The following is a 72,089-nucleotide window of genomic DNA, read 5'->3' as shown; positions in this document are numbered from 1 at the left end:
TTAGAAAAAAAAATTTTTTTCGTTTCGATCTTTTTCTATTCACTAGTTTTCTTGGTCCCTTGACCAATTTTTTTTCCCGATCTTTATTGAGATCATTTCAGGGCTCAAAGTGTTTTTTTTTCTGTGTAGAAGTGTCATTCTTGTCTGTCGTGTTGACGGACCACACATTTCTACACGAGAAAAACTCTCAACACGACACGCAAGAATGACAACATTGATATTGAAAACAAAAACTTTGAGCCCTGAAGATGATCTCAGTAAAGATCGAAACGTTGGCACGACAAAGAAAATGTTTTTCTAAAAGCTACCTCACACCAGACCACATCTCACGATCTCCAAATAATCATTTTAGATCAAATAAAGCACGTTAAAACAACAATGATAAAGATTGACATTTTAAATCAAATGTCTGTATGGTTACATAGATGAACGTCTTACTATTATCACGTGTGAAAATATCTCTCCTTATTTGAGATATTCATGGATATAAAAATTAATAACTCTATGATTATCGTTAAAATTTTCGTGTGAATCTATGATTGATGACGACGCGTCAATTTTTGAATGAATGGACCACTTTCATCTTTTAGACTTCAATCAATCACAATACACCCGATGCATTTAACTTAAATGTCAAACAGTTAAATTCCAAACCGCATTGCATGGTCGTCGTGTCGATTTCGCCATAGTTTATAGATTGGAAACATTTTTATAGCGTCGAATAGAGCTTCAAGGACCAAAAAAGGGTGATGACCCTGGGAACCTGTCACGGCTCTTCCTATTACGTTATATCTGGCAGAACGGGAACAACATATTCTACGAAATGCCGATCGGACCGGAGACGGGTAGGTGAAGGTTGTACAAGACACAAATAACTAGTGTAGGAGGGTTGTCCTAGGTCAAGACACCGACAACTGTTGACCATCATTCATCAGGCTATTTATTCCGAACGTTCATTGCCCGGCCCCGTTTCAAAACATTGTTGACTCTTTATTTTATACGTTTTATAAATCTTTGACGGATATAATCTTTAAAGAAGGACAGATCTTTATGGCTTTTGCCGTGTTTTTGAAGTACCACTTTGATTTATGACGGTCATCGATTATGGAATCTCCGCGGTGCTGATTATACAGGGGTTTTAGCTAATGAAACACAAACCGTGGTCAGAAAAAGACGTGTTTACCGTCCTAAGGTTACGCGGATATTTAACCCAGGCAATCTGCCAAATGGTGACATTAAATTGTACAATTTCGTCAGATACCGGCTTTAATATTCATAATAGTGCCCTATGTATAACTGACCTAACGCAAACGAATCCCCTCATAAACAGTATTAACTGGCAGCTGCTAGCAGTCAATAGTCCCGTTAATGTTTCACTTGTTTATAGCCTCTAATTTTGTTGTATTCTTTATGTCATCATTACAGAACCAACCATAGATAGAGAGATTTCCCAACTCTGTTTAAATCAGAGAAGATTAGTAAAAAAAAACCTTTTGAAATTATTTTATGGAATAACTGAACATTGAAGAAATAAGGTTTCGAAAAAATTTATTGACTTTACCGTAAAAATTATTGTTGTCATAAAGGAGGACTTAACGTCCACCTCCAGTTGGATGTCGCGGAAGTGGAATCAGGGCCATTTTACATTCACTTACTTCATATTAGCCTGAATTAAAATTTCATGTGTTTTGCCGGGTTTCGAACCCACAACCTCCAGCGTGACAAGAGTATGACACCCTAACCACTAGTTGACCTCACTAAAGTAAACTACTCAATTCATTAATTTTCGTGGTCCGCTTTACCAATTAATATTTTTCAATTAATTAAGGTTTTTAGTTGAGATAAAAAAGTCAATGTCACGAGCGGGATTCGAACCCACGACCTTCGGCTAGATACGCCGCTATTCAGCTCAGGTGGTAGAGTAGTGATATCTAGCCAAATGTCGTGAAGCGTGAGCCGAATCACGCTCGTGAATTTGACTTTTTTATCTCAACTATAAAAATTACTTTACTGCATTTAAATTTTGTTCTACGTGGGTAAAAACTATATCGATGAGGGGAGACACACACAGGGAAATTCCTGGTTTGATAAGATTTGAGCTTAGGTAAAAATTGTCAATTTTTTCGAACATAAAACAATTTTTCTCAAAATCTATTATTTTTTAAATGACTTAACTTTAAATCTTCTAACAGGAGTCGTGGTGTCCAAAAAAGGAATAAAACTCCTAAAATGGGGGCCATCAAACAACATTGGTTTTTGCTAGCCCTCTCTTCCTTTGCATTTTATTTCTTGCCTTTCTCATGTTTTAACCATTTGATTTCTATTCCTCTATCTCTAGCTTCTTTGGGCGGTGTTAGGAGTTCCTTAGTCTTAAATTTTATTTATATGAGTATTATTAATTACTATTATTTTTATGAACGATCTTGGTCAAGATGAAAAAGTTTACTGTGAATAAGTTTAATAATAATAATTTTCATGTACTTGTTTGTTAAAAAGATATTAATAATAATTTCAATTAATTAATATTTATGCAAGGTAATGGTTGAGATAAAAAAGTCAATGTCACGAGCGGGATTCGAACCCACGACCTTCGGCTAGATACGCCGCTACTCAGCTGAGGTGGTAGAGTAGCGGCGTATTTAGCAGAAGGTCGTGGGTTCGAATCCCGCTCGTGACATTGACTTTTTATCTCAACTAAAAACTTAATTACTTTACTACATTTAAATTTTGTTCTACGTGGGTAAAAACTATATCGATGAGGGGAGACACAAACAGGGAAATTCCTGGTTTGATAAGATTTGAGCTTTGGGAAAAAGTGTCAATTTTTTCGAACATAAAACCTTTTTTCTCATAACCTATTATTTTTTTAATGACTTAACTTTAAATCTTCTAACAGGAGTCGTGGTGTCCAAAAAAGGAATAAAACTCCTAAAATGGGGGCCATCAAACAACATTGGTTTTTGCTAGCCCTCTCTTTCTTTGCATTTTATTTCTTGCCTTTCTCATGTTTTAACTATTTGATTTCTATTCCTCTATCTCTAGCCTCTTTGGGCGGTGTTAGGAGTGCCTTAGTCTTAAATTTTATTTATATGAATATTATTAATTATTATTCTTGTTATGTAAGGTCTTGGACAGGATGAAAAAGTATAGTGTGAATAAATTTAATAATAATAATAATAATTTTCAACTACTTGTTTGTTAAAAAGATATTAATAATAATTTCAATTAATTAATATTTATGTAAGGTAATGGTTGAGATAAAAAAGTCAGTGTGACTAGCGGGATTCGAACCCACTACCTTCAGCTCAATACGCTGCTGCTTTAAAAACCTCTAGAACACTCCGAAGGTCGTGGGTTGGAATCCCGCTCCTGGCACTAACTTTTTCATCTCGACCAAGACTTTACATAAACAAGAACATAGAAAACAAACAATTTGAGTGAGTAGAAATACTTTGATTGAATAGAAAAAATATTTTTGCATTGTTTAAATTCATTTTTTTCCACATCTTACATGTATTTGTAAAATTTAAACAATTTTATAAATCCCAGGTTATGAAGATGATCGTAATAAAGATCGAAACGTGTGGTGATTAGTGACCGTTAATCGATAATTATTTAGAAATCGTGAGATGCGGTTTGGTGTGAGGTGTGTCACACCAGACCGCATCTCACGATTTCTGAATAATTAAAGATCGAAACGTTGGCACGATAAATAAAACGTTTTTCTGAAAATACATCACACCAGACCGCATCTCATGATTTATGAATAATCACTTTACATAAAAAGAATAATTAATTGAAAGAAGTAATTTGGTCAATTAGGCCACTAAAAACATAATCGATTATTAATTATATTGTCTGAAACTGGGCCTATGTAAATGGTTCTATGACGTAATTATCTGCTACTTTGGAATAATTGTTCTGACAACCATTGTCGGAATCCACCCACAAGTCCATAGTTTGCATTTAACTTTAAGCTTCATACTCGGCTTAATTCAACCCAGGAATTAGAGTTTCAGCCTAAAGCAACTGTAAACTATGATCCATCAAAGAGAAAACTTTGGACAGTTTCTCACAGTAAACCTATCTTACTGACAGATCAACTCGGTACCAAGGTTCAAATTACAATTTTTTTTATTCGCTTCATGGTACGTTTGGTTCTTTACGATTTTCAAAATGTTTTAGTGAGCGGATGGATCAAATTTCTTGTATGTTCGCTTTGATCAATTTATTTCTGGTTTATATTGAAAAATACGGTCAGGTTCATCATTATAAAAAAAAGAACAATTTTATGATTAAAAAAATATATTTTCTATACATATTTGTTTAAACTCGTTATAACGTTTTGAACTTTTCGACGTGCTTTTGAATACGTATATGGAATTGTCAGCATTCCTATTTTGTTATTCTATGATAGAAGCGAGTGTCCGTTGGCGCATTACCAGCTATGGTCATAAACCATTATTTAACTCAACGGTTTCCGAAAACGACCCCCAGAAAAAAGGGTAAGACAAATCTCTTTCAAAGCCGCTCAAATCCCTCCCATAATGGGACGACTCCGCTGTAGGACAGTTAGTAACCCGGGTCAGCGGAGAGCACAAAGGATATCGGACGACTTGCACCTCGAGGATCCGTTGACGCGTCCTATTTGAATTTTACGACGTTGAAGCCTTTCTCACGACGGGCCAAGGGTCGAAAAGGGGTGTAAAATAAAGGGGTGTCAGTTCCCACCGCGGGACGGTACAATATAATAGACAAATGCGGATACCCATCTTTCTTATTTTTTAAACCCCCAGTAAGCACTTCAGTTCATGTAAGGTAACGAATCACTAGACAAAATCCGTTGGAACCAGTCGTTAAAAGGAACCCTTGGTCGGTTAAACTCACAAGTTAAACAATGAATAATCTTCAAAATGATATTAGAATTTGATGTTACTACGTTGAAGCAATTTTGCAGTTTTAGATTATTGATAGTACTGAGTCCGTTATTGTTTGCACTCTTCCTGGATGATCTCCCTGATTGTTTGCAATATGGAATTCACATTGGAAAGACCATAATAAAGATGTTATTATACGCCGACGATTTTGTAATCCTAGCCGACTCTCCAATTACAATATCAATGCGCAAAAAAATATCTATGCGTTGGGGGCGTACTGTGACAACTGGAATCTTGCAGTAAATCCCAGCAAGTCCAAAATCATGGTTTTCAGAAGAGGTGGTAGACTTTCTGACCATGAGGTTGGAACTTTAAAGGGGCACCCATTAAAATATTAAATACATATAAATATCTCGGCATAAATTTTCACCCCCCAAAACCTGGGGGAACACACCAACTTGATGCTTGGGTGTCAGAGCACAGGGGCATTTTGGGTAACGAGAAAACATACGGAATGGCCAGAGGAGGATCTGCAAACCATACATAAGCCCCGAACCTATTCTTGGGATAACAAGAACAAATATAGAATCCTCCATCGCAGAATGGATCCAAGCAAAACAAAAGGAGAAGTGGATAAACTCTAGAAGCTTAGTAAACTTATGATGAAACAACCCTCACCGAGACTGGCGAAAACACTGCTGCAATTGGAGAGGGCCAAACTCAGAGGAGTGGTAGGACTACTAACCTGTCACTGCCATCTGAGAAAACAACTACACAACATGGGTGTTACAGCGATGATCCCATTTGCAGAATATGTAATGAGGAGGAAGAAACCGCCACTCATATCTTCTTCGAATGCGAAGCAACAGCTCAATGGAGGTTTAACCTAAGGTACGGAAAAGACTTAGGGAATCAAATTGCAGCAGCAACAGTCAATGATCTACTTCTAAAGAAGGATTGAGTCTATTGACTGAACTAAGAAACTAGGAAGGTACAATAAGCCAAAAGGCTGCAGTGCCTGGGAGTGCAAACCCCGCTTCCTAGTATCCTTTTCTACCTAGCATGCCCCCCCCCCACAAGTTTCCCTTCACTTCATTTCAAAAGGAAAATCCAAACAGCTAAATTTGCTGTGAATTCGAAATGGCAGAACTTCATTTCGAACAATGTCATACCTGTTAACAGTAAATTCAAATTGTTTTTAGATGTGTCGCTCTGTAGAGTGTTATGATGATCAGGCGTGGGGTTACAGACGGTATGATATAAATGAAGCCCTTCAACGATATTTTGTTCGAAAAGTCTATCGCCTACCGCCGAACACCCCAAGCTACATGATTTATCTATAATCCTTGATAGACCCCATCTTTATGTATTCTTTAAAACTTCATATTTGCTACGTGCAGAGGGTCCTAAATCTTCGCAGTCACCGGCTGCATAAAATATCAGCAGCAGAAATTATTAGCCTCAAAATATCATAGTTTTCGCCACATGACGCAGCAATTCAACCCGAACATTGAATTTACACGGGATAACGTCGAAGATTGGCCAGTTTAGCTTAAAAAACTCACGCAATGTATCCAGACAGTGCACATTGATAAATGTCTAGCATAGGCCCATAAGTCATCCAGATTCCTATTGTATAGGTAACTTGCTAACTCCTATTGATGGAAACTTATCTAATATGTCCGAGAGTGCCAGAATTTCCTGTCCTGTTTTCTTGCTGGTTTTTACAACTAGATGCGAGTCGTTTCCTCTCAACTATAATCCAACTAGAGATAACTGGCTCAACCTGTGTTCCCTATGCAAGAGGAAGGCCAGAGAAGATATCTTCCATTTCGTAACAGAATATCGGATTCTGGCAGAATTCAGATTGAGAGACTGGTCCGTCCTATTTAGAAAGAAAATATGCAATCGCCGCATTAAACAATTCTCGGTATTTCAACTTAGTAAACTTTAAATTCACTAATTTCGTGGTCCGCTTGACCAATTTAAATGTTACAATTAATTAAGGTTTTTAGTTGAGATAAAAAAGTCAGTGGCACGAGCGGGATTCGAACCCACGATCTTCGGCTAGATACGCCGCTGCNAGTTAGTGTCCGAGTGGATCGAGGTCACGATAGCTCAAGTGGTAGAGCAGCGGCGTATCTAGCCGAAGATCGTGGGTTCGAATCCCGCTCGTGCCATTGACTTTTCTATCTCAACTAAAAACCTTAATTAATTAGTAAACTTTGTTAAAAAAGCCTGGAGTTACAAGTAAGAGTTGTCTTCGCATTTTAATTATTGAAAATATTTTATGTCTCTTATTATTATATTTAACAGATCTTTTTTCCCCTAGAGATTACTAATGAGATGCCCTGCTCAAATTGTTAAAATATAGTGTAAATAAATTTAATAATAAGTTCACTAGTTTTCGTGGTCCGCTTGACCAATTAATATTATTCAATTAATTAAGGTTTTTAGTTGAGATAAAAAAGTCAGTGTCACGAGCGGGATTCGAACCCACGATCTTCGGCCAAATAGGATATTACAATTAATTAAGGTTTTTAGTTGAGATAAAAAAGTCAGTGTCACGAGCGGGATTCGAACCCACGATCTTCGGCCAAATAGGCCGCTGCTTTAACCACCGATTTCGATCCACTTGGACACGATATATATATATATATATATATATATATATATATATATATATTGAAAGAAACAAACAATAAGTAATTCAAATTTTTAAAAGAGTGTCCATTTCTTACAAATTCGTACACTCACAGACTACAGTTTTATTTTAATTATTGTGTTGTTTATGTTATGTGCAAACTTTAAAGGGGAAATCTTTTGTCGGGTTAAAAATAAGGCATTTCAAAATTAAAATTTTCACACTAGGTCTTGCCGCTTTTCCGACGTAAATGAATCTAGCTGACAGGTTTTTCAGCAGTTTTTTGCAATTACAGTATCGAGGATTCGTAATAAACAACATCTGATCGATGAAACAACCCTTACAAAAGAACAACTTCACCTGACTGAAGATAATAAATGTTTGCTTTTATAGGTTTCGAATTGGGTAAAACATAATAAATGTAACAAAATGTAGCGTATGAACAAACATATTATCCAATTTTTTTATGACCAAGCAAATTTGCAACATATTGTTTCATTTGGTTGTTGTATTTAACATTTAATTATTCTGTGGTATGTATGGTGATTAGTGACCGTTAATCGATAATTATTCAGAAATCGTGAGATACGGTCTGGTGTGATGTAGGTTTCAGAAAAACATTTTCTTTATCGTCTTCTGTGTAATTGTGCCATTCTTGCGTGTCGTGTTGGGAGGCTCAATAAAGATCGAAACGATGGCGCGATAAAGAAAATGTTTTTCTGAAACCTACATCACTCCAGACCGCATCTCACGATTTCTGAATAATTATTCTGTGGTATATTTTAAGTTCAAACTTTAAGCCATTCTTCCTAAAGGAACTTTTAAGTCAGCATCTTTAATCAAACCACTTACAGAGACTCACTCAATAATAGCCTCTTTACCATATCCTCGTGCAATTTATGTCCTTCGTTCTTGTCTAAAGAACGGATATTATAAAATGATATATTTTTTTATGAATGTATTAACATGGGCATTAACTTATTATAGTAATTACAACTTACATATATAAATTATAAATCAAAATTACAGTGTTTTATAAAACTACCTTTCACCGTGTAAAATAATCGATTCCGTTCTAATTTCTCTCCAAACCTCAGCCAAACATTTCTCTTTTTAGTTATTTATTTTCTATCCAGCTTTCATAAAGAGCGAATTGAAAGATCTATTCTGTCATGGATAATTGTAAAAATTGATTCAACTATAAGACAACCATGTATGTACAGGGTTTTCTTTTAAATTGCTTTCTTGTAGTTCATCAGGAACAGATCGATTATTGATTTACGCTTGAGATTCGTAATGCTTGATTTTTACTCGTGACAAAAATAGTGATGGTGAAAAAAGCTATAAAGCCAGAATCCGGTATTTTGGGCGCTGGGCCAGAGCACGGAGGGTACACTGGAAATAAGTGTCCGTCTGCGACAAATCTTCGCTCTTTTTTTACACGTCTAGACTCTCCAACTCCCTAGCAAACGCCGAACGCCCTTCAGATGCTTTTATGGCCCGCGGATGGTAAATCGTAGGAGAGCGAGTCGTGGGTGCAGTCTTTAAGCGCAAAAAAATTATGAAGATTTTGAACCTTAGAGATGATCCAAAATTGGCAGGAAAACAAAATCCGTTATTTAATAGATTTACCTAGCATGGCAATAGACAAAATTCAAAGAAACTTCAGGTAAAATAAAATCTCACTAGACTTAAATTTCAAAGATCACTAGACAGATTTGCGTAGGATGATGAATTGTATGACTGAAAAAATAATAAAGAAAAACCCAAGGCATGTCAAAGAATGACTTTTCAACCACCCTGACTACAGGTTCACCAAGCTACCAACGGTTTAAACAGTTGATCCTGGTCCGCCTGTACTCGCATTGCATTTCCCATGATGCAATGATAATTCGTACGAACGAACATTCAATTAATTGCTTTTTTTCAATGTATTTTAAATAATCTGTGGTGTTTTATTTTAAACATTAGTCAAGGTATTAAGTATTCAATTTTACAGTGTTATAAAATCCCAAAGCATTCGGCAAAGAATTGACAAAATAATTTATTCAATCAAATAATTTACTTGCTAGAAATACTAAATACTTTTAAAATGAAGCACAGAGAAGGGAGAGGGTCAAAGGGCGAGAGAGAGAGAGAGAGAGAGAGAGAGAGAGAGAGAGAGTGAGTGAGAGAGTGTGAGTGAGAAAGAGGGAGAAGTAAAAAATAGAAACGTTATAGAAGAACCGTTTTAATATTTAATAACCAATTAAAGAGTAAACAGAAAAATTCTTTCCTAGTCGATTATGATTTGAGAGAGAAGAAATTAATGTGAAATAAATAAGAGCTATTTCCATAGCATAGTTAGATAGTAAAAAAAATATATACATTATATACATATACANAGAGAGAGAGAGAGAGAGAGAGAGAGAGAGAGAGAGAGAGAGAGAGAGAGAGAGAGAGAGAGAGAAAGCGAAGAAAGAAAGAAGCGTAATAAATAATGGGATAGAGGGATTAAGGAGTTGAAAAGTAGAGAAAAAATATGAAGATATAGAGTCAGAGAGATGAAGAAAAGTTAAGGAGATGAGCGTGCAATAAATATAAAAAGAGAAAAAGAAAGAAGGGGAATGAGAAAGCGCAATAAAATGAGATCAGGGGCAAGAAAGAGGAAGAATGATTGAGAGAAATAGATAGATAGATAGAGATAGATAGATAGATAGATAGATAGATAGATAGATAGAGAGAGAGAGAGAGAGAGAGAGAGAGAGAGAGAGAGAGAATCAAAGAGTACTAATATGTACATCAAAATGTGTTTTTATTTCTTGCGTGTGAGAGCAAAATAGTCAGATATAAAGAAAAATGGATAAATAAGGATAGGAAGAGAGAGAGGGATAAAAAGTGAAAAATATAGATAATTGAGAAAGGAGAGTGGAAGGAGAGTGATAATGAATAAGAGTGAGAGAAAATCAAAGAGTACAAATATGTACACCAAAATACTGTTTAAATTTCTTGAGTTTTGTTGACGTCCGTTAGTTTGAGACTTACGGGCTGACTGCTTGTGCTAATCGACTCTGGATTCCATAAAAAAGAGTTGTAAATATGTAGAAAAATTACATCCTTTGATGTTATAACGTTTATGTCACTTATTTATAAGCTTAATTTCTGCACCAGATTGAGTGAGATAGAAAAAAGGTATAAAAGGGAGATATAGAGAAAGAGTGAGAAATAGATTCAAAGTTTAATCTATAGTAAGACGTGACATAGGTTTAGAAAAACATTTTCTTTATCATGCCATCCTTTCGATCTTTATTGAGCTCAAATTCAGGGCTCAAAGTGTTTGTTTTCCGAGTAGATGTGTCATAGTTGTCTGTCGTGTTGAGAGTGCACTCAAGATGATGGAGAGTGCAGCCCTGAAGATGATCTCAATAAAGCTGGAAACGTCTCACGATAAAGTAAACGTTTTTCTAAAACCTACGTCACACCAGACCGCATCTCACGATCTCCAAATATCACTAATTAACGGTCACTAAACACCACACTTTTCTACATGAGAAGAACGAAGAACGCCACTCTTAACACGACAAAAAATAATGATACATCTACACAGAAAACAAACAATTTGAGCACTGAAGATGATCTCATTAAAGATCGAAACGTCGGCACGATAATGAAAATGTTTTTCTAAAAGATACGTCACACCATCTCACAATCTCCAAATAATCATTGGTTAACGGTCACTAAACACCACACAACTCTATACTTCTTTTGGTTTGTCTTCTGTTGGTCTTATTTTTTAACGTGATTTAAACAACCAGCAAGAGAATCATCAAGGAAAAAAATGCATTTACGTTTCTTCCACATATTGTTGATGTTCATATTAAAGTATGATTTGTGTGTATGTATGTGTGGGTGTGTTTGTGAGTTCAGATCCTTCTGTAAGAAAAATCATTGATTATTGCTGATTAGGACTTTGAAAAGTTTTAGTAATGAAAACATATAGGAACAATTACTATTTAACATAATAATGAATTTGTATATAAAATATATTTTGCATTGTATAATACTTTTTTCCACATCCTACAAGTATTTGTTAAATTTAAACAATGTTTGTAAATCCCAGGCCCTGAAGATGATCTCAATAAAAGATCGAAACATTGGCACGATAAAGAAAATGTTTTTCTGAAACCTACATCACACCTGACCGCATCTCACGATATCTGAATAACTATCGATTAGCGGTCACTAATCTCTACAAATGAAAACGTGTCAGCGAATTAAAACTTAATCAGATGACCAGTTCATTTCTGATCATTCACTAATTCAACTAGTAGCTGTCCAATAGAAATATTTCCGTCGGTAAAATTTTGTGGATTGAGATGGGAAGTTAGTGTCCGAGTGGATCGAGTTCACGATAGCTCAAGTGGTAGAGCAGCGGCGTATCTAGCCGAAGTTCGTGGGTTCGAATCCCGCTCGTGCCATTGACTTTTTTATCTCAACTAAAAACCTTAATTAATTGTCATGTATTAATTGGTCAAGCGGACCACGATAGTAGTGAATTTAATTTTGTGGATCGTTGAGCCAGGTTGATTCCTGTACTCGTATTTGAATTAAGCAATGTCAAATAATATTTAGGTATGCAGGTAATAGGAAAATCATAAAATTCATTGCATAGCGTAAATTGAGAGGAAACAGTTTAAGAACTGTAAACGAAACAGTAACAAATTCAATATTTTAAGCGAATTTTTGAAGGCAGGATCATAAATTCATATTTTCTTTTTAATGAACTTACACTACTACAGCTGCATACTAACACGAAAGAATTGTGGTATCTGGTCGCATTAACAAAGACGACTTATTTATACTTCCTTCGTTATTATTAAGTACCTCTTAACAATTAAACTATTATAAAACTGCTGGCTGATGTGCGTCCCGTTTATGCGTAGGCCCCTCCGTAATAGTTCAACACGTGCTCAACTATGGACACGTGCCTCATTGTAGTCTCACCTACAATACCCAACCTTCTATTATGCTCCATTTGTCTCCTAAGGATTACCAAGCCTTTAATTATATAATTTCCGAACGAAAATTCGAGCCGTTTACAACACATTGTGCAAGCATGTGCGGTGTGTTTGATCTGTGTTTCTGGTCATCATTTCTAAATGGGGTTCGACTCAGCGATTTGAGAAGTTCGCGACTGGGCGTCTTGCATCGATGAAACCAGATCTTTGGCGGGGTGTTCGGTTTTTTTGGAACGTGCCGTTTTTAGTGGAGGAACAAATCGTAAACGACTCTCCCTTCCTAATTATAGTTGGTTTCCTGTGCAGTTAAAGCCTTCTCACGGACGATTTTATTAGTATTTCAGACTTAACTTTGCCTTCGGCTTAGGACATATTTATAAATACAAACAGAAAAAAATGATTTTATTTTATCAATACATGTAAAAATCACAGCTTCAATTATTATAAGCTGCTAAGCAAATCTTGATTTACAAGAAATCACGCACTTTTTGAACTTTCATTTAATGAAATATACACCGCTCTAATAGACGACATACCGAGTAAAGACATAATATTTTCACACCATTTTAAAATTTAAGTATGGAATTAATAAAAATGCAGGCTATGTAAAAATAGAGAATTTAATGATCTAGATTTTTATAGGGTAACAAAAATACGGACGGGGTGGCTAAGGATGGAAGAATCCAACCTGACAATCACGATTCGACCTTTTGAAAATGAAGTCGGCGAAAAAATATATCAAGAGCACAGTCCATTGATAGCCTTCGGAGAACCGAATTGTATAAAAGGGATGCGAAGTTGACACAGGGGTACTTTTTGGGACGAAACCCCCGTATGTAACCGGCATGTAGAGAAAAGTTGCTCTATGTTGTCCACTTAATTGAAAGTGCACATGCCTTGGCTCTATATAGAGAGCGAGTAGGAATTCCATTAGGAATGAGAACTGAGCTTGAACACTGTAAAATATTAGCGTCATGTGTTCCGTTGTTTGAAGGGAAAAAGACTATTTCATTGTATATAGAGTTCTCTTGTGTACATTGAAAGTGCACATGCCTTGGCTCCATATAGAGAGCGAGTAGGAATAGTATTTGTTAGTTTAACGTTTAGAATGTGTTAAAGAGCCGACGGTCGATGGCGATTTTCAAATTACAGTCTGATCTATCATTGTGCTGAAATAATGCTGCGATCAGACTGAAATATGCTCCCAGCATCTGGAAATTCGCAGAAGTCATTATGATAAAAAAACAGGAAATCCGGCGAACGAGGTCAAATCATATAGACCAAATAGACCAATATCGCTACTACCAACAGTGTCTAAACTCTTCCAAAATTTATTATTAAAACGAATAAAACACATCGTTGAAAAAAAGAAAATCATTCCTGACCACCAATTTGGATTCCGAGCAAGGCACTCAACAATAGACCAAATTCACAGAGTAACGGACGTAATAGAAAAATCTCTCCAAGAAAAACAAATTTGTTCTGCTATCTTCCTTCATGTCTCACACACTTTTTACAATATCTGGCACGAAGGACTCATCAATAAACTAAAAGGTACGCTACCAAAGCAGTATTTCGATATTTTCAGTTCCTACCTAACTGACAGACTGTTTAGAGTCAAACAAGAAGATAAATATTCAAAATGAAAAACAATAAATGCAGGAGTGCCATAAGGTATTAGGTCCACTGCTTTACTTGTTATACACCAGTGATTTTCCGAAAATAGATGGAGTAAAAATTGCAACTTTTGCAGACGACACAGCGGTGATATCAATAGGACCGACTATAACCCACTCAACCGAAATCCTCCAAAATGCATGTAATAAGATAAACGAATGGACAAAAAAATGGAAAATCAAGCTAAATCAACATAAATCAGTTCATATAATCTTTACAAACAAAAAGGTGGACCATGTTCCGTCGCTCATAATCGATGGAACTACTATACCATACAGCAATACAGCTAAATATCTGGGAATGACCTTAGATGCCAAGCTGAGATGGAAAGAACACGTGAAGAAAAAAAGGACAGAAATAGGTTTAAGGTATAGACAACTATACTGGTTGATAGGACGTGGCTCCAATCTTGCAATACAAAATAAAATATTATTATATAAACAAGTCATAAAGCCTATTAGGTATTCAACTTTGGGGTTGTACCAAACACAGCAATATCAAAATCATACAAACAGTCCAAAATAAAATCTTACGTAACATGGTCAATGCACCTTGGTACATAATGAATAAGGACTTACATAGGGATCTTAAGATCCCTGAAGTCACGGCGAAAATACAAAGATTTGCCGCCAAATACCAGGCTCGCCTCAGCCTGCACGACAATGTGGCAGCGACCAAACTCTTACATAACCGAAACATGGTCAGAAGATTAAAAAGAACAAAGCCATATGAACTTGTGTAGTTAAAAGTGAATAGTGAATAGTTCCCATCTTCCATCAAGAACCAACCAACCAAAACTGCAAAGTACTACAACACTTATAAGTTTGCAAGTGCTGTTATTACAAATGTTTATTGGAATCTGGGTTATTATTCTTATTATGCATCCTTCGCCTTGGAATTTATATGTTTTCCTCGCCGTGGTAATGCCAATTACATTTCCCCTCTCGACGGGGAATTAATTGTTTTTAAATATCTTTGTAGTTGCGCAATTACCGGCTGGTAAATGTAACCGTACCGATTGGAAATTGTAGGTGTATACGAAACGTGATGTAGTCGCCTATTAATTTAAATAGTTAAGCCAAAATAATTTACCGATACGAAAGATGAAAATAACACCGTAGCCCTCTCGGAATCACTATTAAAGTAATAATATTTATAGCGAACAATTGAACTCCGGTGGAATTTATTTATAGCTTTTATACACTGAATGTATAAAGAAAATTTAGTGGGCGTGCATAGCAAAAGCAAAGATTGAAATTTAATAAACTGATATATGTAGGAATGAGTATCCATGTACGACGTACACCTACCCGCATACGGTCCGCAGAAATTGATTCTACTGAATACAGATTCGGGTAACGCAGATAGGAAAGTTCAAAGATGAAATTGGGGGAAAATTGATAACGAGATTTGTCGGTTTTGGAGAAAAAATGAACTATTTGCAATACACAAACGATAATGGTAACATCAGGGATGTAAAGCGATTTGAACAGTGATTCCCAAACTGCCGCGGGTATTTTCTATAAAAAATATTACTATTTTTATATTGTGGTGTTTAGTGACCGTTAATGATTATTTGGAGATCGTGAAATGCGGTCTGGACGTAGGTTTAGAAAAACATTTTCTTTATCGTGCCAACGTTTCGATCTTTGTTGAGATCATCTTCAGAGCCCGGGATTTATAAACATTATTTAAATTATACAAATACATGTAAGATGTGAAAAAATGCATTTATACTATTGGGTTGTCCGGAAAATAATGCAGGATTTTGGTATTAAACAAAAAAAAAGAAACTAGTTACTTTAAAGCAATGTTCTTTAATCAAAATAATTTCCCATACTCTCAATACATTTCTCCCAACGTGTTGGTAACTTATTAATTCCGTCTGAGTAGAATTCAGAATTTTTAGAATTGATAAAGTCAATAAATGCATTTTCCAGTTCCGTTTGATTTTTGAATATTATGTGTTGTAAGTAGTGGTCCAGGTGTCTAAAAAAATGGTAGTCAGTAGGCGAGAGGTCCGGAGAGTAGGGTGGGTGAGGCAAAGTTTCATAGCCAAGCTCCAATAATTTTTGTGACGTTACACGTGACACATGTGGTCGAGCGTTGTCATGCAACAAAATGGGCCCTTTCCGATTGACCAAAGAGGGCTTCATTACTGCCAATTTCTGATGCATGGTATTAATTTGGTTACAGTATGATTCAGCATTGATGGTTTCGCCAGGATTTAAGAAGCTGTAGTGTATTAAACCAAATGAAGCCCACCATACCGTAACCATTACCTTTTTTTGATGAGTTGGGGGCTTTGGAAAATGTATTGGAGCTTCTCCTTTGTCGAGCCACTGTCCAGAACGTCTAGTGTTATCGTAGAGAATCCACTTTTCGTCACATGTAACAATTCTGGCCAGAAATGGGTCATTTTTGTTTCGACAAAGAAGTGATGCACAAACATCAAAGCGCTGATTTTTTTGGCGATCGTTTAATGAGTGTGGAACCCAATTTTCGAGTTTTTTCACTTTTCCAATCGCCTTGAGGTGGTCAGCGACGGTCGTTTTACTGACTTTGAGTTGCTCTGCAAGTTCTCGAACAGTTGTTTTGGGGTTTTCTTCCACCACTGATCGCAGAACATCATCATTAAGAGAGGAAGGCCTTCCACGACCTTCTTCATCTTCAAGGCTGAAATCTCCCTCCCGAAATTTTTTAAACCACCTTTGCACAGTGCACTCATTAACACAACCCTCGCCCCAGACTTGGTTAATGTTTCTAGCCGTTTGGGCTCCGCTTCGGCCGAGTTTAAACTCGTAAAAGAAAATCGTACGAAATTCTCGCTTTGACATTATAAGGATGACTGAATTATTTCCAAGTAGCGGAATGCTACAGAGGTAAACAAACAATATCATTTGGAAGAGGATTAATAAGTGTTGACATTCATACAAATGAGTAATCCTGTAAACGTAAACAGAATATTTTATATAGATTTTTTTTAATGAAAACTTAAAATCCTGCATTATTTTCCGGACAACCCGATAGTTTCTTTTTTTTTGTTTAATACCAAAATCCTGCATTATTTTCCGGACAACCCAATAGATTAGAATGACACATCTACACAGAAAATAAACACTTTGAGTGAGTACAAATACTTTGACTCAGTCTAAAATGTCTATCATTGTATAAATTCATTTTTACACATCTTACGCGTATTTGTATAATTTAAACAATGTTTATAAATCCCTGGCCCTGATGATGATCTCAATAAAGATCAAAACGTTGGCACGATATAGGAAATGTTTTTCTAAAACTATGTCACACCAGACCGCATCTCACGATCGCCAAATAATCGTTATTTTTATTTTATAAAAAAAACTAAACCCCCTTTACAAAACCCTAAAAACTAAGGCCCGGTTGGCCATCCAATCTCAATATGGATGTTAACGAGGCAGCTGCAATTGTGTATTTTATTTATAAATCGTGAGATGCGGTCTGGTGTGATGTAGGTATCAGAAAAACATTCTCTTTATCGTGCCAACGTTTCGATCTTTATTGCGAGCAACTTCAGGACTCAAAGTGTTTGTCTTCTGTGTAATTGTGCCATTCTTGCGTGTCGTGTCGAGAGTGCCCTGTCACGACACGCAAGAATGGCACAATTACACAGAAGACAAACACTTCGAGCTCTGAAGATGATCTCAATAAAGATCGAAACGTTGGCACGATAAAGAAAATGTTTTTCTGAAACCTACATCACACCAGACCGCATCTCACGATTTCTAAAGAAATATCGAATAACGGTCACTAATCACTACACATGTGTATTTTATTTTATTATTCCAAAAAAAGTATTCACTTTCAATTTTCGTAATCGCTTTTCAAAAAGCACGGTTTTTCAATATCACAAGAAAGTCAGTAGTTTAGATTATTTATTAATTAAAATTGCAGACCAAATAAGAGGTTTAGATATATTAATGGTTTTCTGAATTGGCAATGAATTATTTCTATTATACTAACTTTCAATTAATTAATCTTTTTATGTAAGGTTTTGGTTAAAATGAAAAAGCTAGTGCCACGAGCGGGATTCGAACCCACGACCATCGGCTAAACACAATATCATGACTTCGATCCACCAACTCTCCGTCTCAACCTACAAACATTCGAATTTTCCCACCTTTTTGCCGTTTTTCAAGGCGTATTTAGCCCAAGGTCGTTGGAAACGATGGCACGATAAAGAAAATGTTTTTCTGAAACCTACATCTCACCAGCCCGCATCTCACGATTATGAATAATCATCGACACACGGTTACTAATCACCACACATTATTTTAATATTTTATTCAAGAATTCTGAGAAATTTAAATTATACAGATTGAAGTATTTTATAAATGGATTTTCCAGGGTAGTGATTCCAAACAGGAGAATAGCATTCAAACACTGACCTTACAAGTTAAAATAAAGAATGATCAAGGCATTTGGGTTGAGATCTGAAGAGTAGTCTAACAGTTTGATTAATCTTCCAACCTAATTGTAATAACTCGATTTCAGTTAGAATAACTGTAGGTACATGAAACGGAAGGAAAAATATCGATAGTAATAGTGAGAAAAGTCCGGTTCTGGGCCAGGTGATATAGGCACAAGAGCTAATGGGGTCTGATGGGGCATGATTCCTTGGGTTTGATGAGGGTTGTGACGTCATTGTTTTTATCTTTCAACGTGTGATTTGACGATGGTTTTGAAATCCCTTCCGATACCTCCAGATGGTGAAAAAAATCAGTTGCTTATCACGAAAAATAAAGGGTAGTCAAAAACCAATAGCTCGCCAAGTGAAAGGATGCAAATAACGAGGTAGAACTTGGAAGGAAAGTAAATGAGTTAAGGATGGAAGCAATTTCGAAATAAAACAAAATATATGTTGGAGGCAAAAAGAGTACTCTACGTTGGAAGCGATTAAGAAACAAAACAATTTTTTTCAAGTGTACAAGTTTCAAGTGCGTAGGTCAAACGGGTACTAAAAACGTAGAACCAAGGGAACGAAAAATGGAGGGAAGAGCAAACAAGATTTTAAGGCATGAAACATCACCAAAAAACATTGTAAATGGCGCGAACAATAGTCATTACTTACCTTCTCCAACAACACCCTTCACACCTCAAAATCGCTTTCGTGAAAAATAATCCCCAGAACATTTTCCACTTAATAAACCCTCCTCTCGCCCCAATCGAGTTGCCCAATCCTTATCCAATAGAAATCTCCTTATAATCCTACCAGACGACTGAAAAGGAGATGGCCTCGCGACCTACTAAACGAGGCCTAGTCCTTGCGAATAGCTGGGAAAACAACAGTGGTTCTTCACATGTTGGAAATAAAGTTAAAGATTGTAATAAATATAATAAATTTCAGAAAAGTTTAAACTGGTACTCCTGTGGAAAATTGAAACTTACACAGGAGCGATGGGCGAAGAGAAAAGACTCAGAAGTAAGGAAAAAAGTTCCAGACTTCATTTCTCATTCAGAAACTGGCCAAGTGTTAAGAATAAAAAAGAACAGTGTTGCTTAAAAAAGGATTGAAGTGAGGTTTGCCACAATATAGATATCACTTCTTTAATTGGCTGACTTTTCCGGAAGGAGTCTGGAATTTTTATCTGTGCTTTTGAGTTCTCTCAGATTATGATCTAAAAACGGACTTGGTCATGGTATTATCATTTCATTGATAGGCTATTTTTTTGGATTGCGTCTGGATCTTGGCCCTCTTTTCACGGTTAGGTTTTTGTTGGGATAGGATTTTGAGTGAGGAGTTTCTGTGAAAATTTTATTTAATTGTGTGGTGATTAGTGACCGTTAATCGATAATTATTCAGAAATCGTGAGATGCGGTCTGGTGTGACGTAGGTTTCAGAAAAACATTTTCTTTATCGTGCCAACGTTTCGATCTTTATTGAGATCATCTTCAGGGCCTGGGATTTACAAACGTTGTTTACAATTAACAAATACATTTACGATGTGGAAAAGTAAATTTATATATAAAGTATTTCTACTCACTCAACACGACACGCAAGAATGGCACAATTACACATAAGACAAGCACTTTGAGTGAGTAGAAATACTTTGATTGAATGTAAAAAATATATTTTTCATTGTATAAATTCACTTTTCCACATCCTAAATGTATTTGCTAATTGTAAACAATGTTTGTAACTCCCAGGCCCTGAAGATGATCTCAATAAAGATCGAAACGTTGGCACGATAAAGAAAATGTTTTTCTGAAACCTACGTCACATCAGACCGCATCTCACGATTTCTGAATAATTTATTTAATTGTGTAAATTATTCTTACTAATTATCTAACCAGTTTTTAATAAAATGTAAAGAAGGTTGAGATGTAAAATTAGTGTCACGAGCGGGACTTGAACCCAACGTTGCTCTACCACTTGAACTATCATGACTTCGGACGATCCGGATATTGTCATCGGTTCGAGTCCCTTTCGTGACACTAAATTTTCATATCAGCCATCTTTACTTTAACTGGGAAAATTCTAGTATTGTGGTCGTTTCCAATTGACCCAAAATAAATCAACAGTAGAGAAAAAGTAATTAGAGCCTAGAAACTTCTAATGAACTTTGCACGTAGATTCCCCAATTTCTAAACTTTCTAAGAAGTTTGGAGTAAAATAGCATTTAGATAGAGAAAATAAATGAACTTCAAACGTTTCTACGTCTCTTGAATGTCTTCTTTCTTTCTCATCCATTAAATCGGTTCGAAACAATTATTACTCCGGTTTGTGCCAAGTCCGAAGCGGATGCTTTTGAAAAGAAGCCGGGACTTTTTATTTTAACCAATTTCCTTCTCGCCCGTTCCGTCGCGCCGGTTTGTTTTACATTAAATAAACTGTAATTACTTTCACAGGCCGTCTCGTTATGGAGGATAGATAACTGCAATCTTAGGATATTTCGAAAGAAAAATCCCGTCGGGCTCATGTTTAATTTCCGATCCACTTATCCGTGTTTTTTTTTGTTTTGTTTTTTTCAGCTCACAGATACAAATTGAACGTGGATTACAGTGGTCATTCATAATTGATAGAAGCCTGCTCCCGAGTATAATGACGACCGTCCAATAACGAGACATGAAATCATAACAGCCACGTCTGTTATAATTCCATTAAATCACCCTGATTGCTTTCAATTTTATTCACTTCTACAACGCTACTACGTATAACGAGCCTTTATTAGATTATATCACTAATAAAAGGAAAATCAGAGTCTTAACAAAAATTTGAGTTTTGTTGGCTGATATTTCGGACAATTTAAACAACATTTTCTAATTTAAAAAAGTTCCAGTTCAAAAGGTAACATGAAGGATTCTTTTGAAGTCAGTTTTGCAATTATAATGAGTACCATTGCAAGGGCGCCGGCAATACTTTACAGCCCAGATCCATCTCATTAAGTTAAATCTTCACTCCATTAAGACCTCGTTTAACAAGAAGTCGTTTTACTTCATTCCGAAAAAAGAAGCCCTACCAATTACAATTATATAATTACAAATATCAAGTATTCAAATTTACCTTTTTCTGATATGTTTAGTAAAACGTGATTATACAATAATTGAACTTGAAAATAAATAGTCTAAAACTTAATATATTTACAATTAGAAGTACGCTAGAAGCACTAAGTAAAGTTAAATTACAATTTCACTAATTTCGTGGTCCGCTTGACCAATTAATACATTACAATTAATTAAGGTTTTTAGTTGAGATGAAAAAAAGTCAATGGCACGAGCGGGATTCGAACCCACGACCTTCGGCTAGATACGCCGCTGCTCTACCACCTGACCTATCGTGACCTCGATCCACTCGGACATCAACTCCCCACCTTATGAGTTTTCCCTCCTTTTGCCATTTTTCATGTCCGAGTGGATCGAGGTCACGATAGCTCAGGTGGTAGAGCAGCGGCGTATCTAGTCGAAGGTCGTGGGTTCGAATCCCGCTCGTGCCATTGACTTTTTTTCATCTCAACTAAAAACCTTAATTAATTGTAATAAATTATAATTAAACTTTCAATATAAAATCCAGATAGGTCTAGACATAAATAGATTATAAAATAGTTGTATTAATTCAATAAACAAGAAAAATTGCGAGTGAGAAATGAAGATGAAAGTACCACACTAGCTTGAGGCCAGGTGTACTCCTTGTCGGACCAACAATAAGACTTTTTGTTGAATATAAATTTCTGTAATAATAATAATAAAGTAGGAAATTTATGGGCAGACAAAAAGTTGAGGTTATCGCCGGCTTTCTGCTTATTTTCCTTCTTTCGCGCGTACTTTGTTTTGAACTCAACACCACCATTTTGAACACCATTGATTATCTCGATCTGGTTACTGACTCTTTGCTTTTATACGTAACATCGATTTCATAAATGCTACCCTCTCGTTTGTACCTCAGGTTAAATACAGAATAGAAACAAAAATACATATATGTCTGGTCACATTTACACCCCCAGAGTATTCGATATTCCTCGGGCTGGGGTTATAACCAACCCTTTCCTTTGTCGTTATAAATTTCATTCATTCCAATAAATTGGCATAAACACTCGATAGAAAGAAAGAAGTCTGGTCACATTCACTTCCCCAGAGTATTCGATATTCCTCGGGCTGGGGTTATAACCAACCCTTTCCTTTGTCGTTATAAATTTCATTCATTCCAATAAATTGGCATAAACACTCGATAGAAAGAAAGAAGTCTGGTCACATTCACTTCCCCAGAGTATTCGATATTCCTAGGGGCTATATTCCATTCTCGCTAATAAGTTACTTTTTTTTCCGCCGCCACACACTCACCTCAGAATACTCGATGTACCTCGAGGTGGGGTTATTAGCAACCCTTTCGCGCTAATAAATTACATTCATTCCAATACATTAACATAAACACTCGATAGAAACATACAAGTCACATTTATTCCTCCGATATTCTTCAAGGCGGGGTTGAACCCACACCATTCTCGCTAATAAATCACATTTAATAAATCCATTTTCACGCTAATAAATCACATTTAAAAATTGTGAGGTACCGGAATAACGATATGTGCCCCCTGCCATGCCCCTAGACGACGCCTATGTCCGATGATATGCCAAAATATTGCCTATGTAAGTCAAGCCTTCTACGATCGAAAAGGTGCTCCACTGTTATTTTATCCTTGTAAAACGAACACCTACACGATCGCTTTCCGGCCACAAGGTGCCCATGTCTTGTATGACCTATACGTAGTCTTATCAATATGGCCTTTTCCCTTTTCCAACCGTTCTCCGTGGACGAGGGACCGACGTCTTTTATAATCTACCACAATAATTTCTATTTCTACGAGCCCAGAGGTTTTTCCATTCTCTTTTCACTTTATATGAAATTAATAGTTTTAGATCTATAAAATTTTATAGAGGTGAATTTGCTTGAAAAAGTTACATATTTAATTTAATATAAATACACAATTAAATATGTAACTTTTTAAGTATATTTATATTATTAACTATATAATATATATTACATATATTTTTTANTATATAATATTAATTATATAATTTAAATATGTAACTTTGTTGATCTAAAATTTTAAATATGTAATTATGTAAATCTTATATATGTAACTTATTTGATCCCTTAAGAACCCAATTATGTTATATATTTTAATATATACATATTGTATTTTTTTTAATGTAGGGATATATTTTTCGTGCTAACTTTTAATAACAGCTCTTAAGTTTTTTAATGTTTTAATGTAAGGTTTAGTTGAAGGTGGAAAAATTTGAATTTAAAATAGTATACTGTGGTGTGGGAAAGAAACTATGTTTCCCTACATTATATTTATTTGTTATAGTTAATTCTACCATTGTAAATCTAAAATAAAATTAATTATTAAAGATCTCGTAGAAACATAATAATAACTTACATTTAATACCATCTATTTTTTTGATGTTTTCAAGAAACAGTTAATTTGAAGGATAAAAAAATTATAATTGTATGCGAAAAATGGCTAATTTGAAATTAAAACGGGGTGGGAAGATGTTTTTAAGAAGATTTTTTTTTGAGAATAGAGGTGAATTTAATTAAAAACGTTACATATTTAATTTAATATAAATACACAATTAAATATGTAACTTTTTAAGTATATTTATATTATTAACTATATAATATATATTACATATATTTTTTAATGAAGGGACTATATTTTTCATGCTAATATTTAATGCCATCTCCCAAGATTTTTATGTTTTAATGTAAGGTTTAGTTGATGATGGAAAAAGGTTTATTTGAATTTAAATAAATATAATTTGATGTGGGAAAAACTATATTTCACTACATTATATTTATTTGTTGTGGTTAATCCTACCATTGGAAGTTGTAAAGAGGCTGTAGACAAATAATTAAAAAATATCCAACAATCGATTTTCAAAATCAGTCGGCCAAGGTTCGAGAGCATCACTTCTCTTGATGGTTAAAAAAAATAGTACTATTTTTGTACAATCATGAAAAAATACTGGTAAGAGTCGTACGTAATATTTTAAGCACTACACTATTATTTTTTTCCGAGGATTCGCAACTGCAGATGTCTCATAAACCCTCAGGTTGCCGGTGTTTTTGAAAAACAGCCCATTTGTATGTCGGGTTGGAATGCAGAGCCGCTGGATTCGAACCTGAGACCTTTACCGTACAGTGATGATCGCCGTGTCAATGCCTAAAGCCGGGAACACGCTTACCCGATGCTACGCCATGCGACGCTACCGGATGCTACCCGACACCTTGCCACGTTTTGGTGGGGTGTGCACATCTATCCGACGCAAGCACACGTCGCGTACAGTCCACGCGTTTATCACAATAATCACTATCACAATCGCAACGCATCTTTTGTTCTTAATGCACTATTTTGAGCAAAACCTTGTAATAAATTGTTAGTTAAATTTTATGAGCACAACCATCTAACAAATTGTTTGTTAAACTTAATTGTTTTAAATAAAGTTACTCCTAACCATCATAATTAAACAATGTTTATAAAAACTTATGCATTTTTGATCTCGTTTAATTTGGTTTACATTAAAATAACATGTTGTAATTAATATAACGACAAAATTACATGTACTTAGTTTGAAATAAACTACAAAAAATATGAGTGTCCTGTTCTGATGCTACCCGACATTACAAAATGGTGTAATTTTACGAGCAAAACTATGAAATAAATTGTTAATTAAATTTTATGAGCAAAACCGTGTAATAAATTGTTCCAATTTTAGTATATGTACCGCCGAAGCGAGTACAATAAATTGTTAGTTAAATTCATTATATCAAAAAATCGTATTCCGGTGTTTTGATTAATTTTCTACCAAACCATTAAAATTAATTTTTTAAATAAAAACTAATTAATTTTTAATCACAGTTAATTTGGTTTATATTAAAATAAGTATGTTGTAATTAATATAACGACAATAATACATGTAGTTTGAATAAAAATATGAGTGTCCGGTTCTTTTGTCTTCGACTGTACTCGATGCGACCCGACGAAAATCTGGACAGTGGGGATCACAGAGTGTAGATTAGGGTAGCGTTGCGTAGCATCGGGTAGATGTGCACGGGGGTAATGCAACCTTACAGAAAATCGGAGTTTGGAATTGTGACGCTACCCGATGCTACCCGACGCCTTGCCACGTTTTGGTAGGGTGTGCACATCAATGCGAAGTCAAGCAGATGCCACGTACAGTCACATAGCATGTCTCAAATAATCTATCACAATCGCAACGCCTCTTTTGTTCTTAATGCATTATTTTGAGCAAAACCTTGTAATAAATTGTTAGTTAAATTTTTTGAGCACACCCTTGTAATAAATTGTTTGTTAAACTGAATTGTTTTAAATAAAGTTATTTTGGTGTTTTGATAAATTTTCTTCCTAACCATCATAATTAATTTTTTTTAAACTAATGAATTTTTGATGTCGTTTAATTTGTTTTACATTAAAATCGGAATGTTGTAATTAATATAACGACAAAATTACATATACTTAGTTTGAAATAAACTACAAAAAATATGAGTGTCCTGTTCTGAAGCTACTCGACGAAAATGGTGAAATTTTATGAACAAAACCATGAAATAAATTGTTAGTTACAGTTTTTGATCTCTGTTAATTTGGTTTATATTAAAATAGGTTCGTTGTAATTAATATAACAGCAATAATACATACAGTTTGAATAAAAATACGAGTGTCCGGTACTTTTGTCTTCCACTGTACTCGATGCGACCCGACGAAAATCTGGACAGTGGGGATCACAGAGTGTAGATTAGGGTAGCGTTGCGTAGCATCGGGTAGATGTGCACGGGGGTAATGGAATCTTATGGAAAATTGGACTTTGGATTTGCATCGGGTAAGTTTGTTCCCGGCTTAAACCTTTGCGGTCTCCGACGCCCCACTACACTAGTATTATTTCTTTGGTGAGCTTATTTGTAAAAGCTGAATTATAATTTTGGAAATAACGGTTCAAAGAGAATTTATTTAGTCCTATTAAGGATCTGAACTCAAAACTACATAGGGTTTATGCAGAGTGTGCGTCAATTTCAGGCATATATATGGCGTTATAACTGGATTTTTAGATTAGACAGCTGCTGAACCTTAATTACTGACTATATAGCCTATCGAAGAGATTTAAGCAGGGATAACGGGAGGATGATTCAAACGAGTAATCTGCAAATCTTTATGCAAAGGTGTAAAGTTTTTGATTAAGGTGTGCAGTATGACCTACAGATTTCGACGTCTGAACTTCGTAATAAATTTCATCCCTAAGATAATGTTTTTGAGTGTTTTTATTATAGAAAGCGCAATTGTACAGAACGAAGGAGAAGATACACGAGGAGTAAGATGATATAACACTAATCTCAAATCCTGATTGAGACGTAAATCTTCTGAGGCTTAATTTTAATTCCCTTCCCGACGGTGCTCCCGGATCGTCCAAAGGGGGCAAGGAATCGTGGCGGCAACATCGTAAACATAGCCGGCAAACTTAACACGTTTCTTTATTTCGGTCATCGGACAAGTTGTTCCTCCTCGCGATTACAACTGGGGCTCGGACCGGTTTACAATAGTGTGTATTTATGTTGTTCGACGTACAATATCTCCGACGCGGCCCGACTGTGAAACCTGACGGAATAAATCAGGACATCTGTACGGCTCTGCGCACCGGCGAAAGTTCAGAGTAATAGTCGTAGTGCAGCGTTATTAATTACGTCTATAAATCAAATATTTTCCTTTTAACGACAAATGGGCACCCACTTTAATTTTTGTCCATACATCATTTTATAACATTTCACACATTGTGCAATTTAATAAATAACACTGGGTGGATTTCATCGCCTGCAGATCGCGATATACAAACATATATTGTTTAAATATTTCATTCTATTTCATGACGTAGCAATTAATAAACGAATAGAATGTAATTAGTAGTAAAAACCTATAACAGAAGATTGTATTTATTATTTTCTGTCTCATTGGCAATAACAAATCAAATTAAGGTTTTCCTTTTTTTTATCAATATTTCCTGTTTACACATAAATCAGCAATACATGCATTTCATTTTTTCACAATAAAAAATTGAATGATTAAAAACTTCTTTTTCTATTTATCTTGTCAACTTTATTAACTGTATGTGGAATGATTTTTCGGAGATCGTGAGATGCGGTGTGACGTAGATTTACAAAAACATTTTCTTTCTCGTGCCAACGTTTCGATCTTTGTTGAGATCATCTTCTGGGCCTGGGATTTACAAACATTGTTTAAATTTAACAAATACATTTAGGATGTGGAAAAAAAGTTCTACATCACACCAGACAGCATCACTCGATCTTCAAATAATTATTATTCTCGTATAAAAATTAATTTATACAATGCAAAAAACATTTTTTATATTCAATAAAAGTATTTCTATATGTAGAATTTTGTACATTTATGTTGAGATAGATGTTATTTATTAGAACGATTGTATTTATTAGCGTAAATGGAGTGACATATCGCTAATTATTCCGAGAACAATTGAGTATTCTGCGGTATTGTGAATAAATTGTTGTGTGGATATAATTGACAATAATATAATTTATTAGAAATGTGTGGTGTTTAGTGACCGTTAATTATTATTATTTGGAGATCGTGAGATGCGGTGCGACGTAGATTTACAAAAACATTTTCTTTATCGTGCCAACGTTTCGATCATTATTCCGATCATCTTCAGGGCCTGGGATTTATAAACATAGTTTAAATTTTACAAATACATATAGGATGTGGAAGAAAGTGAATTTATACAATGCCAAGATAAATTTTTTTCCAAAAAATAATAATATCAATGTTGTCATTATTGTGTGTCGTGTTGAGAGTGCCCACAACACACAATAATGATGCATCTACCCAGAAAACAAACACTTTGAGCCCTGAAGATGATCTCAATAAAGAGCGGAACGCTGGCACAATAAAGGAAATGTTTTTGCAAACCTACGTCTCTCACGATCTCCAAATAATCAGAATTTATTAGCTCGAGGGCTGAGCTTAGCTCTAGTTACCTGGAGCAATATCGAATATTCTGAAGTAGTGTGAATGAACTGAGGTGCGGATGTAATTTATTAGCGTGAATTGAGGGGGTTTATCCCTAACTATCTCGAAGAATATCGAGTTCTCTGGGGCAGTGCAATGGAATCAAGATGTGTTAATATTACATAATAACGTGATTAGAGGGGCTTATCCACAGTTGAGAGGGACTCTCGGTTATTGTGAATGAATGGTGGTGTGGATGTAATTTATTAGTGAGAATTGAGGGATTTATCCCTAATTAACCCAAAGATATCGAGTACTCTTGGTAGGGTCAATGAATAGTAGTGCTAACATTATACATTTGCGTGATTGAGCTTATTCACAATTACCCAGAGGAATATCGAATACTCTTGAGGTGAGTGAAGGATGTAATTTATTAGCGTGAATTGAAAGGTTATCCCGAATTGAAAATTATCGATTACTCTGAAGTGGTTTAAATGAATTGAGGTGTTTAAGTAATACAATAGCATAAATAGAGTGGTATCGCTCGGCTGGGAAAAGGATCGTAGAAAGAAAAGTAGGAATTGTCTGGATAAGAGATAAAAGTTGATTGTTTATATTAGGTAGGGTTGGATTCAATATGCCATACCATTACGCCAAAAAGTGATCCCAGACTCGCAGAAGTGTAACAGATTTAATTATTTTAAAGTGTACGTTTAATTATTTCACTATAAAAATTTATATTAAGAGACTTTTACTTTAATTTTATCTTTTTCTTGGTTAAACTATGAGAAAATCCAAGATATATGTAGATTTTAATCGATTAGGTTTCGTGGTACGATTGACCAATTAAATTCTTTTCAATTAATTAATCTTTAAGTAAGGTATTGGTCGAGATAAAAAATCAGCGCCACCAGCGGGATTCGAACTCACGAACTTCGGCTAAATACGCCGCTGCTCTACCACTTGAGCTATCGTGACTTCGATCCACTTGGACACTAACTTCCCATCTTAACCCCACCTTTTTGAATTTTCCCTCCTTTTTGACATTTGGCCGAAGGTCGTGGGTTCGGATCCCGCTCGTGGCACTGACTTTTTCATCTCGACCAATACCTTACATAAATATTAATTAATTGAAAAGTAGATTTTAATTTTTAATAACCAATTAAAAAACAGTATACCTTGTGATAAATTTCAGGTAAATGGGTTAGTGTAAAAACATTAAAATTTAATGAATGAAAAATATATCATTTTTAATGACCTTGCGTTACATAATTAAGCGTTATAATTATACTTTCTTGTTATTAAACTGTTCATTTAGCATTTAAAATATAGCGATTTTCTTGAAAATAATTGTCAGAACATCATGAACATCGACATGGTAGTACATAAAATTAATCCTTTCTTTTTTGGATGGTGTATTTATTGTGCATAATAAACGTATAATTATGCAATTATGTATTAAGTTACAAACCTATTTATGTATATATCGCTTTACAAGTTATTACCTTATTACTACCTTGATAACGGGTGTTGTAATCGAAGGTGAGGATCAGGCAACCATTGCGAAAAGAATAAACTCATCTTTCTCGATTTGAAATGTACAATGAAATTGAGAAATTGAAATTCTATTTCACCTGTAGAACCTAAGGTGATATAGTCATCAGTAACACCTAAAATAGACAATGGAAAGCTCAGCAATCCATGGATATTGAGAAAAATGACGAACATCAGAACTCCTCACCCATCTTGAAACTGCTTTCACGATTTGTAATCAATAAAACCACCAATAACTTGTAAAAAAAGGTCACTGTATTCGATAGTTTTAGTCCCACAAGCTTGCCAAAAAATAATCAATGCCAGTAAAAAAAAGTCAATCTATTCATTTTTGCTTAGCTATAAAATTTATTATGTATGAGAAAATTACAATCTCCTTGGGTGTCTCATTATAAAAGTACAAATCGATTAGTGATTTGCATATAGAGCTACCCTGTAGGCAATTGCACATGGAATTCGGAGAGAGTCTTATTTACCGTTTAAGATACCATCCAGAAAGTCCGTCGTGCCATTTAAACAAGAGTGGCTTTTATCTGTTCATTTGATTGATCCGATCTCATTCCAAAATGAGAACTAGGTGGTCCAAATGGAATGGCCCAAGGGGATCTGGGAACAAATCAGTGCGGACCTGAATAACGCTACTAAAAGATTTAGAGTGATCAAAACCTAATGAAGTACCTTTATTAAATCACGTCTGCCGAGCGGTACCCTCTTGTACACCTACATAGACCGTTCACCGAACAAAAACAGTTTTGTTTTTATTACGGCCATTTCGTACTTTCTTTGTATGAGTTATGGCACTTTCGACCAAATTGAGTTCGAACTGTATATTTAAAATATTGTACTGATAGTTGACAAATTGTCTGGTAGAAGATGGCCCGTGAAATTGACTGACAGAACAGACGGTTAGATTTTTCAGGCCTATTAACTTGAATTAAATGGCCTGCGTTGTCCAATGTTGTAGAAGGGCCGGGTTGATACCTATTCTAAATCTACCCGCCCACGCCGGCTCGTCGGGAATTTGACGTGTCACGGGCATAAATTGCTACGGAACATAAATCTACCCGCCTGATAAGAGGAGAAACCTGTGATTTACAAGGGTAAAGAGGAGAAAACACCACCTCAGAAATAAAACTTAAGTAATTAGTCGTCTGGATTGACGGAAACTGTATCTCATTTCAGGTCCAAAGGCGTTATATATAGATAGTGTTTTGTTGGGGGTGGCCGCCGATCCGTTCCGTTCTGGCCTTTAGCAGTGGCCAAAATTCATTTAATGCCTCTTCCATTTAAGATTAAAATGAGTGTAAGAACTGTGGTTTATTGGACCATCAGCAGCTACTTCTCTCAACTGCTTCGGCCATTATTCTAGAAAATTTATTACACTGCTTGACGATTTATTAGGCGCATCATATTCAGAAAAAATTACAATTTCTATCATCTTTCACAGAAACATCCATAATTTTTTTTGTAGGGGTTCACATGTTTTATCTTTGTGTTATCCTAAAAAGCATATAAATAAAAAATAGACATTTTTCCACACCGCAACCACCCGTTTTAATCATGCATCGAATGCGCAAAAATTTGAACGTGAAACCTAATGAAAGTTCATTTTTTTTAATCGATGGTTGCGCGTGACTTCATGCATTTCCAATGCTAGAAAGTCTTAGATAAAAAAAAAATGAATTTATACAATGCTAGAAAATTTTAGATAAAAAAATGAATATGCTAGAAATTTTTAGATTAAAAAATTATCCAATGCTAGAAAATTTTAAATAAAAAAATGAATGTATACAATGCTAGAAAATTTTATATTAAAAAAAATTATACAATGCTAGAAAATTTTACATAAAAAATGAATGTATACAATGCTAGAAAATTTTAGATTAAAAAAATTATAGAATGCTAGAAAATTTTAGATTTAAAAAAATTATACAGTACTAGAAAATTTGAGATTTAAAAAAATTATACAATGCTAGAAAATTTTAGATTAAAAAAAATTATACACTGCTAGAAAATTTGAGATTTAAAAAAATTATACAATGCTAGGAAATTCATTTTAGATTTTAAAAAATGAATTTATACAATGTTAGAAAATGTTAGATTAAAAAAATTATACAATGCTAGAAAATTTGAGATAAAAAATGAGTTTATACAATGCTAGAAAATTTGAGATTAAAAAATGAATTTATGCAATGCTAGAAAATTTTAGATAAAAAAAATGAATTTATACAATGCTAGAAAATTTTAGATAAAAAATGAATTTATACGTTAGAAAATTTTAGAGCATTGTATAAATTCATTTTTTTAATTCTAAAATTTTCTAACATTGTCTAATATTTTTAAAAATCTAAATTCATTTTTTTATCTAAAATTTTCTAGCATTGTACACATTTCTTTTTCTACATGTATTTGTAAAATTTAAACAATGTTGATAAATCCTAGGCCCTGAAGATGATCTCAATAAAGATCGAAACGTTGGCACGATAAAGAAAATGTTTTTCTAAAACGTCACACCAAACCTCATCTCACGATCTCCTAATAAACAATTTAAATGTTGGAAACCTCTTAAATTGACTTTCAAAACTAATTTGATTCATGTTCTAGTTCATGCAATCAAGTAGTCAGAAGACGGAAATTTGTTCTAATTGAATAAATACTGCTAATAAATTTTGAGCAGATTGTTTTTTTAGCCTATAAAAATGGAAATTTTCTATGCAAAACAGTTACTTCCTAGTATTTAGATAGTAATTATAGGATTACCGGAGAATAGGAACGATCGTAATATATTACAGTAATAACTCCTTCAGCTTATTATAAATACACAAAACAAAGAATAGAGAGGAAAATGAAAGGAGATGGTGTGTATGATGGGTGGGGAAATGGAAGATAGATTGAGAGAAGGAATGTTTTTCATCCTTTATGTACATATTCAGTTTCATAATTACTCGTTTTACCTGTCATTTCCCAACCGACTAGTAATTTTATCATCAGCTCTAACCCAAAATTTAACATTTCCTTGGAACACTGTCGACGTCCACATGTACACAAACTGTACAACGGTAAAGGTATAATTAACAACTCTAGCCGAACAATCTTAATTTATGCAACATGTCAACGACGATTATTACAAAAAGAAATGAGAAGAATGTCAGGTAGAGTATGATTCTGGCTTCTAGCATTCCTGAAGAGGCCGAAATACACATTAATTAATAAAACAAATCTTAACCGATATTATATTTTTTTAAGTAGTCAACAATTTCATGCTAATCTGTTCGTTAATACCATCATAATTAATTTTTTGTTAAATTAAAAATCATGAATCTTACATCTCGTTTAATTTTGTTTACATTAAAATAAGCTCGTTGTATTCAATATCACAATAATATTTAATAAATTCATCATTACGATAGTAGAAATAGTATAGCCAGCATAATCCAAGGTCTATCAATTCATGCTATAGAATTTGGACTAGTACGTTCAACAGGGGGCGTAGCTCAGATGGTAGAGCGCTCGCTTAGCATGCGAGAGGTACCGGGATCGATACCCGGCGCCTCCAATTATTTTTTTACTATTTATCACTCATAAAATAGAAAATTACCGGTTATTTTAATACTATTTTTTTATTCACAAACCTTACGCCTCCGATTTTTAGTTTTTAAATTTATTATATTTAGTAATTTTTGGATGCATACAAAAATCATAAAAAATTTTCGCATTTTAATATCATTTTGTAGGAAAAAAAATCGGGGAAGCGTAAAATACACAATATATAGTAATTTAGTATGCTGCATGCTCTAAGTAGGCGATTTATTATTTTAATAATCTCTTCACTATTTTAAATAGAACTAAAAACTGTAATTACAATTAATAAATTAAAATACCCCGCGCCTCCAATTATTTTTTTACTATTTTATCACTCATAAAATAGATAATTACCGGTTATTTTAATACGATTTTTTTATTCACAAACCTTACGTCTCCGATTTCTAGTTTTTAAATTTATTATATTTAATAATTTTTGTATGCATAAAAAAATCATAAAATTTTTTTGCATTTTATGATAAAACTATGTTGGCAGCTAAAAACAAAACATTCAAACAAAAATATCATTTTCCCCCATAGGAGGAAAAAAAATGGGGGAAGGGTAAAATATACAATATATAGTAATTTAGTATGCTGCATGCTCTAAGCAGGCGATTTATTATTTTAATAATCTCTTCACTATTTTAAATGGAACAAAATACTCTAATGAAAGTTAATAAATTAAAATATATTAACAAGTAATTTAATGAAACAGGCAAAAAGCACTTCCACGTCATATACATAAGCTTATCATACCGATACCGGGGTAAAGTTCCCCGAACCCAAATGAAATCTATAGGAAATTCTAAGACCCTATTATAAAAAAAATCCAAAACTCTTTTTGCAGACCGTAACCATACATTTTTGAACATTTATCGTTGTGGAAAAGAAAATTTTTGGATAAACACAATAATCACAACAATTATGTAATGAGTTTTGATTAATTATATAACCATTATTATATTAATTCATGATTAAATCATGATTTCATATCGATGAAACGGTTCTATGAACAAAAATGAACAAGGGGGGCGTAGCTCAGATGGTAGAGCGCTCGCTTAGCATGCGAGAGGTACCGGGATCGATACCCGGCGCCTCCAATTATTTTTTTACTATTTTATCACTCATAAAATATATAATTACCGGTTATTTTAAATACGTTTTTTTTATTTACAAACCTTACGCCTCCTATTTCTAGTTTTTAAATTTATTACATTTAGTAATATTTTGATGCATAAAAAAACCTGTCTTCAACATGGAATTTCTAGCCGGTAATGATGAAAATTTATGGTAATTATTTAAAAATCACATGGCTCGTTAAGTGCCTTATTGAAAAATTGATTCGTTTATTGACCCGAAACTTTATGAATTTCATGCAGTGTCCGGTCAGCTTAAAAAACACAATAGAAAAACTCGCACGAAATCCGAAATAAATTACAAAAACTGAAAACATTGAGCAGAACTGCCAATTCTACGCCTAAAGATCGCTTTCAGTTACTCGTTTTTCTTTCGTTGATTTTATTGGATATTATTAGACTTTTTTATGTATGAATGTGTGTTGATTAATGAACGTTAGTCGATGATTATTCGGAGATGGTGAGATGCGGTCTGGTGTGACGTAGGTTTCAGAAAAAACATTTTCTTTATCGTGCCAACGTTTCGAGCTTTATTGAGATCATCTTCAGGGCAAAGTGAGGACTCTCAACACGACCAAGAATGGCACAATTACGCAGAAAACACTTTGAGCCCTGAAGATGATATCAATAAAGATCGAAACGTTGGCACGATAAAGAAAATGTTTTCCTGAAACCTACATCACACCAGACCGCATCTCACGATTTCCGAATCGTTATTGCCTTACGAAACCAGAGCTACCTGGAAGGCGAGGTTTTTATCTGCCATTCACGTGTCATAATGGCAATATATATACTGCCCACCGATTTGGTGTTGATTTTGAAAAAAGCACATGTTCGTTCATGGGAGAAATATTATTTTGATCCATTCCTGTTGACGAAGAAGCTACTTTTAGTGACTTTTACCTTGCCGGTTTTTTATCTTAGGTTGTGATGTTTCATCACGTGGTGGCTTGTTATTTTATAAACTGCGATTTTTATAAGCCATTCCAATTTTATTATTGCAGTATGCATACTGCCAATCGAGTTGGTGTTGATTTTGAAAACTGCACATAATTCGTTCATGGAAGAAAGATTATTTTGATACATTCCTGTTTACGAAGAAGCTACTTTTAGTGACTTTTACCTTGCGGGTTTTTTTTTATCTTAGGTGGTCAGGAATCATCACACGGAAGCTTTTGTTTCCCACAGCCTCTTTGATTTTTAACTCATTTGCAGGACGTTCGGACATTACGCTTATAAATGAAGTTTTTTCCAATTCGTACGTTTAATATTTATGTTTTGTATTGAATTAACCAAAGAAAAATTTTAAATAAACGCTTACAAATGAAAAAAAATAATTTGGAGGCGCCGGGTATCGATCCCGGTACCTCTCGCATGCTAAGCGAGCGCTCTACCATCTGAGCTACGCCCCCTTGTTCAATTTTGTTCATTGAACCGTTTCATCGATATGAAATCATGATTTAATCATGAATTAATATAATAATGGTTATATAATTAATCAAAACTCATACATAATTGTTGTGATTATTATTCACGAAATCGTGAGATGCGGTCTGGTGTGACAGGTTTCAGAAAAACATTTTCTTTATAGTACCAACGTTTCGATCTTTATTGAGATCGTCTTCAGGGCCTGGGATTTACAAACATTGTTTACATTTAAAAAATACATTTAGGATGTGGAAAAGAGAATTTATACAATGCAAAATATATTTATTATATTCAATCATCAAGTTGTGATTATTGTTTTTATTCAAAAATTTTCCTTTCCACCACGATAAATGTTCAAAAATGTATGGTTACGGTCTGTAAAAAGAGTTTTGGATTTTTTTTTATATTGGGGTCTTAGAATTTTCTATAGGTTTCATTTGGGTTCGGGGAACTTTACCCCGGTATCGGTATGATAAGCTTATGTATACGACGTGGATGCTTTTTGCCTGTTTCATTAAATTACTTGTTAATATATTTTAATTTATTAACTGTAATTAGAGTCTTTAGTTCTATTTAAAATAATGAAGAGATTATTAAAATAATAAATCGCCTGCTTAGAGCATGCAGCATACTAAATTACTATATGTTTTATATTTTACACTTCCCCCATTTTTTTCCTCCTATGGGGGAAAATGGTTAGGGATGGTTAGGGTTTTTTAATCGATAAATGAATATATAGAGGGGGATTTTATAATAGAGAAGGAACAAATATTGATAGGATTTTACGATTTCAAACACGTACTCACTGTATCACGAACAAACTGACAACCTCTAATTGACTTTTATTACCGCAAAACTAGTTCGAAATACAAACCCAATCCTGTCGAAAAAAAGAATCCTTCCACCGGTTTCAGCCGGTAAATGTGAATCAGTGAATCATTTCTTCACCATGCCTGAATTACTAGCGAACATAATGGGATTTTTTTTTTTTAAAATTACATATTTTCAATCATAAAAGGAAGGTTAGAAAAGATATTTTATAGCGCTTTTACTAACGATAATTAACTTAATGGCACTATACAAACCTTAGAAAAGATCCTTTCAGTAAATGTTTCATTAATTCGTAGTCACTCCATGAAATAAGTGTTTCTTTTGCTTTTATGTATCCATTCCAATATGTACTATGTCATAATTATGTCATCCATCCAAGGCCTAACGGCTTAGGTATTCATAAACTGAATTAAGAGTATCAATGTTCTTTGGATGAAGACTTCTTAGCAATAGATAACGGAATTCCATTCGCTTTCTTATCACCGACGAACATTATTTATTTTTTCAATTACACCACTAAACATAAATGGATTATTTATTATTATACGACCACATTTCATCCTTTGTCACTAATCTAATGAGAAATGGATTATGTGTGGGTTTTTTCAAATTCAATCAATGCGGATTCTATAATTTCTCAGCCCATTTGATCATCATCATCTATTTTTACTAGGCCTTTTCCCACTGTCTTTCACTTTAAGAATATGGGAATTCTTAAGGTTGTTTTGGCTCAAGTAAAACTTCAGTGTAATTAAATATTCATATTATTGTTAAATTTAAACAATGTTTGTAAATCCCAGGCCCTGAAGATGATCTCAATAAAGATCGAAACGTTGGCTCGATAAAGAAAATGTTTTTCTGAAACCTACATCACACCAGACCGCATCTCACGATTTCTGAATAATCATCGACTAACGGTCACTAATCACCGCACTCATTCATACTATATTGGTATCAAGGCAAAATTCTTGCGAATTTTAAATAGCTATCTCAATTATAACGTTTTTTTATACCGATGGGTCCAGAAATGAAATTGGTGTAGGGTGTGGGATATTTTCTGATGAGTACAACCTCAAGTGTCTCTATCGAATAAGGCATATAGACAGCTGATCATCATGCAATCAGAAGATCATTGAGCATTATAAACGAATCGCAAGGAATTTGTTATGCCATTATTTGCGCTGATTCGAAAAGTGGTCTCGTTGCCATCAAAAATAATTTCTCGGTTGACCCATACATCTTAGAAATTCACAAATATATCTATGAAATCAAAACGATAATGTAGTAACCTTAACGAACATGTAGTATTCGTTTGGGTTTCTAGTCATGTCGGCATTTCTGGAAATGAAAGAACTGATCAACAGGCAAGGAACGCTGCAAACCATCTACAAAAGATCAATTTCCTCTCCGCCCAGATGATATAGTCGTTTATGTTAAAAACATTATCAAACGAAAGTGGTCGGCAAGATGTAATGTCTATAGATATAGTTTTAAAGAAATTAAGCCAGTTGTACATAAATGGCCAACTGAGGAACTTGAGAGAAAAGAACTTGTCATTCTCTCTAGACTGCGAATAGGTCGCATCAGGCTAATCCATAATAGGCTTTTAATAGACAACACCTTCCAACTTGTCCGCATACATCGAGGACAAGTTGGAAGGTTGTTGTCTATTAAAAGATATATGTATATGTATATATATNTTCATATATTATGCAGGGTGGCGACCAAGACCCGAGGGGTTAAATGGCTGGCTAGACTCGTACCCCATCCCTAAAAGGTCAGGGAATTGGTCGGCAAAAAAAATGTATTTATTTATCGATTGAGTGAAGATCAATAAAAAAGGGGTCAAATGAAGATTCTTCTGCTGTGCACGATTTTCCGGTTAATTCCCCAAAATTCCTCTTTTGGAAATTAAAGTGAAATGCTTTTATGATGGATATGATTGTGAAATACTTTGATTGAATATGAAAAATATATTTTGCATTGTATAAATTCACTTTTCCATATCCTAAATGTATTTGTTAAATGTAAACAATGTTTGTAAATCGCAGGCCTTGAAGATGATCTCAATAAAGATCGAAACGTTGGCACGATAAAGAAAATGTTTTTCTGAAACCTACATCATGCCAGACCGCATCTCACGATTTGTGAATAATTATCGATTAACGGTCACTAATCACCACACATTTCTGATTGTTTTCAGCAAACCGGTTTCCATTGGTTCGTTCAATAAAATGGTTCTCAAAGTAAAAATATATTTTAACATTCTTAAGAACACAGGGACCTTCCAAAAAATTACTTATTTAAAAAAAATTGAAAAGGTATAAAAAAAAAGAAATTTAATATTACTTAAACCATCCCAACTGAGGTACCAGTCTGAGGTTCCAGTAAAGAAGAGGATATGGCGAACCCAATAAAATACTAATCCATTTATTTTTAGTGGTCAATTGACAAAGTTACTTCTTTCAATTAATTATTCTTTTTACGTAAGGCCTTGGTTAGAATAAAAAATTCAGTGTAACGAGCGGGATTCGAACCCACAACCTTCCGCTAAATACGCTGCTGCTCTACCATTTGAGCTATCGTGATTTCGACCCTCTCGGACACCAACTCTCCATTTCAACCTACAACCGTTCGAATTTTCCCTCTTTTTTGCCATTGTCGTGTAATCAGGATTGGATTCTTAGCGACTTATGAAATGAAGCCTTATTTAGCCGAAGCTCGGGGGTTCAAATCTCGCTCATGACACTGACTTTTTTTATCTCAACCAAGGCCTTAAATTAAAAAAAATTATAAAATCCCTTTTACAAAAGTGTTGAAGGAGCTTCCGAATTTGGACTAATATAAAGAAGAAATTACTAATAATTATGCACGACAAGAATTCTGTGCAGAACGGTGAAAGATGCGTGAAGACATCGACCCTGCGGAAAATACTTTCTTTTAAATGAATAAATTTATTCAAGAGTTAGAGGGCGTCATTCCACTAAATAAAATAAGTTTTTAACACGACCGGTTTCGCAAGTTTATTTCTCCCATCTTCAGGCGCTAACATGAACGAAACAATAATTAGTTATTACTGATATAAATATTATAAGTCAAGGTGACATTTTAAGTCCTTGATAAACTTTAAAAATATAAAAGAATTATAATGTATAAAATATTTAGAGAATAGAATTTTTCCCATTGTCTTGACTGACTACTATATTTTGAAGTAAACAACGCTCGGACACACTTAAAGAGGTCTGTTGGCTCAACGGTCTCAACCACAGCCATAGTCACGTCACGAGGTTACATTATTTTGTACACTTTTTTTCATGATGGAGGGCAGATCGAGTCCACTATGTCATAGGCAAATTAAGGTTGGATTTCTAGCTGTTTTGTTTATTTCGAGCTGCTCCATTCAATTTAATTGTCGGCCCTTGTCAGCAAAGTGTAAGAAGAAGGTTTTTTGGAGGAAAAAAGTGAACAGTTTGTGTTGTGGTCTTTGAACTCAGAACTGTGTGCGGAGGTAGGATGGGGTTCTAAGATTCTATCGCCAAATTTTCTGCCTGTTTGGCCCACATATACCGAGTTATAACTATACTCAATCTTATAGACACCATTTAGGGAAAATTTGTCCAATGGATCCTTAAGGTGGGAACCATTCTGTTGTAGAGAGGCAAAGCTTTTTAATGATACATATATGTATATGTAGGTCCCGTTCGTGGCACTGGCTTTTTATCTCAACCAAAACCTTAATTAATTGAAAAAAAATATTTCCACTTTACTTTTGAACCTACCTAAGAAATCAGAAAATTGTTTTGTTTAGTGAAACTATATTTACGATATAAACTACATTTACGGTTCGACTAGAACCAATTTTCAGCTCATTCCACCAAAATGATTAGCTAGCTACACAGAATACTTAAACACTCACTTAATCCAAATTTTAAATTTAAATTTGGCAGCCTGGAAATCGTACAATATTGACAACTAGGCTTTATATGGATAGAGACCTTCCTTTTTCCCAAAAGAAATTAAGAAAAAAACGGAAAATGCACGGATGAAAAACGTTTTTTGTGTCTCCCATAAACCTTTTGAAAATGTGTGGTACTTAGTGACCGTTAGTTAATGATAATTTAGAGATCGTGAGATGCGGTCTCGTGTAACGTAGGTTACACATCTCCGTGAAGATGATCTAAATAAAGTTCGAAACGTTGGCATGATAAAGAAAACGTTTTTCTAATACCTACTCACGCCAGACCGCATCTCACGATCTTGAAATTATCTTTTGAAAATGGTTAGCTGTTTTGAAACTAATCGCCTCAAATACACATATCTGCTTACTACACCGGACTGGATTCACAATATGTTTACCTTTATCGGTACCATTTTGCTTGCTTTAATTTTCACAGGTGATATTTTTCCGTATTAAGTATCATCAATTGATCAAGTAACGATTGAAAAATTAATTACACACTATTAAAACGAGTGTTGTTGTGAAGATAGAAAAAAATTGTCAGGTCGATTCTCTTCAGCAAAATAAAATTGAACACTCGCAAAGTGACGTCGGAACAATTTACCGTTAGACTCGGCGTACATTATGACAGAGGAATATTTCTCGTTACGTATTGTTTTGATTGGAACAATGGACGGAGGACAATGGATTTGTGAGGAATAATTACATCGTAGGAGATCAATCAACCGATTGTATTATTTTCAGAAGAGTACTAATGGAAATGCCTTGTGCTCTTAAGTACGAAGTATGAATTAAAAAGGGCCGAAATGAATTAACCGCCGAGCGGGACGCGCGTTTCGTTTCATTTGATAAAAATTGGGCGCAGTAGGTTCGGAGATGATAACATGGTGGGTGGTTAGAACGCCTCGGGCCCGCTACCGGGCTCCACCTAAGCCTAAATTACACCTTCCACATCCCCGAGGCCACCATCATTTATACGAGCGCACATCCAGATCCGTAATAATGGTCCCGATAAAGAATTCCTTAATGTTATTCAACCAGATCTTAACACTGTAATAACGAGACGGTGCGGACGTACCCGCGATTTGTTTCATTTTCAGCAGAATACAATGTGTATAAAGGTACAGTGGTTTGATTGGAATCTGAAACAAAATCCGTGCAATTCTGTCCTCAACATTATCCAAGTTCATCGCAACTAAAAGACCTTCCAAAATATGGTTCTTACAAACTTCTCAAAAAGCAAATGTATACTTTTCCTAAAAGAAGAGAATAAGTAATCTTTTTATGTAAAATATTGGTTGAAATGAAAAAGTCAGTGCTATGATCGGGATTCGATCCTACAACCTTCGGTTAAATACGCCGCTGCTCTACCACTGGAGCTTTCGTGCCGACTTTAGCCGAAGGTCGTAGGTTCGAATCCCCCTCGTGGCACTATTTTTTTTTTCATTTCAACCAAAACCTTACATAAAAAGATTAATTAATTGAAAGAAGGAATTTGGCCAATAGAGCACTAAATATAATGGATTTAGTATAGACTAAGTATAAAAATTAACAAGACCATGTAACAAAATCCACAATATTTTTAATAATAAATACAGGAATTTCATGTAAAAACACTGGTATCGAGATCCAAGACTTCCTATTTTGGCAGGTTTCACTATTTACTGGTTGGTCTGTGTCTAAGTCCCTTTCACGTTAAAAATCGACAAATAAATCAAAAACACTACTATTGTCCTTCTTCAGGAGGTGGACTATAAACAGAAATTTTTTACCATCTGATAACACATAGCATGTAATATAAATTTATATATTTTTTCAATGATTTTACTATCTTCTGAAACTTTCTCTCCTGGCGTTTCGTTAAGCTTTAAAATTAAATATATCATACAGAGAATTATTGACCAGCGATGATTAACAATTATTTATTAAGTTATTTATTTGTTAACTAGGAAAAACTTAATATTGTATAAAGTAAAAACAATAAACAAGAACGAAAAATGACAGAAGTGCCTGGATGTGCTTTTATTTTTATTTGTTTTTCAACTGGTGTCCGTAAGTTCATTTCAAACATTGTTTTATTGAGAGTCTAAGCCATTAAAATAATAGTTTATCTTTTTGGAGAGCCGTGAGGAAGTCATAATAAAAAGCCAAAAGCTTGGCAAAAAGATGATACTTCAAAAAGATACTTCATCGACCACATAGGTGATATTCTTAAATATGTGCGTAGTTTTTAAAACTAGGTCTCCTCAATTTTTTATAAACATTAAGCACTTGTTTTCTTTCTTTTAAAGTCAATTTTCTGCAGATCGTAATCATAACAATAAACAATACGAAGTTAAAAAATGAGTGCCAAGTTGTAGACACTTTGCTTCCTCTCATTTTGAGCAATCGCATGCGGAAAGGTTAATCCGTTTGGAATAATATTTTTAGCGAATCATCTAGAAAGGTAGGTCGTTTTACCCGTAAAATCCCTAAAAATTTAAAAAAAAATTGGTCTCACGATTTCGGAGTTTTGCCGGTTACAATGAATTGACCTCAGACCTACAGGGAACGACAGTTGTTCAGAAAGTTCTGAAACGCAAAATGCGAGTGGAAAGTTTGATTTTGAAGGACCTGAACTTCACGCATGAATGCAAGACCGACCTTTGGTAGTTCGGTAGCAAAATTCACGAAAACATTGCAATTTAATGAATCACTAATCCTACCTTAGTTTTATCCTACCTGAGAAAATGAAAAACTAATCTGGCCTGGATTGGATATTTATAGGCTTTCTGTTCTGTTGAAGATTTAGAACGATTGATGTGTAGGATGAACCTGAGTGTACTTACTCGCAGTTAGAGTGTTTGCTAAGTAGGGATATGAAATACATTTCAAAATGAGTTTTCCATGTCAATGCATCAGCTGTAATTGTCCTGTAAATGGAGGTGTCGCTAAAAACATGTTTCGTATGTGCCTTGTGTGCCCTGGCACCCAAGATATTTTTAGATTGTTATGTTTTCATAAGTTTTGGACATTTATACTTTGCCAACCTACCGATGTGCTTGACAGTTTTGGTGTTTGATGATTTTATGTGTTTTGCACCTCTGGAGTTCGTCCATTCTCCTTTTGTTTTTGTGGACCCATCTGAAATGGATCTACGCTTGATCTTGTTATCCCAAGTATAGGTTCGGGGTATATTATATGGTCTAGCCTGTTTGTCAGCTTGTTCATTACCCAGAATTCCTTTATGCCTTGGCACCCATACTTTCATAATTTTTAGTTCTTTTTCCTAGACTTTGGATAGTTGATACATTCATATTGGCTTCTCCCTCCTAATTGCAAAACCTAGAAATTGGGTCTTCATTGAATAAAAATGTCATGGGTAGTTGTGTAGGTGTTTTGACAGATAACAGTGAGCTGTTTACGGCCTTATCATTCCGCTGAATTTTACTCTGTCTAACTGTGCCAATGTGCTTGATAGTTTTACTAAGGAGTTATTTAAGAGTTTACTACGTCTGGCACTTCTAGCAATTATACACACTTGCTGTGTTTTTTATGGACCCATACCGAGATCGATGAGTCTATGCTTACTCTTGTTATACCTTATATAGGTTGTTTGCTTATTAGAGCCTTGCAGATTATCTTCTACCAGTTTGACTACTTGTTCACTCTGAATCCTCTGTGCCCAAGCACCTAAGTTATTGTCAGAGTTCTGAAGATTGTGGATGCATTCATCGACTGTTTTGCCTTTATAAGTGTTAATGCTTTTAGGGTTTCTTGGCTGTCTGATCTTATGAGAACTTTTTGGCGAAAGTAACATCTTTTAAAAAATTTTTTTGGTGGAAGTATAAATACTATGTATTTCTGCTTGAAGAAGAATATATGCTTCCCTTATAGGTTTAATTGCTCAAATTTTGGGTTTGCACCGAATACACCTGACACGGTTTCTTCATTGGTTTGAAGCTGTACCATACCTGCATAACTTTTTTTCTCTTGATTATCCTTCTCCTTTTTAAGTCTGTTGTAATATTTTCTCGTCCCCCATTTCTAAGAAAGTATGTGGTTATATTTGTTATTATTGTACGCCGAAATATTTAATCTCAGTCCAATTTTTCTCTTTTGGAGCCTGTATAAGCTTTGTTCATCGACTCCTTGAATATTTTTCCATTGGAGGTAGATTTATTAGCGTTTCTACTGCAGCTCATGGGCTTGCCCCCTTGATGAACAAATTTTTCAATCTTGTCACGCTGCTCATTTTTTTGGTAAGCTGTGTTCGTTCGTCAGTGATTTCTCTGTGTTATTTTATCATGCCTTTTTTATACGTTTATAAAAAAATGAAGTAAGTTGCACTATAGTCTTAGATGTATTGCTTCTGGCAACTTGCTAGATTTTATAAATGGTATAAATGTATATATATACTTTGATTGAGTGCCTACATGTATTTGTATAATTGAAACAATGTTTATAAATCTAAAGCCCTGAAGATGATCTCAATAAAGATCGAAACGTTGGTACGATAAAGAAAATGTTTCTCTAAAACCTATGTCACACCAGACCCCATCTCACGATCTCCAATAATCATTGGCTAATGGTCACTAAACAGCACAAAAATAAAGCTGAATAAAGTCCAGTATTCGTTTCACATCTATTGAATGTGTTCTTCGTACAACCTACTTTCCTTTAGTTATAGTTTGGAAGCACTCCTATGTCCGAAATACATGTAGGATGTGGAAAAAAGTGAGTTTATATAATGAAAAAAAATGTTTTTTATATTCAATCATAGTATTTCTACTCGCTCAGAGTGTGTGTTTTCTGCGTAATTGTGCCATTCTTGCGTGTTGCGTGGCGTTGAGAGTGCCCGTGAGATATTGATGTTTTATGTTTATATACATTGGAGTTTGAAGGAAATCGGGATAGAAAGACATTTTTATATGAGGAGTCGGCTTCTTTTTGCCCCACCCCTTCAAAATCCAACGTATATAAACATAAAACATCAATATCTCACTGGCACTCTATACACGACACAAGCACATCTAAAAACATCTATACAGAAAACAAACACTTTGTGTGAGTACAAATAGTTAGATTGAATTTAAAAATTCTAGCATCGTATAAATTCATTTTTTTCCACATGCTACATGTATTTGTAAAATTTAAACAATGTTTATAAATCCCAGGCCCTGAAGAAGATATCAATAAAGATCGAAACGTTGGCACGATAAAGAACTTGCAGTGCAACACCAGACCGCATCTCACGATATCCAAATAACTGATAATATATTCGATCTGACTTCCTGGAAAATGTTATTTTCCCATTTATACATGTAAATATCAATATTAATATTTTACATTCATAATTTTACTCTGTCTACAGGATTCGCAAAAGCAGAGGTCACATCAACCCCGATTTGATTTAAAAAAATTGTAAGCATGTTGGGGACCCCGAACCTGTACTTACATTGATGAGCTCAGTATAAATTTGATGTACGAAATGGATTGAATGAAATAATTTAACGGGCCATTTATTTATATTTTTATATTTATTTAGAAATCGTGAGATGCGGTCTAGTGTGATGTAGGTTTCAGAAAAACATCACCTACATCACATCAGACCGCATCTCACGATTAATAAATATCGATTAACGGTCACTAATCACCACACATATATTTTTATAGTAGGTATATTTTGATGCAATTTAATGATTTCTTTTAATTTTTATGATGGGCCAATCGCCTGCAAAGTAACAAAATAAAAAATAAAAACATCGCCTCGGATATTTAGTTTTTGGTTTCAAATTTATTTTTACTTTTTTATAAAGGATTTTGGTACAATCTGGCAGTTTTAAAACAAAACGTTAATTTCAAATCATCATACTTCTCAAGTGATGTAAAAAACCTTATCCTTGATGAGTGATAAGAAAGGTGAGGCTAAATGTTGATGATATTTCGATTACAAGAGAGTTGTGTTATGGAAGCGTAGCATCATCCCATTAATTTAAAAAGTCCATTTGCAGGAGCTTTCTGTGTTGTGTTATCATTTCCTCGCCTGGAAATTGTGTTTTAGATTTAACTTTAAAAAAAAAACAGCTTATTGAAGAGATTTCACAAATGTTCCAGGAGCGGTTTTCCCAACACTAAATATATATATTTTTTAGCCAGTTGATTAATAAGCCTGTTTGGCTGTCCGGAGCGGCTTCTTTGCATCAGCAAGGCCCAGATCCTAAGAGACCAGGCACACCTTAGCCAGGTATCGATCAAAGTCCCCTATCCCCATTAATTACCATTGCGTAACCCCGAGGAAGGGGCGTGGGAGTACCCGACGGCTATTATACGTTTTCGTCCTCGATCCTTAGCTTGTCGCATTGCTAATTGACTCGGATAAAACCAGGAGTTGTCATATGCAATTTCCACATCGGAATGCCCACGGACGGCTTATTAATGAAACAATAAAACATGATGATATACTGGGATTGTAAGAAGTTTTAATACGTCCACAGCTGGGTTAACCGCAAAATGCACACCTGGCGTTCAACCTCCAAAAGGACTTCGATCAAATAAAAACTTAAGTGTCCTTCCTGAAAAGTCCAATAGGGGCGAGTACACCTGCCTTAATGCTATTTCGTACTAAAGACCTCAGTTATTGTTGTAAACACTTTGGAACCCCGCACTTTTTATAACAGGTCAAATTGCTAACATCAACTCACCAGTTCCTCTACCTAACAAGACCAAAGATGCGTGGGGTTCGTTTATTCTTTACGTCAAATTAATAGAATTGCTTTAATTTCTCACAATGCATATTTTCTTACAGAAAGAATAGATTATGATATTAAGATTTCTATCATTTTAATTGCAATTATGTTAATTGTCGACAAGATCATAAAAACACAAAATTTTGTAGTGTAAATTGTTAATATTTTACTTACTACTATAACACACGTGGTGTTCTCCAGGGCTACGTGCTGTGTTCTACTCTCTTTAATATCTATAGTATTTCCAAGTCTATTTGAACCTTTCTCGTGTCACGTGTCTTTTTAAACCTTTTACAAATCAAATTCACTCCTTTCCAAGTCGCAAGCATCCCTTTCCAAATCTGAACTTTTTCCAAGTGAAACGTTTTACAACTCAAATTTATTCCTTTTGATATGGACAACCCTTTCCGAGGGATATCTCACATTTTACAACTCAATTTTTACCCGTTCTATTTCAATTTTAATCGGTTCCATTTCAGTCGTTTCAAAGTTATCACATTTTATCTAAATTGGGACAAAAATTAAACCATCTGGAATACATACAACGTATTGGTGAAAAATTGTATTAGATTTTATGGCATGGAAAAGAAGAATATCAACTTTATTCCTTAAGAAAAATAGATTTTTACCGAAACAAAAAGATTAAATTTTTTGATTTTCCAAAGATATTGTCTTCAGGGGTTTTTGGTCTGTAAAAGGAAAATACCAACTTTACTCTTTTAAAAAAAATCTTAAACCTTTTTTGCTACGTCGCTACAACAAAATTATAAGTGTGTGGTGTTTAGTGACCGTTATTTAATGATTATTCGAAGATCGTGAGATGCGGTCGGGTGTGATGTAGGTTTCAGAAAAACATTTCCTTTATCGTGCCAACGTTTCGATCTTTATTGAGATCACCTTTAGGGCCTGGGATTTATAAACACGGTTTAAATTTTACAAATACATGTGGGATGTGAAAAAAATTAATTTATGCAATGCTAAAAAATTTTAGATTAAAAAAATTGAATTTATACAATGCAAGAAAATTTTAGATTAAAAAAAATGAATTTATACAATGCTTGATGATGATTCTATGATTTTTTATCTAAAATTTTCTAGGATCGTATAAATTTATTAATTTATACAATGCTAAAAAATTTTAGATGAAAAAATTGAGTTTATACATTGCAAGAAAATTTTAGATTAAAAAAATGAATTTATACAATGCTAGATAATTTTAGATTTAAAAAAATGAATTTATACAATGCTAGATGATGATTCTATGATTTTTTATCTAAAATTTTCTTGCATTGTATAAACTCAATTTTTTCTGGAATAATTTTTTTTAAATCTAAAAATTTCTAGTATTTTAAAAATTCATTTTTTAATCTAAAATTTTCTAGCATTGTATAAATTCATTTTTTAATCTAAAAATTTCTAGTATTGTATAAGTTAATTTTTTTTAATTTAAATTTTCTAGCATTGCATAAATTCATTTTTCCACATCCTACATTTATTTGTTAAATTTAAACAATGTTTGTAAATGACAGACCCTGAAGATGATATCAATAATGATCGAAACGTTGGCACGATAAAGGAAATGTTTTTCTAAACCCTACGCCACACCAGACCTCATCTCACGATTTCTGAACAATCATCGATTAACGGCGTTCACTAATCACCACACATTTGTTATTAATATTAATTTCTTTAAATTTTGACTAAGCTAAATTGAGCTTTAATGAGCTACATCCAGAGAGCCCTGTTGATCAATGTTATTTGAGTACATATAATAAAATGTTTTTTTATTGGTTGTAGATTTAGGTTTTCAAAAAAAAATCATCTTTGGAAATAGTTTTTTGGTTGCTCCAAATTATAAACCGTTTAGACTGTTGAATGTTATCCTGCATAGCCAAATGTGGAACTTTAAGCCCAGCATTTTCATGATTTTACACTTTCCCAAGGTTGCTTGGTTTTTGGTGAAACCCAGAAGCAGAATTTGAATCCACTGTAAAACCGGGTAGATTTTTTATGCTTTTAAATTATCGTAATTAAACTCGGCATTAGCGAAATATTAAGGCGTGGAATACGTTTTAGAAAGGCAGACTCTGACTGTCCGGCAGACACTCTTAGCATTAACTTTTCGTGCAGTTAAGTCCAAATTTGTCGAATAATTATCAAAATTATATTTACTAGCTAGTCATGGGTATCGTAGATAGCGGAATATGTGATCAAAAATGTAATTTTCTTATCTAACTTATAAAAATAAAAAATAAATTATGGGTAGTCGGAACTGGTTAGTGCGTTGAATGGCGTTCATCCCTGTAAGGCAGAGGTTCACGGTTCGATTCCAACGGCCGGACTTTTGCAAAAACCCTGGCACCCAACGGTTCGTACAACATTTTGGTTGAAATACCCTCGTAGAAAAAACTAAATATTTCATTAATGTTGGTGAACTCACACCGTAATCTCAACTTGGTAGTTTAATTTCTGTCATACAGGGTTTGACCCATTGGGTATCGCTGATGAGGAGCGTAGTATCTTTACACTACTTTCTCCATATTATTCACAAGTAAAAATTCATAGGCTATGCCACGATTTGAATCCAAGTCCACCGCGTTCAATGCTGTCTTCGAAGACGAGAAATCATCATCCCATTCGGACCATCCTATAAATATTATATTTAATAAGCTAATGAAAATTATGCAAAATTACAAAAAGAGTCAATGTGTTGGTTAATTTCACTAATTTCGTGGTCCACTTGACCAATTAATACATTACAATTAATTAAGGTTTTTAGTTGAGATGGTCGTCGCCGAAGGTCGTGGGTTCGAATCCCTCTCGTGCCATTAACTTTTTTTCATCTCAACTAAAAACCTTAATTAATTGTCGTGTTGGTTAATGTTTGACGGCTGTTTCAATAATGGTTTCATGTTCATCTTCGAGTCTAACATAAAACAGTTTTCTGTTTACACTGTATTTAAGTTTTTAAAATTATGATGAAAATTTAACTCATTGTTCTGCCCCGCATCAAATTTAACGTTATTAGCTGATTGAATCAGGTGAGCTTTACCTGATGGGATTTTTCTCGGACATCGCATTATTTTATAGGCAGATGTAAAAACTTAGTTCACATCAGACTTAGTGACGCTAACAATTCTAAAAAACTGCGCGCACTTATCTGTAAATCCTTGAACTGATTGTAATTAAGCCAGGTGGCCCAACGCGCCAGCTAGATCTTTTGTCTTCAATTCACCTGCTCTTAGCAACTGTTGTTTCTCCTTTTATTTAGAATCCGGTGGAAAAATGGAGTCATACTTCATATCCGCTTGTGCAAGCACAAAGATTCTGTTGTGTGGTCAAGGATAAGAAAGGTAATAAGTAATAACCAAAGGGAATAATACCGGCATTAAAAACGCCTTCCATGCGATTTCATCCTTGAAAATTATTTAATTAAGCTGTAGCAACGCTGGAAACAAATCAACGTCAGAAGTACCGGTCTGATATTCCAAGAATTGGAAAATAGGATTAATTCGTGAGATCTTCCGGTGACGATCTCACAATTTATCTATGGCGTCCAATTATACGGGAGGCTTCGCATTTTAAAGAATGGAAGAGCATTTTTCATCCGAGTCGGCTTTCCGGACGTAGGATGAAGTTTGCAGCTTTTGATCTTGATACCAGCCGAAACAGGGCTTCGTTGGTAGCATATTCGACAACAGAAAATGCGAGGTTCCGCCTTAGTTAAACTCGACTTGAACGCACAAATTAAAAAACCCTCCAATGTTGACAAATATTTTATCATCAAATATGACAAAATATTAGGTGAACACGGCCAGTTCATAAATATCTGGGCCGCAGGTGTTATAAATGAGTCTTATTTGTGAGAGGCTGCATTTATAAAAAAATCGTGAAAACGCCTGCATCGTGCCATAAAATATTAGCGTTTTTGTCGAGGATCCCACGTCAAACGATTCTAGATCTATAGTGCTAGGTATGTTGTCCTGGGAGGTAGATAGTATTGAAGTGTACCGGAGGAGAGATCTTCGAAGAGTGACGGTTATGTGACTGGGCTCTTCTGCGACTTTTTACACCAGAATGAGATGTTGCTGAACGTTTCGAGTTTCGAGTGCAAACGACAAGATCAGAATTATTGGCTGTATAGTCTGCTCGGCCAGGATGGTTTGAGTTTAAATGAGCACACCTGGTAATTTGTGGGAGCCAGATCGCCACCCTGATGAAAACCAGCAAGGATGGGATAATATAGGGAATCGCCCTCAAAACTCGAAAAAGAAAAAACCGGACAAGCGGTGAAATATGAGATACTAGTTCAAGGGAACATCAAGCCAAAGTGCCAAACTCGATCAAAAGCGGCTTACATGCTAGGCCAAGGACAGTATAGGCTACAACTCTTTGGATGAGACTCTATTGGATCTTTGGCAGTTGTGAAAACCAAATTGATGTCCAAAAATATTGATTTAGAAGCTTTTATAAGACGTTAGTTGTCTAAAATGTTTTTAAAATATAAGAAGGGATTTTATTAGATTGTTAAATGAGTTGGTTCTTTTGGTCCAGGGGAATTTCGGACATAGTAGTGCTACTAAACTATAGAAACAAAGGTTGTACGAAGAACAAAATTGAATGGATGTGAAACGAATATTGGACTTTATTCAGCTTTATTTGTGTGGTGTTTAGTGACCGTTAGCCAATGATTATTTCGAGATCGTGAGATGCGGTCTGGTGTGACGTAGGTTTAGAAAAACGTTTCGATCTTTATTGGAATCATCTTCCTGGGATTTACAAACTATGTTTAAATTTTTACAATAATACATGTAGGATGTGGAAAAAAATGAATTTATATAATGCTAGAATTTTTAACTTCAATCAAAATATTTATACTCACTCAAAGTGTTTGTTTTCTGTGTAGACTTGTTATTCTTGTGCGTCGTGTTGAGAGCGCCAGTGAGATATTGCTGTTTTATGTTTATATACGTTGGATTTTGAAGGAGTGTGGCGCAAAGAAGGTGACTCCTCTTATAACAATGTCTTTTTATCCCGACGTCCTTCCCCACCCCTTCAACATTCTTCAAAACTTCAGAAATCAAACACTTTGAGTGAGTACAAATTTGAGTGAGCACAAATACTTTGATTAAATTTAAAAATTCCAGCATTGTATAAATTCATTTTTTTCCACATCCTACATGTATTTGTAAAATTTAAACAATGTTTATAAATCCTAGGCCTGAAGATGATCTCAATAAAGATCGAAACGTGTGGTGATTAGTGACCGTTAGTCGATGATTATTCGAAAATCGTGAGATGCGGTCTGGTCTGACGTAGGTTTCAGAAAAACATTTTCTTTATCGTGCCAATGTTTCGATCTTTATTGAGATCATCTTCAGTGCCAGGGATTTATGAACATTGTTTAAATTATGCAGTATTTCTGTACTGTCTTCCTTCCCCACCCCTTCAAAATCTAACGTATATAAACATAAAACAGCAATATCTCACTGGCGCTCTCAACACGACACGCAAGAATGGCACAATTACGCAGAAAACAAACACTTTGAGTGAGTAGAAATACTTTCATTCAATATAAAAAATATTTTTTTGCATTGTATAGATTCACTTTTTTCCTACGTGTATTTGTTAAATTTAAACAATGTTTGGAAATCCCAGGCCCTGAAGATGATCTCAATAAAGATCGAAACATTGGCACGATAAAGAAAATGTTTTTGTAAAATCTACGTCACACCAGACCGCATCTCACGATTTCCGAATAAAGATCGAAACGTTGGCTCGATAAAGAAAATGTTTTTTTAAAATCTACGTCACACCAGACCGCATCTCACGATTTCCGAATAAAGATCGAAACGTTGGCTCGATAAAGAAAATGTTTTTTTTAAATCTACGTCACACCAGACCGCATCTCATGATCTCTAAATACCCATTCAGCTTTATTATTATTCATAGAATCAACAGTAAATTAGTCAGTAGTCAGTAACAATGTATAAAAAACGCTAAATGATTAATAATAACTAAACGACATTACTAAAATAATAGTTACATTTACACTTTAGTAAGAACATTTTTGCCTCAACTTGAGTTTCAGGTTCTCCAAATATGCGGGCAAAGAGACCAGAAGATGCCATTCAAATTTGTGTTTTTCGTTTTAATTCAGCATGATCGTTTCTGTGTCTACTGTTTTTTTTTTCTTATCTGCGGTTCAGAAGCTTCAGTGAACATGATGTAATATAAAAAGAGATACAACAAAAAGCGAAGTGGGATCGGTAACGAAGATCAAGTTTAGCTGAGTTCCACGCTTACATCGGCCACGTAACTCAATATTTAATTGATCAATAACTATTTCCTGCTTTCTACGTCAAATGTTTAAAAACGGGCTGTTGAATTTTGTTAGATGCAATAAGAGAAACGAATACATCGCTGCAACTTGTCAATTATGAATGATGTTGAAAGAAACAATGTCATGTCCTTTTCCATATCCGACAGAATTGATTGAAAAGAATTACTCTGATAATTGCTTCACGTCTTAGATTCTGTATGCCAATAAATATAATTACCGGTCGAGATTGTTCATGCGCCGTGACAGCAGATTGTGCTTGTTATTTATGGACATGTAATATTTTCGATACGAAATAATGAGTTGTGGATCGGGACAATTTTCATTACTTATTTGTAACCTCGTATACAAAAGACTACTATAAATTTTCATGGGCAATTTAAAAGAAATCAACTAGGGTATTGTTTTAAGTTGGATCGATCATGATTGAAAATATTGTTTACCGAGTTATCAACGATCTGTTCCACTATATCAATACTTGTCAATTACGAAAGTACGCCCGGTAGTATGTGAATGATGTATGCCTTGCTTGAGGCTTGTGAAACGTTGAAGGTGGTCCTTGTGCGCTGGAACAACGAGGCTCACTTTCTCCGAATCTAGCCACCTGTCCTCAACCTTATAATAAAACTGTTAAGAGCGGTTTGATTTTTTTTTTTACTTTTATCATCACAAAATTGGCCGAATGTCACAACAAAGAGCGACCGCGACCTCTGTATGACCGTTGTGGAATGAAATCCGAGAAATGCTCCGGCCGGTTCGGTTTTGAATAAATCCATGAATATTCAAATCAAAAAACAATTCGTATCGACAAAATCAAATATGTTAATCTGTAATTATATCGGCCCAATTTGTAAAGGACCTTTTAAGAAATGGTGCTATTAACGGAGGATGTGCTGCCGCCGCAATTATTAAAGGGCCGATCACTCTCGGAATTATTAGTGTCATATTTCAACCGATTAATTGAATTCTAAATCACATAGGAAGATCTTGATTAGAACGATGAAGTAAATAAGTCGCTCTTTAACTGCTTTCTTAAATCTATTTTCTCTCCCTTATCGTAAACTTGTATCGGAATAATGTTTAGATTGTGCAAATTTAATAACTTCTTTTTAACCTTTTAAACGGTATTAATGCAAATATCGCCCAACACGTGCTTTCTTAACACATTAATAAAAGGTTTGTCGTTGAAGGTGGTTTAAACGGAATTATAACTGACAGGGTCCACCAGGTTGGTGGGTCACGGATTTGGACGCAGAATATTCTAATGTGGTATGATCTAAAAAGATAAATCAACAAAATACTGCTTTTTTCCATATTTTAACAAACATTCTGTAAACAAAGTAGATCAGAAATGGTCCAAATTTGGATTTGACCTTATGCTCGTGATTCTAGCGTTATACAACCTTTAGATGACAATTTTTGAGGTAATCGGTGTAAATTAATTTTTTGACTGATAATTTCGACCATTTCTCGCTCACTTCCTTATTAATATTCCTAGTAATAGGAAAATTCGTTTAAAAAAATTGACCAGTTCATTCTATAAATACATCAAACATTAAAATCCGACTATTATTTCGATTTAAAAAACTAGGTTAATTTGTGACAAATAATTTTGATATTTTGTGTATTTTCTCACAGAAATATTTTGTATATTTTAATGATACATATGGCATTACAAAATCTTAAACCTTTTTTGTTACGTCGCTACAACAAAATTATAAGTGTGTGGTGTTTAGTGAGTGATATTTAATGATTATTCGAAGATCATGAGATGCGGTTTGGTGTAACGTAGGTTTTACAAAAACATTTTCTTTATCGTGCCAACGTTTCGATCTTTACTGAGATCATCTTCAGGACCTGAGATTTATAAATACGGTTTAAATTTTACAAATACATGTAGGATGTGAAAAAAATTAATTTACAGAATGCTAGAAAATTTTAAATTAAAAAAATTGAGTTTATACAATGCAAGAAAATTTAAGATTAAAAAATGAAATTATACAATGCTAGATGATGATTCTAAGATTTTTTATCTAAAATTTTCTAGGATCGTATAAATTTATTAATTTATACAATGCTAGAAAATTTTAGATGAAAAAATTGAGTTTATACATTGCAAGAAAATTTTACATTAAAAAAATGAATTTATACAATGCTAGATAATTGTAGATTAAAAAAATGAATTTATACAATGCTAGATGATGATTGTATGATTTTTTATCTAAAATTTTCTAGCATTGTATACATTTATTTTTTTAATCTAAAATTTTCTTGCATTGTATAAATTAATAAATTTATACGATCCTAGAAAATTTTAGATAAAAAATCATAGAATCATCATCTAGCATTGTATAATTTCATTTTTTAATCTAAAATTTTCTTGCATGGTATAAACTCAATTTTGTCTTGAATAAATTTTTTTTTAATCTAAAAATTTCTAGTATTGTAAAAATTCATTTTGTTAATCTAAAATTTCTAGCATTGCTTAAATTCATTTTTTAATCAAAAAATTTCTAGTATTGTATCGTATAAGTTTATTTTTTTTAATCTAAAAATTTCTAGCATTGCATAAATTCATTTTTTTCCACATCCTACATGTATTTGTAAAATTTAAACATTGTTTATAAATCTCAGGCATCTAAGATGATCTCAATAAAGACCGAAACGTTGGCACGATAAAGAAAATGTTTTTCTAAAACCTACGTCACACCAGACCGCATCTCACGATCTCCGAATAATTACCAAAATTATATTTACCAGCAAGTCATGGGTATCGTAGATAGCGGAATATGTGATCAAAAATGTCATTTTCTTATCTAACTTATAAAAATAAAAAATAAATTATGGGTAGTCGGAACTGGTTAGTGCGTTGAATGGCGTTCATCCCTGTAAGGCAGAGGTTCACGGTTCGATATTTTGTGTATTTTCTCACAGAAATATTTTCTATATTTTAATGATACATATGGCATTACAAAGCTACGTTCTTCTTTTAAATGGTTTATTTGACGTTAAGATCCTTTTAGAAGTTTTTGAATTATAGCCGTCTAAGATATTCTGATGGCGACTTCTCAAATATCAGGAAAACTGTGAGGAGTCTAGAGGTGATAAAACAAAATGTCAGATTAGTTAAATTGGTTTAAAAAAATTATGATCTAGTTTATTCGAGAAATATTTTTTTATTTTTAGAAATTTTTCTATAATTCAAAAATGGCTAAAACCCGGAACATTTTACATCGAAACAAACACAAAACCTAGCAATTTTATCTTAAACACACCATTTGAAAAAAGAAAAAAGTAGCTTTTTAACGAATAAAAAATAAAATATTTTTATAAGAGAATACTCAACATAAGAAATTTATTAAATTAACTAATTTCGTGGTCCGCTTGACCAATTAATATATTACAATTAATTAAGGTTTTTAGTTGAGATAAAAAAGTCAATGGCACGAGCGGGATTCGAACCAACGATCTTCGGCTAGATACGCCGCTGCTCTACCACTTGAGCTATCGTCGCTCGATCCACTCGGACAATAACTTCCCATCTCCACGCCACCTTTTGAATTTTCCCTCCTTTTTGCCATTTTTCAAATGTCGTGTAATCGGACTGGATTCTCGACGACAAATGAAATGGCCACGGAGAGCTTTAGTGAAGTATACTTCATTTTAAATCACCCTCCTTTTTGCCATTTTTCAAAAGAAATGAAAAATTCAAAAGGTGGGGTTGAGATGGGAAGTTAGTGTCCGAGTGGATCGAGGTCACGATAGCTCAAGTGGTAGAGCAGCAGCGTATCAAGCCGAAGATCGTGGGTTCGAATCCCGCTCGTGCCATTGACTTTTTTATCTCAACTAAAAACCTTAATTAATTGTAATAAGAAATCTATTTGGCAAAAATTAACCTCGTTTTTTTAAACGAAAATAATAAATGTTTGATATAGTTGTAAAATTCACTTAACAATTCATTTAAAAAGAATTATTCATGAAAAATTATATGGACAGCGAAGTTATGGCGGACGGGTTTCCATCCATGCAGTATTAGACTTTATAAATGTTCAAAATGAAATGTTCTTTCTTTATTGTAAATAAAATGTGTTATCTACCTTATGTAGTTACCAATCAAACAAAATATTTGTTGAATTTTTATTAATTTCATACTTATTTTTCCCACTGATACAATTATATAAAATTTGATCCTTGTTGAAATAGGCTAACAGAAAGAGAATTTGGCCAAAAACGCATGATGTGGAACGATTACTAATATACTAATTCCGTATTTTATTAATTAAAGAATATATTCATTTTTATTAATTAAGTATTAATATCAAATATTAATATATAAAAAACCGGACAATGGAAAAAAATCACCCCCGGCTAACTCGGCCCAAATACTCTCATTTTTCTATGCTGTGCAAACCCGTAGTAAACGGTTTGATTAGGAGCTTAAATCGAATACTTTTTTTTTTCAAAACAGAAGTATTTTGGCCTACCTTACTAGGAGATTTTTACGTGTTTGTCACTTGTTATTTATCTGACATCGTTTAGTAATACAATCCTCCTACTTATTTTCTTATTCAACCTAAAAAAAAAGTTATGACACGATACTTTCAAGATAAATTTTTACAACTTATTGAGAAACACTCTGACTTACCAATCGCACATAAAAAGCCGCTTTATAACACATAATTGAATCCTGTACTTACGGGGTGGAAGTGCGGGGTTCAGCCAAACGTCAATATCTGTCTCATCCGAACTGGCCATAATCTTCAGCAAAATCCTCGATGCTTCATTTTATGTGTTCAATTTAACCACCCATACAGATCTAAATATTCCTATGGTCCATGATCCGCTCCCGTTGCCTCAAATTACATAAAAACCCTCCCATACACTATAAATACTCTTTTTTTAAATCATTTATTTATTTATAACTGCTCTTAAAATACATAAAAGCAAAAATATTGAAATTGTTATTATATTATGTGAACATGCACACAAGGTTGTATATGGACATTGCTTTCCCGTATACTCGGTCGTCCTAAAAAGTACAATGAGGATCTTTAACATCCGCACCTAGCCTATTCGGCCGTATCGAACTTTTGATTCTTAAGATGAGAGCTGACGCACCTCCACATACGACAGAAGGGTGTACTGCCGCAGCATTGGTGTATAGAGGCAGCTCAGCCCCGAGGAGCCAAGACAACCCCGCTCCTCGCTTGCCCACTCCGAGTGGTCGGGACGGCATCAGCCTGGTCTCCCGCGCGCTCCCTAGTTAGAGAAGGCCACTCTATCTCCCAGAGTATTAGGGGTTCCCTAGCGTAGAAACTACCGGATCCGCTCCCGCCGCGGTTTTGTTAATAGTGGAATTGCTAACCACTCCCTAGAGGAGTACCGCCTACGATAAAAGCCTTCAATCGAGCTCACCTACGTGCAAAGCATACTCGAACAGGAGCAACCGATTCACTACCCATTTCTATTCGCCACTACTCACGCATTCGAAGGACTTTTCAGAGTGATCATAGCGCTTATACACCCGCCGTCCGATCCGCCGTATCCCGTGAGGCCAGGTGTATAACGATGGCCACAGTCAAGTTTCGTGCGAAGTTCACAGATAGAAGACAGTCTCTTCTCTAAGTTCTCGCCAGGGGCATTACCACGAACCACTACGTGTCCATTCCCATTGTAACAAAGGCTGAAACTTGGAACATTTCTGTTACCTCATAGTACTGACGGTTATGCACCCTTCCCCGTCTATGCACACAGGATCTGGTACCATAACCCTCGTGTCCGTACTCACGGACACACAAAAACCCGTGAACGGCGCCCATCCATTGTTTGGAGCCGTTAGTTCACCAACAGGTTGGAGATCATCGTCAACTATCTTTTGCCGATGTTGTGATCAGGTATTTAGAATGGAGATTTTTATAACGAAATTGGGCCAGGTCAGATACGATCGGTATTTTTAAGTCGGTAAGAATTGTATGGTTAGAGACATAAAATGGAGATTAACTATTGTTTGAAAATTTTTAGATAGTAGGGTCAAGATTGGAAGTCTGTCAAGATTGGAACGCTTACCGGTTCCGTACAGTTGAAGCCCGTATGTCCTCAGTGGGGATAGCAGGGTAATATATAATCTTGTTTTGTTTGTTAGTGTAAATTTGGATTTCTTGACAAGTAATCTTTTTAGCAGTTTGAATCTTGTTTTTAAATTTTTACGTTTGAATCTCGTAAGGGGATTCCATGTACGTCGTTGGTCGGGGTTCAGTCCAAGGTATCGTACGTGGTTTGGAACGGAGATGGGGAGATTATTGAAATATAAAGAAGGGAGAGCTTTTTTTGTTAAGAGTGAAAACAATGTATTTAGCATTAACCTTGATTCTCCGTTGGCTGAGCCAGTGTAAGTGATTTTGTAAATTACGTGAAGCTCTACGGGGCCTTTATCGGAGGTGAGCACAGGCAAAGGTACAAATGAAAGTGTTATGGTGAGGGGGTAGATCAGCGTAGTAGATTGTATTACGGAAGGGAGCGTTCTCGCGGAATACCAACGAGAATCGGTTAAATGGAGGAGAAAAAAGCGTTTTGGTCAGTTTTGAAGTGATGGTTCGTAAGGTGATTTTAGTATCAGGAATAGAGTAAATAGAGGATACCTTTGAGCTTTTTCAGAAATCAAAGGTATCCTCCTATCAAAAGCCTGATATGTCCAGGAAGACATCAGGGCAGTACTATTTCAGGTCGAGGGCAGTGGCAACGGTGCCTACGATGAGCTAGACGGATAGTTGAATGGCAACTCCAAAAGCCGAATTTGTGATTAGGAATAATATGAGATGGAATTTCCTTATAAAGGCGGAGCAACAATAGTTTTTAAAAAATCTTCCCTATTATAGGTAAAAGACCGATTGATCTGTAGGAACTAAGAAGATGAGTGGGTTTGTTTGGTTTAGGAATAACTTTTATTGAAGAGAATATCCATAGATTGTGGAAGTAGGTAGTGCGGAGAACGTTATGAAAATGATTATGCAGAAATCGTGAGATACGGTCTGGTATGACGTAGGTTTCAGAAAAACATTTTCTTTATCGTGCCAACGTTTCGATCTTTATTGATATCATCTTCAGGGCTCAAAGTCTTTGTTTTCTGCGTAAGTGTGCCATTCTTACGCATCGTGTTGAGAGGGCCCTGAAGATGATCGAAATAAAGGTCGAAACGTTGGCACGATAAAGAAAATGTTTTTCTGAACTACCTTCTGAAACCTACATCACACCAGACCGCATCTCACGAATTCTGAATAATCATCGACTAACGGTCACTAATCACCACACACGATATGAAAATGATTGCTCTTTTTAGGGAGTTGGGATAAAAACATTTGGAGTAATTCGCAACCAGGACTTTTTGTTTTGCGGAGGTTACAGATGGCCTGATTGACTTCTCTGGAAGGAAATGGTTTGTTGAGGGTTGTGAGGTTCATTGAGAATATTGGTGGAGTGTACTAGGTCGTTTATATCTGGGTGAATAAATGCTGTGCTTGGAGTTCAGCTTTATCCCCGTCGGACTTAGCTAAATACTCAAATCCAAAAACTCTTTCCCCACTCGTTTTTTAATTGTGAACTTATTTCCTATGTCATTGTTTATTGTTACCTAATTGTAAATAAAAAAAAGTGACTGATTGTATTAACATTAATGTTCAGTTATTAATATTCATCCTGGTTCGTTAGATATATAGAAATAAGTTTTGCTTTATCAATGGCCTACGTTTGGACTGGAAATACCTATTTGTCGATACCACGTGATAACTAAATTTAACTTCGGTGGTAACAACACAGTAGTTTGTTGTTTTGTTGCTGGGTGTTGGTCGGTCGGTGTTTTGTTTGCTCGTAATTACATCCGTTTATTGACAATCCGACCCAACAAGAAATCGCAACATAACCCCGGTAGTAATAAAAATCAAACGGCATAAAATTATGAATTGTTTAACACTTAAATTGTTAAACAAAATACACAAATTAATCGGGATTGCTTAGTAAAAATTAATGCTAATGCATACAAACAATTCGAAAAAAATGTAACAATGGCATTATGTTGCACAAAGACATGTCGCAATGTTTCTTGAAATTATTTCTTTCCTAATAATTGCGGTCAGTTGATCTGAAAATCATTAATTTCACTAAGGATAGATGTGGTCAGGTTGTAGATAAAAACGTTCTTTACTTTGTAAACTATTTATCTCGTGAAATAAAATTTATAGGCTGCAAAGATATAATTTATGGCATTGTACTGATCACTGATGACTGATTTATATAAGCTCAACTCTGGACATGCACGAACATACACGTGTGCAGAGCCGAACCTGACATTTCGCCGGCAATACCAGCTTTTGTTTAATTTATAATATTAGTCCTCGAGAATCATTTACTCGGGTGTTGAAAGTCTGGGGAAACTAGGTCTTTTCAACCCCCAACAAATCAGTTTCCAGATCACCCACCTTTACTCTCCCTCACTTTTAAATACATTATTTCTTCTATATTATTATCAGGATCGAAAAGAAGTGGAAATCAGATAAAGTAATCGTTCTGGCATGACAGTTGGAATGGTGGTGTTCTGTTCTAAATATACCTTCAGGAAGCATCATTGAAAGATCCTTTAGTTGGAATATGAATAACCTTGAAAAACTGATAAGACGAAACAATTCACAAAATTTTGCCCATTCCATATTGCTTTTTCACTTGGGATGAATATCAAATTCTTCAATAATATGTATATCTGGGAAGTTGCTATACCCAAAATATTGTAAACATGGGAGCAGCAACAGCTTTCAGAGGACATGCCTAATTGTATCAAACGCAGTGGCATCCCCAATCCTGAAAAGGAACTGAATTCACTTTTGAATAATCTTTTCAGAAAAATATATTTCATCAATGTCCCCAGCTGTAATTACCAGTTCCAAAAATTCCATTTCTCAGGTATTGCTCGTGCAGCTCAGATAGTCAAATAAAAATTACGTAAAATATTTTTTTATGGAATAAAATATGCATGTAATGGAAGAACTCGACATGGTATATAACCGGAAAATCTCATTCATATTTTCCTGCACGGCCCTCGCTGGAAGAATTATAAACAAAACCTAAATTGGAACTAATTCTTTTTAAGATCAACCTAGATAAAATTAATGATTCTTTTTATGGAAGGTCTTGGTTGAGATGAAAAAGTTAGTGTCACGAGCGGGACATGAGCTATCCTGACGTGGTTAGAGTGGCGGCGTATGAGCGTCGTGGGTTCCAATCCCGCCTGTGACACTTACTTTTTCATCTCAACCAAGAACTTACATAAAAAGAATTATTAATTGAAATAAGCAATTCGGTCAATTACACCACTAAACATAAATTGATTAATATTTACTAAGAAAAACTCTTATGTTCTCTCTTAGATATTATCTCAATTTTGCATAAATGTAACCAAATGTAATAAAATAAAATGGGTTCAATACGCCGCTGCTCTAACCACTTGAGCTATCGTGAGAATCGTAAGTTCGAATCCCGCTCGTGACACTAACTTTTTCATCTCAATCAAGGCCTTATATAAAAAAAATAATTAATTGAAATAAGTAATTTGGTCAATTAGATCACTAAACATAATTGGATTAATATTTACTACGATAAAATGTTCCGCTCTCTTATATATTATCTCACTTTTGCAAGAATGTAACCGAATGTAATAAAATTAAAAAATATATTTACCAACTTACTTAATTAAATGTCATTCACTCAATTATGATTGTGGTGTGCTGGATATTCCTGAATCACATTCAAAATAGATAACTAATGTATTTTGTGTACACAACTGGCCCTCTCGCATTAGACATTCACGCTAATAAATGGATCTAGTCTCATTATTTCGTACACAATGAAAACAAGATATCTGTAAAGTATTGAATTCAGTATTACAAACAATTTTTTTTATTCTCTCAAGGACAGTTCTCACATCTAGCGGCATTCTTACACGCTCTCTATATAGAGCCATACAATGGCACCCTTCAATTAACTAGGTCACATCGAGAAACCTTTCTCCACTGCCGGATAATTCGGTTTATTCTTAGTCTTAAAACATGAACGAATGGTTGTGTTTTAAAAGTATACTTGATGTATGTATTATATATATATATATATATATATACAGGGTGAATTGCTACTCGTGCTACAAACTTCTCCAGTAGATTCTTCACCCTAAAATGAACAAAAAAGTTCATATTGTCCATGGTCCGATTCTCAACCATTTCAGAGTAATTTCGCTTTTTATCGATTTTGAAAGATATCACGTCCTGGCGTCGGAAAATCGTGATATCTTTTAATCTAAACATTTCTCTTAAAATCTATAAGCACCGTTGAAATCCCCGTTAATTTTTAGAGAGAATCAAAATCATAATTCCATTGAAATTTTTTAATTTAATTTAATGCCCATTTAGTATGTAATGCTTAAGAAGTTTACAAACAGCTAGAAGGTCAAGGAAGAAAGACCCAAACGTTTTGCCACCTTCATCTTCTTATTGAAAAATTAACGGGGATTTCAACGGTGCTTATAGATTTTAAGAGAAATGTTTAGATTAAAAGATATCACGATTTTCCGACGCCAGGACGTGATATCTTTCAAAATCGATAAAAAGCGAAATTACTCTGAAATGGTTGAGAATCGGACCATGGTCAATATGAACTTTTTTGTTCATTTTAGGGTCAAGAATCTACTGGTGAAGTTTGTAGCACGAGTAGCAAGTCACTCTCAAACATTAGCAATCCTTGAACCACCATTTTTTCTCTTTTTGTCATCAACATCTTGGTCTCACAACCACTAAATAAGAAAATGACGAGTGCGTTGGAAGCGTTATTAAATCAGGTAGTTTTCCTCAAATTTGCTGCCTTCTGAGACTAAAATTAGAAACTCTGGATTACTTTATACACTTTCCGATTTACACAATTTTCCACTCTTTTTGTAGTTCTGGCTGAAATAAAACACAAAAAATTAGCCCAAACATTTTGCCACCGTCATCTTCTTATTGAAAAATTAACGGGAATTTCAACGGTGCTATTAGATTTTCAGAGAAATGTTTAGATTAAAAGATATCACGATTTTCCGACGCCAGGACGTGATATCTTTCAAAATCGATAAAAAGCGAAATTACTCTGAAATGGTTGAGAATCGGACCATGGACAATATGAACTTTTTTGTTCATTTTAGGGTGAAGAATCTACTGGAGAAGTTTGTAGCACGAGTAGCAATTCACCCTGTATATATATATATATATATATATATGATATTCAAATTGTCATAACCTGAGATTTCGTAAATAAAAAAAAATTAAATAACATTATGCTGATCCATTTATGTGTTTAGAAAGTCATAATTGACTGTATTAATTATTTCAGTTAATTAAGGATTTTATTTGACACTAACTTCCCATCTCAACCTCACCTTTTGAATTTTCCCTCCTTTTTGCCTTTTTTGGGAAGTTAGTGTCCGAGTGGAGCGAGGTCACGATAGCTCAAGTGGTAGAGCATCGGCGTATCTAGCCGAAGATCGTGGGTTCGAATCCCGCTCGTGACGTTGACTTTTTTATCTCAACCAAACACCTTAATTAATTGAAAAATATTAATTGGTCAAGCGGACCGGTAAAATTAGTGAATGTATTAACTATGTTGATTAATTATGCTTTTTATCTAGGATCTTGGTTGAGATGGAAATGCTAGTGTCAAGAGCGGGATTCGAACCCACGAAAAAGTGTAATTAATTAAAATAAAATTATAGTTTTTTTTTCCAGATAAGTGTAAAAAGAAATATTTCAGTTAATTTCTTTGATCTTTTTCTCATTAATATTGAGTTATTCAGAACATTATAAACTAATTACAAAAAGTATTTATAACTCTTGAAGCTTTTTGCAAGAATGCTAAACCCAGAGAGACAAAATTGCCCGATTGAATTTATTGTACATTGAATTGTTATGTAACTGGCAAATAAGTGTAATTGCTTTTAACAGAGCCGCCTTGCCCAGACGTTCATATATATTTCATTTCCGGTATCAAGTCGTAGACCGCTAAGTTAACTGGTTTACTTATCTGGGTGGTTAAAAAATATTTTCCAGTGAGTAATACCATAACTTTTTTCATATATCAAGAGTGCCTGAAAAAAAGAAAAAAAATCAAGTCCTCTAAGCAACTTTACACCTTTAATGGAATTGCAAGAAGAAATCTCATTTTAATATGGCCTAGTTATACAAATTATGCCATTTCCTGTGAGCTTGTGGACATGATTTTTACTTAAAAATCGCATACTCAAATTAATAAACCAAAATGTTTAGGATAATTTAGAACGCTTTGTGGTGCGCAAAATAGAAATGAAACGTTTGGAAAAAAAAACAACCCTGTCGGGGAATGGTCAATCGTAGAAATAGCAACCACGCTCAATCGGCATAAGGGGATTTTGTATATTGACCGTCTGAGGGCAACCGATGTCCCTTTTCAAGACGCTTTGCGATTGACGCACCAACAAAGCGCTCAACGTTCCCCTTTGTGCGATCCGAAGGAAATCTGTTTATCCTTAGCTGTTATGCCCTAATCCGGAGAAAAGCGAGGGTGTTTTTGAAAAAGGAGGCCTACGGCTCGTGCCCGGCACAGCCGGCAGTTCGCTTTTTTCCCCCTTAACCTCTATCTTACCGTTTCAATTTTACGAACACATCTGCCCCCCGTGGAGACCGTTAGATTAGGATTATCCTTTCAAGAGGCTTTCAGAATCAAGAGAGAATGACCCTGATGCAATCAGACTTTTGGAAAACAATCGATTTTTTATTTTGTAGTTATACGTCAATTAAGGTACTTAATCATGTTCCATCCACTCTTGTGAATACAAAATCAGATCAACCTTAGCAGTAAACAGGAAAGTTTCCATCTCAAATTTTAAGTTGTGTTTATAACTAATAATTTTTTTTAAAGACTTTCAATTAGTCAACACACATAACTGGCGCAGTCGGTAGGACATCGCAAAGGTATTCAAAATTGGAGACCAGCCGTTTCAACGTTGAATTTGTTACCTCGGACTTGATGAGCATGATAAAATTTAGTTTCCATAAGGACAACCTGTGCGGCAAGGCCATTTTTCTTTCTGGATCCATTGAACTGTACATACACAGAACTCGTCGGAACCAAAAATCACCTGACTTGGATACCTCAGCTGAACCAGTATTTGGCTGTATTCCCTAATGAAGAACCTATTAGTATAAGCCGCCAGGATAGGACTACAGTAAAACGACTAAAAGGAGTATTTTTACCGAACGCCAAAGGCAGTAAACTGGTCTACAAATACAAAGAATTGTACCACTCTTTCAAAACCTCTGGGCATCCGAAAATTATTAGTAACATTAAGCTCATAGTAAACAAGAATCGACAGCCAAAATTCTCAATTAACATAAAAAAATTGGGATTCGCGGAGCTGAAATTGAGCCATGTTTTGCCAATCATCAGGTCTTCCTATATTGCGTGAGCATATGGACCATGCCATTCTACCTCAGCTTATGGAGTCTTCACATGATTTCGCCAGCGGTAAGAACCCTTAACCGTTGCAACCCCTATCAATCAGCCACCCCCGGGAGCTTAATTTGAGCATGGAGGAGTTACTCCTGCACAAAAATTCAGCGACAAGTGATATTACCCCTGTACAAATTCAAAGAATGTATTGTAAGCAAAAGACCCTTCCCTGTTCACTATTCTTGTTACACTTGTGAATACAGAATCAGATCAGTCTTATCCGTGAACAGGAAAGTTTCCATCTCAAATTTTAATTGTGTGCTTATAACTAATAAAGTTTTTTTAAAAAGACTTGCAATTAGTCAAAACGCGTAACTTATATATATATATATATATATATATATATATATATATATATCAGAGTGGTCCAGCATAAACCCGATAATTGGGTTAACGTACATCCTAAATAGATAATTATTGAGAAATCGTGAGATGCGGTCTGGTGTGATGTAGGTTTCAGAAAAACTTTTCTTTATCGTGCCAACGTTTCGATCTTTATTGAGATCATCTTCAGGGCCTGGGATTTACAAACATTGTTTACATTTAACAAATCCATTTAGGATGTAAACAATGTTTGTAAATCCCAGGCTCTGAAGATGATCTCAATACAGATCGAAACATTGGCACGATAAAGAAAATGTTTTTCTGAAACCTACATCACACCAGACCGCATCTCACGATTTCTCAATAATTATCGACTAACGGTCACTAATCACCACACACAATCTTAAATAGAGTAAAATGCAACTAACCTAACCGTTTTATCCCCATCCAGTCGGAAGTTATAAATTTTTACGTGTTTTTTCGAAAAATCCCGACCTTAAGACATAAATTGCCATTTCTTCAAGATCTAGAGTGCATATTGCAATTTTTAGCTACATTTTTGAATCCTCTATTAAATTTCCTATGGAAAAATGAGCTATTTAATCTTATCAAACACCCGATTATTAATTCAACCCATTATGAAGGCTTTTTAAAAAAGGAGAAACTTTTGATAATTTAACAAACATAACTGTTTTTCAACGAATATATTTATAGGGGTGCCAAACAATATAAAATATTCTTCATTTAATAAGCTTGTTTATCGTATACACGAAGTTCCAAAAAATCAACCCTGTTGAATGGAACATTGGAATGTTGATAAAACGTGATTCAAATGTGAAAATTGAACCCATACAGCAGAGATATTTTTATTTATTCTATTCACTAGTTTTCGTGGTCCGCTTGAACAATTGATATCTTTCAATTAATTGAGGTTTTTAGTTGAGATGAAAAAGTCAGTGTCACGAGCGGGATTCGAACACACGATCTTCGGCTAAATACGCCGCTGCTCTACCACCTGTGCTACCGTGACTTCGATCCACTCGGACACTAACTTCCCATATCAACCCCATCTTTTGAATTTTCCCTCCTTTTTGCCATTTTTCAATTTTTTTATTTATTGTATTGTCTTTTATTTTTATTATTTACTTTTATCGTTCACCGGGTTGGAGCAATAACGCTACTTCCTTCTCTGCTGACCAATACAAAATAGGGGAGGATTGAACTTGTCTCGAACTCCACCAGTGTACCGAACCTTGACCCCACAAAAAGAGAACTAGATTGGTATAAACCACCGGTTCTCAATCCGCTAGACTTTGTTGTATGGGCCTTCCTGAAGGACTTGTATATACTACGCCCGTTTATACTACAGATCAATTATGAACATGGATTGAAGAGGGAGACCGATTTTTCAAGATAAAAATAACTTCAAAAGTTACCGTTGGACAAAAGAGAAAACGATGCTGACCGTGCATTAGGCATCACAGAATGCATTTTGAACATTTATCGTGCGTCTCTTCTATTTTTCAGTATTTTATTTCGTAATAAAGAGATTTGACTTAATAATCTTACATAATTCATACCTTTTAAAATCCTGCTTCATCAACAATGCTGATTAAATTTTCGAAATCGCACAGTCCACTCCTCTTCTGTATGCGATAATTTATACATTTGAACCACGTGTTTTTTTACATTCCAGATTGATTGTATTGTTGAAGGGTTGACGTTTTTGGAACTTCGACACACCGTAAGAAAGCTCATTAATTAAAAAAGATTTGATGTTTGTTAAAAAAAGTTTTTTGTGTAAATTGATCGAAAGTTTCTCCATTTTTAAAATTCTTCATTTTCGGTTGAATTAATAAACATACATCGGCGTTTGATCAGATTACAAATAGCTCCTTCTCTCATAGGAAATTTAATAGAGGATTCAAAAATATAGCTAAAAATTGCAACGTCCTCTCTAGATCTTGAAAAATGGCATTTTATGGCTTAAGGTCGGGATTTTTCGAAAAAAACACGTAAAAATTGAAAACTTCCTACCGGATGTGGATAGAACGGTTCCGTTAATAGCCTTTTACTCTATTTAGGATGTAATAAAACCCAATTATTTTATCAGGTTTATACTGGACCACCCTATATATATTCTTTTCTAAAATAATATTCAATATGTACACCAATCAAATATATTTAAATTCCAATAAATTAAATTTAAATTAAAAATACTGTGGTACTTACTATTTGCATAAACATAACTTATTAAAGCTTCTTTTGTTTCAATAATATGAACTTTGTTTTCTTATAGCTCAAGATCAGTGATTCTCAACTTTTTTTTGTCGCGGAACACTTTTAACGATTTCAGAATTTGGCGACACACAAAGAAAAAAATAAGTTTAAAAGTTGTTTACTTACCTATAATACACTGTGTAAAATAGTTTATGATAATAATTTCTTATAATTCTTTAATTCCTTTTAAAATAATTTGTACATTTTCTTTTTAAATTATATTATTTAATAATTTTGACATATTCATATATATAAATACTTTTCTTTAGTTTAAACTTTATTCCTAATAAAAAAAGCATTATAATTTTTACTATATACATTTCTAAAATTTGGCGGCACACTTTAAAAATTAAGCGGCACACAAAATTGCCGCGGCACGGTGGTTAAGAATCACTGCTCTAGATATTGAAAAAATGCCACTACAAACACTCACACACACACACACACACACACACACACACACACACACACACACACACACACACACACACACACACACACACACACACACNTATAAAATCTTTTTTTTAATTGTTTTATTTACTTGTCAAATATGAAAAATCATTTTTCTATTGAAATATTGCTATTGAAATTCTACTTTTTATTATTTGATTTAATGTTTAATATTCCAATGTTTTAAATATTTCTTTGTCTTTTTTCTAATTATTTCAATTAGTTGTGCTATTACGCTTATATAAATACACGAATAAATAAATATATGGTAATGTTGTCATAATGAACCAACTAAAATGCTCAAGAGTCGCTTTGGTCAACTGTCAGTACGTACTTGATTTGTAAAAAAAGCCCAGACACATTTTCACCTGTATATGGTTTTCGGATTGTTAATATTAATCAATCTATGCATGATCCATCCGGCAAGGTCTGCCATAGTTATATTGCTCCTAACCAGAGCACAGCACTAGTAAGACTCTTTTCATGAACTAGTCTTCATTTCGTATCAGGTACGTGTATGTCATCGGTTTATTTTATCGTTGGGATGGCACAGATAAAAGCTTCTGCCAGAAACTAACCTGACTGGGAAAATTTAAGCCAAAGGGTCAAAGCTTAGTAAAATTTAATCATTAGTATATTTTAAAAAATTGAGCTAATTTTTACTTAAGGAAAATTTCACATTTTCACCCGGTAGACAGACAGATCAATGAAATTCCTCCTGATGTTTTTGTTTTACTAATTTCATAGTACAGAACTATCCGAAAACGGTTAAACCTGAAACTGCTGTGAAGTGATGGTTATCGTTTAAATTATGTCAAAGTAAATTTATAAATTTGATGGTGTCACGGATTTACATCAGCTTCTGACGTTGAGGAATCGGACACGGAAAGAGAAGCTAAGAAGAAAGAAACAGGAAAACTGATAGGTAATTCAGAAAGCAAAAAAGTGTAGCAAGTCGAAAAATAAATCAAGTTCAACGAAAAATCGGGCTAAGTCGGGTTACAAAAAGTAGCAATCAACAGTCACAGATGGCACGAAACGAACCTGGATAACTGCAGTGGATATGTCAACACTCATATCTGAACCGAATAATGAATCCTGCCCATATAATTTGAATATCAAAAAATCCTCCCAGTTTTGAAAATATTGTCATATTACATAGAGAAAGTTTTCAAGAAAAATTGATGTGAAA

The 72,089-nt window shown here is 34.5% G+C and overlaps 3 non-coding genes across 3 annotated transcripts; 2 read left to right on the top strand and 1 right to left on the bottom strand.

Moving 5' to 3' along the window:
- The first annotated feature begins 33,766 nt into the window (after positions 1-33,766).
- Positions 33,767-33,839, top strand: Trnaa-agc. The gene has a single exon. It is a non-coding gene; the product is annotated as a tRNA-Ala (tRNA).
- A 1,053-nt stretch (positions 33,840-34,892) lies between these two features.
- On the top strand, positions 34,893-34,965 carry Trnaa-agc. The gene has a single exon. It is a non-coding gene; the product is annotated as a tRNA-Ala (tRNA).
- A 1,375-nt stretch (positions 34,966-36,340) lies between these two features.
- Trnaa-agc lies at positions 36,341-36,413 on the bottom strand. Its single transcript has one exon. It is a non-coding gene; the product is annotated as a tRNA-Ala (tRNA).
- Positions 36,414-72,089: the final 35,676 nt, after the last annotated feature.

This window comes from Cimex lectularius, unplaced genomic scaffold (genome assembly GCF_000648675.2).
Source record: "Cimex lectularius strain Harlan isolate CLEC.00 unplaced genomic scaffold, Clec_2.1 scaffold123, whole genome shotgun sequence".
Lineage (NCBI taxonomy): Eukaryota > Metazoa > Arthropoda > Insecta > Hemiptera > Cimicidae > Cimex > Cimex lectularius.
This window is presented reverse-complemented; position numbering and strand designations above follow the sequence as displayed.